The 72,089-nt window shown below is 41.8% G+C and overlaps 1 pseudogene; it reads right to left on the bottom strand.

The window, feature by feature from the left end:
• Positions 1-32,045: 32,045 nt before the first annotated feature.
• LOC147443411 (uncharacterized) lies at positions 32,046-71,339 on the bottom strand (annotated as a pseudogene).
• Positions 71,340-72,089: the final 750 nt, after the last annotated feature.

Raw genomic sequence — 72,089 nt, 5'->3', positions numbered from 1 at the left:
ACATAGTCTGCAGATCCTCTCTGCTCTAATGGCCCGTGCCGCTCTGTCTTTCTTAATCTCAAGCTGGTGTGATGATACTCTGAGCTGGCCAATCGCCACTTTGGCATTGTGGGCATGTATACATCCATATATCTGGGCCTCTGGATAAACCCATCCTCGGAGATGCTCAAAAAGGAGTCTCTGTAGTATAGCATCTTCGTGGGCAGGGGCTGGTAGGGTGTGATCTAGGTCCGTGTCATGTATCGCTGTAATAGGTCCTGTCTCATAACTTTGTTCCTCTCACTATGTGAGAGTTGTATATGTGGGGCATTTGGATCGTACTGAAGAGGTGGTAAATGGTCTATGTCCCACCCACATCGAGTCAATAACCGTATCATCTGTGCATACCATGATCCTGTGTCACCATCCTCCGCTAGCTGTGTAGATGCCTCAAAAGCTCTGCGAGATAGTCTATCAGGGTCCATATCTCGTACTCGGTGAATGAAGCAGACCACTTGGAAGAGAGCCTCTACTAGCATGGGCGGGGCATCAAACTCTGCTCTGATAATGTCATGTGGTACTGAAGGTTTACTGCGAATCACCCGTGAGAACATCAAGATGTGTGGTCTCTCAATCTGTGTCCAAAAGGAAGTAGAGAGCCCAGGTGCCCAAAATGCCATTGCATACATCAATGCTGGTGTGACCAAAGTATCAAAAAGCCACCCCTTTGTGCGGGGTTCTTGAAAGTGTGCCTGATGACACTGTCGCTCAAGCATGGCCAGAGCAGCATATCCTCGTGTCAATCTATCCCTCGCTGCTCTTGTCATAGGGAAGCGTCCTGCTGTGCTAGCAAATGTGACACCCAAGTATACATATGAATCCACATGGTTAGAGGGAGACAGCTCTGCCAACATGGTTAGAGGCAGGACAAACAAAGGAGTAAGAGTAAGAGAAAGGAAAGGGGAAATGCCAGCAAAGGCAAGGGTGATGTGACTTGCTATCAGTGTGGCAGGAAAGGTCACAAGAAACCCGATTGTTGCAGGCTCTACAAAGCCGAGTTAAAACGGAAAAAGAATGGCGGAGACAAAAAGGAAGAGAAGAAGAAAGTCAAGACAGATGCACAGGATAGCTCAAAGGTCAAAGAGAAGGCCAATGTGGCTTCTAGTGTTGTGATTGAGGAGCTGTCAGATGTAGAGGACATCTTGTGTGCCACTTTGTCAGACGATGATGCTTATGAGTCATGACCTTGATGGCTCTCTTAATGTTCATTCACAGGACATGCAGATAACCAAGAGTGATCTTATTGATGCTTTGTTGACTGTCAATGATGCATTATCCCATACTTGGATAGTTGATTCCGGTGCTTCATTTCATGTGACTCCTATCAAGGAGTGTTTCTCTACTTTTGATGCAGGCAAGCATGGCCATGTATACCTTGGAAACAATCATGCATGTTCCATTGAGGGTATTGGCACTGTGCATCTCTCCATAGATGGCACAAATGAGCTTGTCTTGCATGATGTTATATATGTGCCAAGAATCAAGAAGAGTCTGCTTTTTGTTGGTCAGATGGATATGCATGGTTACAGCATCTTGGTTGAGAGAGGATCATGGAAAATGACTAAAGGCTCAAGGCTGATTGTAAAGGGCACAAAGAAAGGGACGCTTTACTGTATGCATGGAAAGGCCGTGTTGGGCAAGTTTATTGCATTGGCTGAAATTAACTCTCACATGGAGTTATGGCACAAGAGGCTTGGCCATATGAGCCAAAAGGGCCTTTCTAAGCTTTGTACTTTGAACAAGCTTGATGCTAAAAGACACAAAGCTTGACTTTTGTAATGAATGTCAATATGGCAAGCAAGTAAAGCGTTCTTATTACTCCGGTGTCTCTCGTAAATCTTGTGTGCTTGATCTTGTACATTCTGATGTATGTAGCATGCCTACTAAGTCTATGGGAGGTGCATGCTATTGTCTCCTTTGTTGATGATCATTCTAGTAAAATTTGGGTTTATTTGCTTAAATCTAAGGATGAAGCCTTTTCTGCGTTTAAGAAATTTCATACATTTGTGACCACCCAAACAGGTAGAAAGCTGAAATTCTTGCGTACGGACAATGGGGGGGAGTTCACAAGTGCTCAACTTAACAAATTTTGTGAAAATTTGGGCATTAAGAGGGAGCTTACTGTGCCATATAGTCCCTCTTCTAATGGCGTGGCTGAAAGATTCAATAGGACACTTTGTGAGAGGGTGAGATGCATGCTGTCCACAACTAATCTCTCTCATGGATTTTGGGGAGAAGCTTTGAAAACTGCAGTGCATATATGCAATCGATCCCCTCATATGTCTTTGAAAGGTGACATCCCTGAAGAGGTTTGGTCTGGCAAGCCTGCCTCATATGATCACTTCCGCATTTTTGGTTGCGAAGCTTTTGTGCATATTAGACCTGAGTTGAAAAGCAAACTAGATGCCAAGTCCATTAAAGGCCTCTTCATGGGATATGGTGAAGAAGGCGAAATGGGTTATAGGATTTCGTTACCTTAGCTCAAAAGGGTTGTACGCAGTCGGGATGTTGTTTTTAATGAGGCAAGACTGCTTCAAAACAATTGTGTCTCAAAGCATGACCATAAAAGGGTCAAATTTCAGCATGACCAGCCACCTGTTAGGCCTATTCTTGACCCTCAGGATGCACCACATATGGCTGAAAATGTAGATGATCTAGTGGTGTTTGAGCCAAAAGATGTTGGGCAGCAAATTGAGGCTCCTGAAGGGCATTTGCAGCCACGAAACAATGCTGAAAATGGTGCTGAAAATGACGTACAGCAACCCATTGTTGATGATTTTATCATGCCACTTGATGCAGACCCATTATCGGATAATGTGGATCATTGGGTGAGGCGGTCTACTCGTCCAAGACGGACTGTGAGTAGATATGATCCCTCTTTGCATTACATTATGTTGACAGATGAGGGAGAGCCTCTTATGTATAAAGAGGCAAAGACATGTGAGCACAGCGACAAGTGGGAGCTTGCTATGCAGGAAGAGTTAAAGCTTTGCATGCTAATCATACTTGAGATTTGGTGGAATTGCCCAAAGGAAGGAAGGCTATTCCTAACAAATGGGTGTATAAAATCAAAACAGTTGATGCAAAACCCAAGTATAAGGCAAGGCTAGTTGCAAAGGGATATGTTCAAACCAAGGGCATAGTCTTTCAGGAAGTGTTCTCTCCCGTTGTGAAGATGACCACTTTGTTTGCCATAGTGGCTACCCTTAATTTGGAAATGGACCAAATGGATGTACATACTGCTATCTTGCATTGTGATGTGGAGAAAGAGCTTAGCATGAAGCAACCCGAGGGTTTTGTTATTCCTGGCAAGGAACAGTTGGTATGTATGCTCAATAGAAGCTTGTATGGGCTGAACCAATCATGTAGACAATGGTACAAGAAGTTTGACCGCTTCATGCTCAAAATTGGTTACAAAAGAAGCCAAACGTGATGAGGATGGCAGTCCTGTGATTCTTGTGCTCTATATGGATGATATGTTGATAGTTGCAAAGAAAAGAAGCACTGTTGATGCTCTTAAAGGGAAGCTGAAATCTGTATTTTCAATGAAAGACCTTGGGGCAGCTGAACATATACTTGGAGTGCGAGTTAGAAGGCAAAGGGACCAACGCATATTGTATTTGTTGCAAGAAAAGTACATTGAAAAGGTGCTGGACAGATTTAACATGGCTGAAGCAAAGCCTCTTGGCGTGCCCTTACAACCATATGTCAAAATCTCCAAGGATGATTGCCCCAAGTCAAAGGAAGAAGCCAATGACATGCAAAGTTTGCCTTATGCTTCAGCTTGTGGTTCACTTATGTATGCTATGGTTGCTACTAGCTTGACATAGCCCATGCAGTGGGAGTTGTGAGCCGGTTTATTGCTAATCCAGCCAGGTTGCATTGGGATGCAGTGAAGTCCATTATGAGGTACTTGAAAGGGACTAAAAACAAATGCCTCTGCTATGGTAAAGGACCATTGGAGTTGAAGGGATTTTGTGATTCTGACATAGCCAGTGATGTGGATACACGGAAATCCACAAGTGGTTATGTGTTCACTCTTGCAAGAGGTGCTGTTTCATGGTGTTCTAGATTGCAAAAGATCGTTGCATTGTCTACTACAGAGGCTGAATATATTTCAGCCACTGAGGCTTCCAAAGAAGCCATTTGGTTAGCACGTCTATGCAGTGATTTTGGTTTTCCTGACAAGGCACCTATGCTTGGTTGTGATAGCCAGAGTGCCATATGTCTGGCAAAAAATGCCAAGTTTCATGCACGCACAAAGCATATTGATTTGCGGTATCACTTCATTCGAGAAGTGCTTGAGGATGGCCTTATTACATTGGTTAAGGTCGATACATCACCAAATCCAGCAGATGCTCTCACTAAGTGCTTACCCAAAGCACAACATTAGCTATGCATACAGATGGTGGGAGTCATAGCTTAAAGGCGCCATTTATGCCTTTAAGTGGGAGGTTGTTGGGTTAAAGGCCCAAATGACCCCTTTAATGTATATTTTTAAAGGTTACTAACCTTTGGCCAAGTTCAATGTGAACTTGGCCACTAACTTAAAAATGGTCCTTTACTTTTAATAAAGGGAATGTGAGCCCAATTCGCTCACTCACTTATTCCCCTCAAGAAATCGTGCGCTCTCTCTCTCTCTTTGCAACTTCGTTCTCTAGCGCCCCACTTCTGCATAACAGTGCCTCCTCTCCAAGGCACAAGTCCTGCACATCTCCTCGTGCTCTATCACCTCGTGCTCTATCACTTGCACACACTGCTGCGCGCTCATCACAATGTTTTCTCAATAATTCAGCCCAACGTTTTTAGCCATCAGCCACCAGCGTTTTCAGTTCAGCCCTTAGCTTCGTAGACCCCCCCCATCCCGTAGCAAATCCTTGCCGCATTGGCCAAGCAAAATCAGCCTAGCATTTTCAGTTTCAGCCAAGATCAGCCACCAGCGTTTTCAGTTCAGCCCTTAGCTTCGCGGATCCTCGCCGCATCGCCCAAGCAGAACCTAGATCAGCCTAGCGTTTTGGAGATCAAGCCAGATCAGCCTAGCGTTTTTGCATTTCAACATTAGTGCGACTCGGCGGTTGTAGATCCAAGCCGCAGCAGTAACAGATCCCCAGCAAGAAGTCTAGCGTTTTCAGTTTTCAGCCTTGACGCCGTCATCATCGACACCATCGTCATCGCAATGACAATCCCTATCTTGACGACGACACCTTCGTCATTGTCATCGCAGATCCCTATCTTGATGACCACACCTTCGTTGTAGATCCCGGACTTGACGACGACATCGTCGTTGTCGACATAGTCGTCATCAAGTACCACAGCATCAGTACCACTTAGCATCAACATCTCAACATTTAGTCATTGTAGTAGCACTGTGCAAGAATAAAGAAAGTACTTGCTCTGGCAACAGAGCAAGGGGTCCTTGTGGGTTGGGACCGGATATCCTTGTGTCGTCTCTTTTCTCTCTCGTCTCTCTCTTTCTTTCAGTTCAATTGAGTTCTTCACGTGAGAAGTAAAGTGTCCCTTATGTTTGTGTGCGGAGTACTAGATCCGAGCAAATCCTTATTCTCTTTTATTCTCTTCCTCTGCACTTGGCACACTAACTCCCCAGCTGCTTTCTCTGTGGCATGTGAGGCCATACCCAAAAGCTTCTGGCTCGTGCCTGCGTGCACCGTCATCAACCCCGCCTGCTTTCTCTTCTCTCGATGTCCATGCCCTCGCTTAGGTCCTCCATGCACATGGGAGCGTTCGTTTGCGTATGGTGAACGGCTGCAAACGAGGCGGACGGCTCTGAGCTCTCATGAACAAGGGCCGACATGAAGCAGATTTCCACAGTAGGCTGCGATGAGACGACAGAGAGGGAGCTACCAGTCAGAGAGAACAGTTCGCTTTCAGAAAGAACGAGTTTGGGACTCATTCAATCGTAACACAAGGGTTCAACTAGTGTGCAGGGGCATGCATATGTAGTAGCCCATTTGAACGGTCAGAGCCGCATGTGTGGTGCACACAAGAGAGTCTCGACTGTTGTCTCCCCTTGCTTGCCTCCATCTCTACACTAGGAGATCTCACAGTTGCCACTGTCCCCGCCTTCGCTGCGAGCTTCTGCCAATGGGTTTGACTTTCCAGATCGATTTCCTGATGCTGCCTTCCTCCTTTCAAGCAGTTCTTGCATTGCGTTGCAGGCCTTGGCATCTCGTGCAAATGCTTTCTTTGATTGTGCTGCTTCAGGATCTTCAATCAACTCCCAAATTCTCAACGTCACCCTCTTGCCCATCATTCAAACTTTCATGTGCATCAGTCTCCTCCTTATCAGTCCCTAACACTTGTGCATCATTGTCCATGCCCATGCTACAAGATTTGGCTGCCAACTCCTTACTACTCTCTGGGACTACAAGTACATCAGGCTCAGAACACAGCTCTCTTTGAGCCAAATTAGAATTACCACCACCAGTTTCAAAGTTATTAGGCACCTCTGACTCTGGATTTGCAAGATTCTTCTTGGACTCTTTTGCACTAGCTTGTTCGTGGGATGTCTGCTCAACTCTCTACATTGCTAGCGATTACAAGCTCTGCATTTTCTTCCTTTGAAATGCTTCTTTTCTTTCTGAAATGTGCTAGTTAGAGCCTTTTTCAGAACATCATCAGCAGAGGCAACTGAAGCTCTTATAGGATTAATAGCTCTAGGCCCCTCCATTGCACCGCTACCATCCACCCCCATAAGCCCTGGGCCTACTCCTTCAATGAACCTCCGCCAGAGGCGCCTAATTGCCTGAAAACTTGCTGCTCTTCCAGCCTGTTGTGCCACTCACCGAGGCCACTCCCCTCTTATTTCCGTAGAAGCAGCACCCGCCCCTGCTGTGCACCTCTGTAACCACTCCCATTTCTCCATTCACCTTTGGTCTGTCTGCCATGCCCTGTGCTGCGCCCAAGATCTGCTGCTGGCTTTGCTGCCCTCGTCGACTTGTCCTCTACGTGGGCTGACACAACACCACCTCCAATAGTTGTCGCTACTTTTGTCGCCTTGCTATCATCCCATGCCACTGAGGGGACACCGCCTTCCTACACCACCCTCAATCCGCCATATGCTGCTATGGTGTCCCTTCTTGTGTTTCCCCATGCGGCCACGTCACAAAGGTGGTTTTATCAGCTAGATAATTAAAATAAAAGCATTTAGATCAGAACTCTAATTTGGCGGCCTTGTAGTCTAGAATTGCACCTTTCATGATTCAATAAATATTTGCTTATCTTTGTAATGAGTATGCACTATCTGATCCAGCCAATAAAAAAATGTGTTTTTATTAAAAATAAGCTTTCCTTTTTCATTAGCAAAAAGGGAAGGCATCACTAAGGCCTCACCCCTTTGGGGCAAGCCAAAAAATACATAATGATAATCCAAGACTGAAGTACGAAGTCCTAACTCTAATAAGTACTGCAAACCGCACATTGCACGATTAAAAAAAAAAAAACATCCGTACGGATCCGTACTGTGCGGATCCTGTCCATACGTTGTACGGATGCAAACTTGCCCTTTCAATACTCCTTTCTTTATTGATAATTAGAGTACAACTGCCAGAGGGAGAGAGAGACTGCTATTTGCAACCATGCAATGATCTACAGTCATCTCCCGCCAGGCACTCTTTCATAGATACAAGGGATCCCTAAACTGGGTGCCCCCAAAAGCATGGAGTTGCTAAAAACATGACCCTCTAATAGCTGGGCGGAAAACACATCTGCAGCTGCCATACAGTGTGCCACATCAGCAGCCTGTGAATAGCGGTGCGAATTACAGAGGTCTTTCCATCAGCAAATGTCATCAGTTCTGGCACCTGCTTGGATTATGTTTATGTCTAGTGTCCTGCCTTTTGAGTGTCCAGCTTACCACGCCATCAAAATTGTGACAAGATGTCACTGTATTCTAGACAGATAGCTATGATGTTTCCAGTTTTTTCAGTGGCTTTGATAGGTGATATTACTATCTTCAATGTAGTTTTACTGTTTGAAACCTTATTTGACTTTTTTTGGATGACCTTTCATTGTTAATTTATGGTTGTGGCGGACTGCCACTTGCAGAAATATTTGCACTTGGGTGGCTAATCTTGACAAGCAGTGTCTTTTCTTTGTAAAATCTATTGTTAGACAACCAAGTCACCTTCTTTACAGGCTATGAGGAGTACGTATTGTTTTGTAATTGAGGACTTTGAAATTCATTGCAAGCTTATCTGTCTGTGCGTAACGGTGAGACATATGGTAAGGGTAATTTTTTTGTAGGCCATAAAATTTTCTAATAGTGTTTAATGAGTGTAAAGCCATTCCAATCATTGCATGGGGAGTATGATTGAAAATCTTAATGAATGAGGTTCACCATAATTTATGGTGCCATTAGTTCCGGTAGCTATTGCTTATAAGGGATAGGGAATGGCCCTGGGAGGAGCATTCTGCAGTTGCTGCTGGGACCTTGCTGCAGAATGGCCACCAAGGGCCATTCCCAGCCATCACAGGTCGATGGAAGGGTGCCACGACAGCAGAGGGACACGTCAGCAGGCGGAATCTACAGCAGAAATTCCACTGGTTGCAGGAGTGGATGACTGGCTGTCGGTGGTGGCTGGTGGTGAAAAGGCCCGACCAGCGACTGTGACAGTTCTTCCGTGTTCAGGCCCTTGTCTGTTTTACAAGTTTGTTGTCAGAATCTGTACAAGGCAGCTTTGAAATAGAGAGCTTGAAGCTCTTTTGAATTGATTCTCCTTTTTTCTTGAAGTGATGTCTTAGTAAAGGGATTTGCCATGCCATACATTCCTTGCATTTAGAATTTCCCCCTTCATATTGATAATTTGTTTGCGAATGATCATTGCTTCTTGCAAGCTTTACCACACTGACTTTGAGTGAGAATGGTAGTTATTATTGTTGGTGCCCACAGAGGTCTGCTAATAAGATCTTGAGCAATACATAGCAACTTGGGGTTGTAAATGTTGCCTCGCCTGCACTTCATGAGTTGGTGAGCTATAGCTCTCCACAAGTCGGTGTGTCATTTATTGCAACGATAAGAAAAACACATAAGCAACCCACTACATGCTTGAATGTGGGTCAGTCTTGTGTTAGTGTTGTGCTTAATTCTCATGATAATTTGAATTTGTGTGGTCTTTGATGAATAAAGTGATAAACTAGCCTAGTGTCTCTGTTTTCATCAAGTGTGGAGATCCTTGACACTTTGCAGCGGTGATTTAAACTCTTGGAATACATGTATGATTATTTCAAGTTCTCTGTCTCCTTATGTGTCTATGGTAATAATGTTTTGTCATGCCATTGTACTGTTTGCAAAGAATGTTTTAAATCAATGTCGAGCTAGTGAACCCATGATCTGGCCTTTAAGTGGGAAGCAATCTAGGAGGATCACTTCATTTAGCAGGCTAAGAATATGCTTAAGCCCTAAGCATGCTTTTACAAAACCTAGAGCGGTGGGTACACAAAGCTATGATAACGTGGACTGAAAAGCTTTGCTACTTTTTGGCCCGTCCCAAAGGGATAAGGCCTTAGTGGTGCCTCCCCCTTTTTGGTAATGAAAATGAAGATATTTTTTAGAAAATGCATATTGTTTGATTGGTTGGAAGAAATGGTTGCTACCCATTACAAAGACGAGCGAGTAAGTAGGTGTGCAACATGCTCAATGTTGGGAAATTGAAGGTGGACTCCAACAATCCTCTGTTTGAAGAGAAAGTGAATAATGTGTTTAAATTTTCTCTCTCTCTCTCTCTCTCTCTCTCTCTCTCTCCAAGTGGTATCGCCCTTTGAGGCCCTTCTGGGAGTCTCATCTCCCCATGACCTTTCGTCCTCTTGTGTGATTGCTCTGCGCTTGCTCTTGGCGGTTGTTTTGAGTTTGCTATATGAAATGGTCTCTTGTCTTTGCATTTGCGTTTGCTCTTGCATATTAGAAGCGGCAATGTCAAACTTAGCATTAAATTTGTAGAACCCATCTCCATCCTCCCTATTGCACCTCTCATTTATACATTGTTGCATTTTAGATGTGTCCATCATGCTATAGTCTAATCTTGTGTGCAAGGGAGATCTACCTCCTCTTTCTGCTCGTGCTTCTTCTTGCACTAAGCTGACTATGCTTGTGGGACCTTGCCCGTGTGTTGCCACTTTCAACAACGCTAAAGCTGCGATGTTTATGGGCACCTGGCCACATGGCACAACTTGGATTGTGACCAACAGGAGGTAGCAGGAGAGACGGAATCCTTGAGAGAGGTAGACCATGGCATGTTAGCACCAACGGCATCCATTGGAACTGGCCAGGGAGTTCACCAATTGCCTTGCAGTCAGTGTGTACACGGAGTTCATCACGCGTGTTGGGGGATTGGCGGGGTAGATGAAGCGGTCTAATGCTCTTGCAGAGAGAGAGAGAGAGAGAGAGAGAGAGAGAGAGAGAGAAGAAGAAGAAGAAGAAGAAGAAGAAGAAGAAGAAGGAGTTTTAACGTCGTAGGAAACTATCCCAAGAGACTTGAAAGATCTAGCCGACGAGGAGTTGAACTCAAGACCTTAAAGATCTAGCCGACGAGGAGTTGAACTCAAGACCTTAAAGATCTAGTTGACGAGGAGAGAGACCTTAAAGATCTAGCCGATGAGGAGTTGAACCCAAGAGACCTTAAAGATCTAGCCGACGAGGAGTTGAGCTCAAGACCTTAAAGATCTAGTTGACGAGGAGTTGAACCCAAGAGACCTTAAAGATCTAGCCGAGGGAGAGAGAGAGAGAGAGAGAGAGAGAGAGAGAGAGAGTCTTCCCTCTGCACAAATAATTGGTTAGTGGCTCGTTTCTCACTCAGAACAATCAAGGTAAGATAATGAAAGGTTACCATCTCTTCCTTCATCAGTAAACCAAGGAGTCCAGACCAACAACTCTGATTACATGGGCAAAGTTATGTTAGATCATCTTAGCCAAATCATTGGAAAGGAAGATTCTCCCTCCCATTATTAGAGAAGCTAGGATGAAGATTATTGCGGCCATCCCAACATCCGTGTAGTCTGACCGAGTGAACTACTTGGAAAGGCCCTTTATCCTAGATGAATGTTGGATGACACTTTAAAAGCTGGGCAAAGAAAAGTCACCAAGATGGGATGGGATCTTGATCGAGTTTTGTATAGAATGAGGTTTTGGGTCTGTCTTGCTTGCATAAGGTTAATAGAGTCTTTACTAAAGGTATGCTTGCATGAGGGGTGAAGAGAGGAATGATTAATCTCATCACCAAACAATTAACTTGCTCTCAACTAAAACATTGGAGACCAATCACAATGATGAGAATGGTGTACAAGGTCTTGGTTAAACTAATTGATGAAAGATCAAACTCCTGTGTTACTTGTTATCTCTCCCCACCAACATGGATTTATTAAAAGTAGATCAATATATGAGAGCATCCAAGTGGCCATGGTAGGTATGGAATGTGTCAAAGTTCATGAAACATGAATGTGTCCTTCTACAACTGGACCTTGGTAAGTTGCATGATAGGATAACTTGATCATTTGTGCAAGAGACACTGTAGACTTTTGGGTTTGGTCAGTGAATTTGTCAAAGTAAGTATTCTTGGGGAAGGGAGCTCCTCAAAACTCCTTTTTAATTCAAGAATAGTTGGTTGCTTTGATGTCAAGGATCCATTCTTGAAGGTTGCCCCTTGGTGTCGCTTTGGTTTTTCGCTTGAACCTTGCCTCTTATTGCAATGTTGGAATAAGCCGCAATAAGAGGAGAGATTCACCTTGAAACCAATCAAGAAGTTTTTGTGGAGAAATAACTAATGGCTGGCAAACCATGGCAATGGGGTAAATGGGCGGCTATTGCTAAACCAAAAGCTCAAGGTGGGCTTGGCATCCTTGATCCTATCACTCATCACCTCGCTTTATTTGCTAAATTTTTCTACACCCTCACCAGTTCAGATGAGAGCTGAGATGTCATGGCAAGGGAAATGAGTATGGAAGCCCGCATGAAATCTTAAGGTGTTTTACGGTCCAACCTCAACATACATAACAAATTTCTCCCCCCTCTGGTGTAAAGGCTCAATTAGGTGGATTTTCTAGGAAGTTTTTTGAAAAATGTTTTAAAATCTATAGATGCTCTCAAGTGGAAGGAAGAGATTAGGTTCTAGAAAGGTACGACTAGGCATTGGTCTATGTGGGGTCCCATAGTGAAAGGCGTGGGTCTTCGTAGCTGTTAATTGACGACGAAGACCCTGTGATGATGTGATTACGGGTCATGCAATGGAGTCATCACTGAGCAAATAGGAGGCTTGGTGACTGCCTAATGCTCCCTATGGCTTGGTGCTGACCTTTGTGTTAAAGTCGTTACAAGTGAACTCCGAATCAGTGGAGTGATTACGGTGTGAATAAGAGGATTGGTGACTTTCCAATGCTCCCCATCGCTTGGTTTTGAGCTTTGCAAATGGACATCAGCTCAATTAACATTCTCGGATACCATATCACATTGTTTTGAGTTAGGGGCCGGGCTTGTCGGTCCTATAGGTGTTTGGTTGATCGCCGACGAGAGTCACACCACATAATTCATTTGACATTATTTTTACTTTGACCGGCCAATATGGACCCTTAGGTGTGAATGGGTCAAACTCATCTAAAAGGGCCATTGTAACCTAAATCCCCTATCTTGAAGGGTGCATGCTAAAGAAGAGTGCTCTTGACTTATCTCCATCTCTTTCTCCATTGTGTGCTCACGAGTGTGTGTGTGTGTGTGTGTGTATGCTTGCAAGAGAGAGAGAGAGAGAGAGAGAGAGAGAGAGAGAGAGAGAGAGAGAGAGAGTATTGCGGTGGCATCGGCGGTTGAGTACAGCGGAGACGGCTCACAGTGGAGGCCATCCCTCTTCTTTGCGACGAGGAATCCTTCACGGCGACATACCCTAGTTGAGTGCTTGCAGCCCTCTGTTGCTCGCACATGGTGCTTGGCAAGTCCCTAACTTCAACACGTGTGGCAAACGCGCACATTTTTGATGTCGTTGTCAGGGAATTGCCTTGCATCAAGTTCGAGAAGCACTTTGTGCTGCCTTATGAAGTCACTTAGTGTATTTAGGGAAGGTAGGGTGATTTGTCGGGCACGGTGAAACGCAACGAGGAAAGGCTCAATTATAGTGCGAGGCCAGGGGGGAAAATTCTCGTCATCACAGGGGCTTGGCCGAGAGGTGACAGAATGCCATATCTCTCTCTCGTTGGCGCCCTCGACGGCCTGCTCGCCCTTGCCAAGGTTTGAAGCTTGTTATTTTCACACTATGCACCCAATGGCCATTGGCCTTAGGGCAATCACAAAATAAAATAAGGGCAGGTGTGCACGGGAAAACACCGCTCTCCCACCCTTGCAGTAGGATAAGTCTTCGATTTGATGGGGATTTCCATTGTCATGCTGCTGCAACGATTGCTTATTGAGAAATCGGGTAAGATGGCCAAGACGATGTCGATGCTTGGTTTGCGGATCATAAGAGAGCTTATCTACAACTCAACTATGACCATGGTCAATACATTATATCCTCGGTTTATCCGACAATTGACAGCTAGCGAGGGGCCTCGGTATGAATTTCGACTGGCCAAAGTAAGGCTAACATCAACACATGATTAGCGACGCACGACTTTGAATACACCGTATTCGAATACAAGAACGGAAACAAGGTAACCTTTTTCAATTTTGTTTTTATCAAGTTGATTACCCTCATGGTTTATGCAAGGCGGCAACGTTGCCTAGCAGTGATGGTCAATAAGGCTATGACTGGTATTGACATGAGCAAGACTCCGTGCAAGGGTGCTAATGAGCACGGCCGGTGTAGTCCAATGTGGGGTTACTGCTTTCGTACTATTTGCAGTTTCCCCTCGATAATACATTTAATTTTAGCATCGACAAGATTGGTCAATAGGGAGGACCTTAATGAGGTACGCAGTCGATTTTGGGTTTATTGCCATCGGCATAACTGGTGACACAATTTTGGTCATATCTCTACATAAGGTAATGTATGAGAATGACGTGATACACTTACCATACATCTTTCAAATCATCGACCACGAAGTGATGTAACAACAACAGGGCTGTCAATTGCTTATGAAGCATTTGACCTAGATGGAATGTGCATCGCCTCTATTGCATATATCTAACATGCATAGGCACGGCCTCTAACATCACATAAGCACTCAATTTTGTTGCATACATTAATGGCAAGGGCTTATTTTTTAGTATCTCAAGGCGACAGGCACGACCTATTTTTGCACTTGTTGAAGGCAACAAGTTGCTCGGCATGGCCGACTCTTTCTTACTGTTTCTTGAAGCTGACAGAGGATGCTTACCACATAGTACTGGTCAATTGCAATTGAAATGGCTCAACACCGTCGATTCTTTTTTGTTATGATATCTGCAGCCACATCTGTTGGCTATCAGCACAAACATATTTATAAGAAGCAAGGCTTCCATTTATGACTCTTACATTAAGATTTTTTCCGTTTGGGGTATGCTATGAGCACACCGCCTTGGGGAATTTCTCCATATGCCTGCAGGATATTTCAGGCCAACTTTCTCACGTGGAACAGTGAGCATTATGCTCTACATTTGATCCAGTTTTTCTTCCGACATCTCCAGGCAACTGATTTTAGCAAGATGACCAGGTTAGACCATATCCAGTTTTATTTATTTTTCCATGTTTACACATTTCAGTTGGAAAATACTATCGGTTGTGTAAAGCAAAGTGCTTTGACAATTTTACATAAAGCAAGGCTTCTCCCTGGTGCCAAGGTACTTGGAGTCACGAGAAAATTAGGGCATGCAAGGCATGCTAACCAGGTGGCATGAATTCCACCGCTTCAGAGATTACGTTTCCGCTATCACACTAGATACTCTGTCACTGACAAACTAAGCTTTGGATTGTTTAAATTTATGGTTGCAGTCAATGCACAATACCACTAAATGGAACCTAACTCTAGGACTTATTTTACAGGCGAAGTGCCATATTAAGTCATTTTTGCCAAGTCACGACCCCATACATGCTGTGGCTTGTGTTTGCTCTTTCCTCTCTTGATGAGAGAGTAATACCGGCAAATTTGCATGCTTATAGGATAAGTTGCCAATCAGGCTTAAGATGTCTAAGAGCACACATTTTGGGCACACACACACACACTAAAAATTTAAGGAAAGTTCCTCAGCCCAACATGCTCTTCTTTTTGATCTCTCTCCATGCTCTTCTTTTTGATCTCTCTCTAAGAAAAAAAAATAATGAAACTCTTCTAAGAAGCTTTTGATACATGTTTTTATCGTGAGTTAGTTTGAGCCAAGACGCTCTACCTCACGGCTATCACGTGGCTAAGATGCTACTCAAATTAATCTTCATCGGTTCGTCGATTGAACACTATTTTGCATAAGGGCTTTGAGCCAAACAGGCTAAGAGCCGTTGTCAAGCCAAGGGTAAGGCCCAACTATTGACATTCTTTGGGTGATTGTTTTCAAGATCTACCCAAGGAAGTACAAATCGATGTTAATGGACAAGCAAGAGTCTATTCATTACGGATGTTTAGGGTGTCATTTTTGCACTACATGTTGTCAGTGCAACACTCAAGTTGAATTTTTGATAATCTTCAACTCACAACAGCTGCTCTCTACAGGAAAGTATAGATGCAGCAATTAGTTGCGACAGCATGGTTGTCCATAAGTGCTCGGCAGTTCACTTTTGTGGATTTCCTGCTGTCTATAGCACTATGGCGTGTCTATGGACATACTGTTTTGGGGTAAGACCCGGCGGGTGATTGTTACATCACCCCATAGGCATTAAGGATCACAGTTGATCTCTCCCAGTTATACTTTCAAGGAAAGAATTCCACAATCTACCACACGTGGTAGCGGACGGACACTCTTCAAGTTGATTCCAATCATTCTGTACACGGTTCAGCTAGTTGAGTAGTTTCTACAAAGAGTTTTACCAAGGGGTTTGCCAACGTAGATTCTAATCCAAGGGCTTGGATTGCAAAGGCAACACCCACGGTTTCCAGTGCAATGCTGCTTGTTTTTCAGGTAGGGGACGTGCTCCTCTCCATTTGAATACAAGTAAGTGTACATTACGTTCAAATCTTCAGGTACGCATCTATTGATTTGGTTTTATTCCATTTTTAGTATGCTTTGCTTGGTTTTTCAAGACGTATAAGTACACTTGATTGTTACAGAGTCATGCCAAGGACATGTCGGCACAAAGTATTTTGGGTTAAGTGTCCTATCTATCTTTCTGCCTTATGCTATTACGAACCTACTTTTAGGGTTCAATTTGGCACATGTTGTCACCTGAGATACAACATGGTCTAAGAACTCAAGGAGTTCGGTTTAGCCAGTGTGGAGCAAGATAATGAGGATCCCTCTCACTCTTGTCGCGGAGTGTTTTGCAGTTCCTCCACACACAAGTACATCTTGTACTTGATGGATGTCGCTTTTTCGGCCATCCTTATTTGAGACATATTCCACATGTGGTCAACATGGTTTGAGAACTCAAGGAGTTCGGTTTAGCCAGTGTGGAGCAAGATAATGAGGATCCCTCTCACTTTTATCGCGGAGTGTTTTGCAGTTCCTCCACACACAAGTACATCTTGTACTTGATGGATGTCGCTTTTTCGGCCATCTTTATTTGAGATATATTCCACATGTGGTGAATATGAGTCTTTGCGACGACTGACACTGGCGCCCAATTCTCAATGATGTGTCGCGACGAAGTCCCTACGTGCTCGTCGCATCTGTTTATTAGACCATTTGGAGCACACAATATCAGGAACAATTTCAGTGGCCAGAAATTGTCGGGTACTCAGTACAGATTTGTTTTGATGACAAGTGTTGTGAAACCACCTTAACGGAGGGTCGTTTCTACATTAAGCCAAGTATGCTAAGTTACTAAGAATGTTTCATGGTTGGTACCTAGGTGTGACTGATCTTTCACATTCTGTTATGGTCCAACTTTTGTTGTAAGGCTTTCACTTATGTACCGGGAAAGTCTTGTCATGGAATTGTGGTTTGGATAAATTTGTGTTAAATGTATGCACACTAGGTGTTATGGGCCCTAGTGCTTAACACTGATTTATTTGGAGCGGCCTGTCAATTCATGGACTTTATTCTCTCTGCACCTTTTTGCACTGCATGTGCAATCTCTCCTGCAGATTTATTGCGAGTTTACACCCTGCCATACAAGGCACTGGCTCAGGATGGGTGTCTATGGTTGGATAGTCTAAACTCTGGGAGCTTACTCTAGTCCACCCGCTTTCAACCTAGTTGGTTGTCTTCACTCCATATAAAATGTATAGTTGGATACTCAATGATTGAGTCCTAGTTTATCGACAATCAGGGAAGACTGTCTGTAAGTGGTTGGGGAACAACACCTCACTTTTACTGCTGCTATTCATCTCGTGTTGGATGGGCAACTTACAAATATTTCTTCTGCTAAAAGATCTGCTAAGAGCATACGTTAGCACAATGCATTTGTGAATAGATGATTTTCTCCCTATCCTAGAATTTGCTTAAGTACGGTTTTCAACTTTGAACACCTGTTGTGGTGGGGTTGGAGATTGTTTCAATAGTTTCATACGTGACATACCAAGTGTGCTGACAAAGTATGTTGGCAAGTAACCTTCATTAGGGATGAACATGTAGTCATATGTGTTCCAATATGTTCAAAAGTCGGACATAAGGACACACCCTACTCTACTTCTTCGTAGCTATGAAGCTTTTTAAGATACTCACGCGAGTTGGAAATCTGGCTCTCAACTTAATGGACAATTGCGCCAAGGTTTTCTTGCATTATTCTAGTTCCTTCAGAAGATATGAAAACTGGTTATGCCTTTGGACAACTCTTAGTTGTGGTTACTCCTTTATAGTACTCAAGTGAGTTATAAATGGAGTTACCATTTAGACCCAAGTGGTTGCAAAAGGACAACAATGTTGAAAATCAAGACGTTGCTCTTGGTTTCATTGAACCTCCTCACTGCACCAATTATCGGTCATACAGACAATCAGCTCACGTAATGGGACATCAATAAAGAAAACATCAGTATTCTTAAGAAGATATTACTACTTGTGTTTTCAAGGACGAAAACTCTTCCTTAAGGGGGGAGTAATGTCAGGACAAGGGTCCTACGGGGCAAGGCCCAACCTAGGGGGTCAGGGACCTAGGCCAAGGCTTGGACTAGACCAGTGCGGACTGGGGATCCGCTTAGGGCAAGAGCTAGGAGCTAAGCCTATATAAGGGGCGGTAGGGAGGAGGATCCTATGTTCAGTTACCCTAGGTCTTATAACGGCCTTCATGAGCACTCACCAACTCTTCTAGGTGTCAAGGTCACATGAACCTACTCTCTAGTCGTCTGTTAGAGCACCAACATATAGAGAGTGTCTCTGTTTATATGGGCACCCATTATTCCTCCACATTAGGCTCTACGCCCTCAATGGGAACCAAAGGCAGTACTACTCAAGACCCCTATCTATCAGCTAGTGACTCTTCCTTTGACGCAGACGTGAGGGAAGGTTATCCTACACAAAACCCTAAGGAAGGACACGTGCCCACCAGGGCTCCACAACCTAGTGTTAACATGTTTAGCCGTTTTAAAGGATATGCTAGGGCTCTTTGTAACCTTTTGTGTTTAATGCAATTCAAGCTCAATTGAGCACTTAAAAAAGAAAAAGATTCAAAGAGAAATCCATACACTTGAACTGGTTTCTTTTACATCAATATCATTCTCCCTTACTTCCATTTTATGAGAGAATCCATTTGTCACCCTTTTTATTCCAAAAAGTTTATTTAGCTACATTTCTTTCTAAATGTAGGGTTTTCTTGCTCTCTCTCTCTTACTTACCTCTTTTATGAAATAAAATCTTTCTATCCTTGTTTAAAGAATCTCTCTATATGTCTAAAAACCCTCTAGATTTGTTCTTTGTGTGTGTGTGTGTGTGTGTGTGCGCGCGCGCGCACTCACGCATGCTTAGCTCCTACTTTTTCTATGTGAGACAGGGTATTGGGATGCTAAGGAAGAGTCCCTTTGTGTATGCACATTGTGCCCCTTGCAAGTATGTGCGTGTGTGTGTGTGTGTGTGTGTGTGTGTGTTTGTGCTTATCTCCTACTTTTTCTATGTGAGACGAGGTATTGGGATGCTAAGGAAGAGTTCCTTTGTGTATGCACATTGTGCCCCTTGAAAGGAGCTTGCAAGTTCAAGAGTTTGAGGATTATACCCTACATGAGTGCTCCACGTTTGATCACTTTTGAGCTTGCATCCTACACACCTTTCTCTCCTAGCCACTGTGGACTCTCAATTGCAACCCTCATATCCACAAGCATGTGCACACCATACACGTAGATCTTCTTGCAAAGCGCAATAGCTAAGAATCTTCTAAGTTACAATTTCTTTGTAAATAGTCTTTGTAAAATAAATTAGAGCTTCTTATCGTCTTTTTATCTCTTTTCTTTCAAATATGTCCTCTTTTCATTCCCTCTCTTTCTTTTGTCCGAAAACTCTTTTAAATGTCTTTTGAGTAGATTTTCTCCCTTCCTTTCCTCTCACCCTACATTCATTCCTTGGTATGCTCTCTTTTAAAAGCATTTTATAACACCCTTCCTATTTCTAGTACTTAATCAACTATTTTATCTTTATTCAACAATGGAATCACCACGGTGTTGCTCGCAAGGCATCATTATATGATCAAAGAAGCTTTGATTGCGTTTCGATTTGGATTTTGGATAGTAAACCATGTAGATTAAAGCATGAGTGTAATACTTTTTAAACATGAATGGCTTTAGGTATTTTCCCTACATATATATCTTACATCTTGTTTTTGGGTTTTGTATTTTCTATCACTTGGATAGTTGTAACTTCTTGTGTTTCCAACTTTTACCTTTAGGAACCTCATGTATGTGTAGAGAATGATCAATGGAAGGAAGAGCAATTTTAGTTTTGTGTTGTTTTTGAAACATTTTTTTGATTCAATCGGTTTTTCTTGACACTTAATATATAGTTTTATGACGCTTGAAAGGGGATGTTTCCTCCCAGCTATGCTTGCTCTCCATTAATGACGATAGCTTGGATGTCTATCAATAGTTTGACTTGTTTTGTTTTGTTTTTTTTTTTGGTTTTCAATATGTATCCTAACTTTTAATGCCTATTAGTGGCCACCCAAAAGGATGAGTTGTGTAATTGTGCTATTGGCCTATTTGGGGATCACAAATACTTTGGGTGATTGTGCTAGTGTCTCTCTTTTATTAGAGATGGATCTTTGAGCCTTGAATCTTATGTCCTCTTGATGATATGGATAAAAGTGAAGTTCTTGAATAAGGTGTTGATGCTGCAAAGAAGCGAAACTAAAGAATGGGTGAAAAGGGAATGTGGTGATATGCACTTTGTAGTCTTTACAATTTGGAGTCTTGCAGGGTGAATAATGTATTCAGCTTTAGAGTTAATACACATTCGTAATTTTATATAGTGTATAGTTTGGTGAACTTTACACTTTATGTAGTAGTGTAGGTGTAGGCAGCTTACAATCCTATGCAATTTTTAGGTTCATGGAGTATGCACATTCAAGCAATGCTCTGAAATTTAAGGTTAAAAGTCCTTTAAATACTCTAAGTGATACTTGTATGATTCTCAAGGAGTAGATGGAGAGCCTTACTTGTGATTTAAGAAGTTCCATGTATTGTTCTTTGCTCCTTTGATAGCCAATCAATGTTGAAGAAGAAAGAAGAAGAAGAAGAACAAGTCTAGAAATTTTGAAAAGAGAGTGTCCTTAAATTTGAAGGCAGCAAGATATTTGTGCCTAGTATTCTCCTAGTATTGCATGCTAACTTTTGGGTTACTTATAACGGTCAATGTGCTTAATAATCAGTGAAGATATTGGTGGAAACTTGATGTCCAACACCCAAGCCATGTTGGCTTAGGGTTGCGGGAAAACACACATAGCTTGGAGAAGAAGAAGGAAGCTGAAGGCACACAACGGAGAGTATATTACTTAGTTTGCAATGGAAAGATAGCCCTAGAGTGATGGACATATATACAATGCATGGAGGAAAAAACCTCCTCGTGAGGAAAAAAATGCCTTGGTGGTTCTAAGTGTGTTCACACACATCACTACTACATGTATATGGTAACAAATCCCTCATGGGAGTGATGCGGTGAACGAGAGCTGGCACATGGAGTACAGGGCAGTGCCATGCATTGAGGACATGATTAGTCCACAAAGGGGAGTAAGCCCAAAGCTTTGCAGAAAGCTTCGAACTTCTCGTCCTGTGTTGGTACATAAGCCAAGCTGATCTCTCCTGCTGTTAAGAGCCCCTCCATGACATAGTGTTAATGCATCCCAATGTGCTTTGTGCGAGCTGAAAAACTGGGTTCCTCGCAATTGCCAATGCACTCTGACTGTCAGTGTAAATAGTGTTGGTAGTGTTCTGCCCAACACCAAATCATCCATAAGGCATCTGAGCCATACACACTCAACCGTAGTTAGCTGTGAAGACTTCCCTGTACTCAACCTCACAACTAGAAATGGCCACAATAGGTTTCTTCTTCCTCAATCATGAGATACATGAACTACCAAGCATGAAACAAAAACCACTTGTGGACACTTGTGTGTCAAAACAACCAATCCAATATGAGTTCGAAAAAGCATGTGAGTCTGGGGGCAATTTTCGTTCTTTGGGATAAAACAAGCCAAGATGTAAAGTGTCACCCAAGTAGCGAAAAATCCTCTTGACAACTTGCCAATGCTTAGACCTTGGGCTATGCATAAATTTGCTAACCCGTGACACTGCAAACTGAATATCTGGCCTTCTGTTGCATACATAAATAAGGCAACAAACATTAGTTTGGTAAAGAGTGACATTGGCAAGATCACCAACATCATGAAGACTCAATTTCAAACCTGTTTCCATGGGAGTGGCAATAGGTTTGCAATCCTCAAGTCCAAACTTACATAGCAATGTCTCTATGTAACTTGTCTGACACAAGGAAATACCACCATCACACTGCTTGAACTGTATGTCCAAGTAATATGCAACATGCCCAAATTTTGGATCTTGAAAGTAGCATTCAAATCATCCTTAAATTCAACAATATGTCTCACATTTGGTTCAATGATCAACAAATCATCCACATAGAGAACGACAATGAGAAGTACATCACCCTCACACTTTACATACAATGTGCTTTCTATTAGAATGTTTTTAGGAAAGCATCGTTTGGCCAAATCAGTATTAGCTTTCTCATACCAAGCACAAGGAGATTTCTTCAACCCATAGAAAGCTTTCTTACATCTGTACACTTTATCCTCTTGTCCTTTCTTGATAAAACCCCGAGGCTGTGCTACATAAACTTCCTCAAATATGTCACCATTCAAGAAAGAAAAAAAAATGTATGAATGATGTACATTGTGCGCGCATGTTGCACGTGTCAATGCAAGGAACTTGCCGATACACTGTGTGCGAGCCACAAATAGCTCCAAGCACACAACAAGCCTAAACTAGTAAGCTCAAAGAAGGCGATGGTGTGTCACTCACCGCTCTATGCTTGCTTCGTGGAGGATTCCTCTCCGCGAAGAAGAAGGAGCCACAGCTTCGTCGCGCTCAACCGCTTCGCCGCCGCCGTGCCTTCGCAATGCTCGATCGCACACACACACACACACACACTCTCTCTCTCTCTCTCTCACACACACACACACACACACACACACACACACATATACACACACACATAAGGAGGTGAAGAAGAAGAAGATGGAGATGGAGATGGAGCAAGAACACTCTTCTATTGCACAAATGAGAGAATGAGTGGATTTTAGGTTTAGTTGACTTTTATATGAGCTTGCCCCATTCACACTTGGGCGCCCATGCTTAGCCAACTAATCCCGTGAATGTTCCAGTTAGAGTGCGCCTCTCATCGGCGATCACTCTTATCCTTTTCCTATTGGACCGACAAGCCCGGTACCTGACTCTACCAAATAAATAATACAATGTCCGTTGTAGGTTACAACGTCCTTCGTAGGTGATAGGGTGTCCGTGAGCCGTGAGGGTTAACATGCCCCCCTTCCTGATGTAGATTCCATCTTCGGAAGCTATTGAGTTGAAGCTCGTTCATCGAGGTGGAAGAGCATTTGAGATGAATGTCCTTAGCCTTCTTCAGTCACTGCAAAATCAAACAACATTGGCACAGTAATTGCATTCTCATAAGCGATTAAAAAGCATATGTAGTTTTAGGCAGACAAATTGATTGGTAACAGAATTTTTAACAATTTGTCAGCAATAAACATTAAATTGCATTGTAATCAAATGCATAAACAGATGTAAAGGTAAAACATTAAACAAGTCTGGGGTCGCTAATTTAACGATCGAAAGGCACTAGAGATCGACTATTAATACCATGGGTAAGCTTCTTAATTTTCTCTGGTCAATTAAGTTGTTTAATCGCGAGAGCGAAGTATTTCATGTTCGAGGGCTGACTAGAGGCTATACCTAGAAGACCTTGTAGTTAAGCTACGATAAAAGGAATTTCTCATGAAATCATCGCCTGACTGATTACCTTTTCTTTGATCCCCCCAAGTCTTTTCACAGTGATTCATCTTTGATGTGTGTGCTTATTTTGTATGCCTTGGGTTTTTTGCTTTTCAAGGAAAAGCGCCCACACTGGGAACCTCTAGGGCTCTAGTACCATAGGCGATACATGTGAGTGAAGTACCCAATCAAGCTGAGATTTCTCTTCCAGCTTAAGATTTTACATTGTGGCACTTTGATTTGTTTTTGTTTGTTCGTTTTCAACATTTTAATTTTGTAACTTTGGGGGGTCATATAACACTAATACACCTCCCCAGGCTCATCACACTAGTAAACTCCCTTTATAATACTTAAGCTAAAGGTCAATAGGGTCAAGCCCACTAGAAAGACCTAGTACATTTCACACAATGCTGCCTAAATGGGATTAAGAACCTAAGTAACCATTGATTATTAGGAAGGCATTCCCTATGGTATTAAGAGAAGATCTCTAACACCTAACTTGGTCAAACTAGCTTAGTCGGACTGCTTGATTTTTAAACCTAGACAAATGATTATGACAAAAGATTACATTGAATTAAATATTTGATACTAAGCAAATGCATTGAATATTATGCTACCAATCACAATTAAAGCAGACAAACATGGATGCAAAAAAGATAAGGGGCAATGCTAATGGACAAGAAACACCTGTTTGTGTTGATGGTCGCGCTTGATTTGAAGTGGATGAGAGAAAGATTCCATGAAGGTCCGAATCCTAACTACAACAACACGTTCCTGTACACACGAGAAAACACAAAGAACACCTCTAGGAGGCACATCAGTGGGAAGAAAGAATTTTGCTAATCACTCAACTCTAAAATAGAAACACTCGTATCGTACTAATCCTACCTACCCTCCATGACTCAAGTGATGAGGATCAAAGGTGTTTTATGACATATGTTTCTGTTTCAGTGTACCAGATGTGAATGTGTAGGTCTGGATCAATGTTTTGACTTTTATTGTGCATACTCGTTTGCTAATTGCTCTTGCTCTTTATTATTTTTGTTTTTTGTGAGTTTAAGGCTGTATATATACATTCCCTAAGATTGGGATATTGAGAGGTCAGGGAGGAAGGTTGAGAGGGGAGTGAGTGAATGATAACATTCAGCAAACATTCCCCCCTTCCTTGGGTAGATCATATCGTTTGAAATGTGCTCGTCACCCTTTGAGACCAATTGTTCCAGTCGATAATAGGTGAGGATTTTTTCCAGTAGTTTTCTATTACCTTAGGTGCCTCATCGAGTTGCAAGGGTGGTAAGGTACTCTCCCAAGATCGAACTTGAAGTGGTTCATCAGGTGATTCTTGAACACTGGGAGGTGTGGATTCCTTTATAGCTTTATGGAGGTCCACTATTGTAGGTCGACGATGTGGAGAAGCTTTTACCTCTATGGATGCATTACATGAGGAGCTAGAAGCTTCATGGGACTCTCCCCTTGTTGAGCTAGGTGGAACAAATCGTTCTTTCTTCTGTACCCAAACTAGCTCTGGAGCGGGTGTGTAGCGTTCTGTGATTTTTTTCTTTCCACGATCGTCAATTTGCTTTGGAGCTACAAGATTGGGCTCACATGGGCCCGGTGACAAGTAAGAGCACAATTTATGTTTTGGCACCCAGATTTGCTCATTTCCTTCATAGTAGCCTTGGGCTTCCAATAGTTTTTTAGGAATCCAACGCAACATTTCTTGGGGCGAATGGGACGTCTCTTACCAGGCTGCTGTCTTTTAGCATTGGCTATGGTTGCTAAAGAAGCTTTAGGGACCCACTTGTAAGTTTTCTTCGTTATATTAGGACGAGTCTTCTCAGAAGCTATATGCATTGTTTGTAGCATATTTAAGGGTACGGGCATTTCATCCCTCTCAGGTGTTACCCAGGTCGTCCCCCTATTTCCCCAAGTGTCTATGGTTGCTGCTAGGTGGATCCAATCCACATTGTCCGACTTAGTCATCCCAGGTAAAACATCCATATAAGGAGAATCTCCCCCAACATCAGTGTCCGCTTTACACGTGTAACAATACTGCAATGGGGCCGAGTGAACTGTGGTGTCAGATTTATGATCGATTATAAACCTGTTTCCTAGAGGATGTGCTCAACCCGTCACAAGATCCACTCGAATGACAGAATCTTGGAACTGCAGGTAGACATGGTTTTTAGACCAGTCATGCACCAATTTTGCTTCCCTCATGAAAGGACGTCCTAAGATCATCTCCGATGCCATAGTGTGTTTGGAGAAATCCATAACAATGAAGGTAACTCTTATTGTATGTCCAAAGACCTTGATCTTGTTAGGAAATAAGACGTAGCTAAATAGATAATTGAGTAGATTACTTAATGGAGAGAGACAGATTTATATACACGAGATTATAGAGAGAGAGAGAGAGAGAGAGAGAGAGAGAGAGAGAGAGAGAGAGAGAGAGAGAGAGACACGATATACGTGGTTCACCCAAGGTGGGCTACGTCCACGGGAAAGCAGCCACTCAATGGCTTTAGTACTTCAAAACAAGAAGTAGTTTACAAAGGGATTATACCCTTAAAGGAGCTCCCGCCTTGCTTCACTCTCACCACCTCACACTCACCTTGTTGCATCAACTTCACACTATGAAATGTGTGTAGAAATGGCCTCCTTTTATAGGCCAAAAGGGCTGCCCTCTCTTATGAGAGACAGCCATGTGTAACCACCCTTGTGCTAATAAGTCCAAATCGGACCCTCCAATCCGCCCATGTGTGGCTGCCCTTGAGAAGACAAGTCCGCTTTTGAATTCGGCCACCAGCCATCGAATTCGGCCACCGGCCACCGGCCATTGAATTCCGACCACTGGCCACCGGCCATTGACTTCCGACCACCGGCCATCGGCCATTGACTACCGACCACCGGCCAACCAACCGGTTGTTTTCCGACCACTTTTCGGTCGCCGTCCGGCCATAATATTCCAGCGAAAAAGAAAATTTCGGCGAAAAAAAAAGTCTCAGGGGCCTCCGCCCTTGAGGCCTTTAAAGTTGCTCCTGATTCTTGTCCGTGAAAATTTTGGTTTCCGGTGAGTGATTTTCCTTCATGCACGATGGCTTCTCCTTATAATGGGGGCCTTACAAATGTGCGCTTTTACCACAGAAAATTACAAGGGTAAATCAGGCTCCATACTTAACAATCTCCCACTTGGAGATTGATCTCCAAACCAAACCTGTGACTGCTTTCCATTCTGGCTTCTTATCCTTGAATGCCGATTGAAGATGAGTAAAAGCTCAACTTCTCCTTGTTGACCACCTTTGTAAACATGTCTGCAGGATTTTCACTTGTATGCACCTTTCCTAGCTTTAGTTGTCCCTCTTCCAAAAGAGTGCGTATGAAGTGATATCTCACCTCAATGTGCTTTGTCCTTGAATGAAAGGCTGAGTTCTTCGCAAGATGGATAGCGCTTTGGCTATCACTGTACAAGACACAATTGTCTTGTTTGAATCCAAGCTCTTCTAAGAATCTGTGAAGCCACAGAATTTCTTTGCTTGCCTCCGTCATTGCTACATACTTTGCTTCCGTGGTAGAAAGTGAAACCACTTTTTGCAGCTTTGAAGCCCAGCTTACTGCTGTGCCTCCAACTGTGAACACATAGCCAGTAGTGCTCCTTCGAGTATCTTTGTCACCTGCCATATCTGCATCAGCATACCCTTCTAGAAAAATATCAGTTCCTCTAAAATACAAAGCATTTGTTGTTGTCCCTTTTAGATACCTAAGTATCCACTTCACAGCTTGCCAATGCTCTTTACCTGGGTTGTCCATGAACCTACTCACAACTCCCACTGCATGTGCAATGTCTGGCCTTGTCCAGACCATAGCATACATTAGAGAACCCTACCACTGCAGCATATGGAACTTTAGACATATAGGCTATCTCCTCTTGTGTCTTTGGACACATATCCTTCGTTAGTTTAAAATGACCAGCCAAAGGTGTAGAAACTGGTTTTGCATTTTGCATTGCAAACCTTTCTAGTACCTTCTTGATGTAATCTTCTTGAGATAGCTTTATTGTCTTCTTCGTCCTGTCCCTTGATATTTTCATAAGTATCCTCTTTGCAACACCTAAATCTTTCATTGAAAAAGATTTGGACAGCTCCTCTTTTAGGTCTTTGATGTCCTGCATGTTAGCACTTGCAATCAACATGTCATCAACATACAACATTAGGAGTGTTTCCTTATTATTTTTTTCAATGTAAGATCTCCTTAGGTTATGCACAACTAAAAGTTGGAGATTGTGCAATTGTCATGGGTGTCATCATAGCTAGTGCTCCATGTTGCTAAATATTCTGTGAGGCATTATTGTGTATATTTGTTATTAAATATCTAGCATTGCATACAAGTAAGAGATTTTCATTTTTTGTTGGATCTCACAGAGCTTCTCATTAGGGACACAGCCCATTATTAAGACAAACACAATCTTGAATTAGATCTCATAGATCTTCTCAGAAGGGATAAAATCCATTCATTAAGACAAACACGATCCTAAAATCCTTGATAAGTTCATGGGATGCACTAGATTAGATAATCAAAACAAAACAACCACTATATGATACATACAAGTTGCTCCTTAGACGAGGCACACAAGAAAGTTTTTTTTTTCAAAAAAATATTTTTATGTGGTCAGTATGCTCTATCCATTTTTATTCTTGCTCGTTTTTTATCCCTTGCTTGCTTTTTGACACTCATTGCACTCGTTAAATGATATTACGCGTCGGGGGGGGGGGGGGGGGTATATAAAGGGGAGGGAGATTTTTATTTTGTCCATCTTCAATATCAACACACACACACACACACACACACACACACACACACACACACACAGAGAGAGAGAGAGAGAGAGAGAGAGAGAGAGAGAGAGAGAGAGAGAGAGAGAGAGAGAGAGAGAGAGAGAGAGAGAGAGAGAGAGAGAGCCATGGCAACACATGCTAGCATATCCTCCTCCCACTCGACAGCATCATCAGAAGAGCCACACACACCCTTTTATGGTTCCTTCTTTTCCTAGAGGACACCAAATATGTTGGACGCAATGATCTTAACGGCTTCTTCACACTCGCACAATGGATTTAGAGAAAGCCATGCAACTCCACTACTTTTCAAGACACCATAGAGTAAATGCATGTGCATATACTCAAGTATGCATTGAATTTTGAGGACAACACCATGCTGTGGTTGCCATGTGACCTACTTCTCTACAACAACAAGAGGGACACTGCATTTTCAAAGAGACTAGCCCGCTTTGAGGCTATTGCAAAAGAGGTGCACCACTTTCGCCAAGTCATAAAGGAAGTTGTAGACTCCTTCAAGAAGCGCAAAAGCGGGAAATATTTCTTGTCCAACATTGCGACTCTCTACTTCCTTGTCAATGAGGAGCCCTCCTTGGAGGAGAGGGAGATCTCGCATCTGGCAGTGGGTGGGGTGTTTTCGTATCGTAAAGATCCCAAGACCGTTCCTATAAATGTCTATAGTGAGCAAAGACTTCAAGCCGCCAAATTTCCCCACGGCTTGGAAGGGGAAATTGCAGTGAGAGAGCAGATTTCCGGCACCTCCGAGGTGCCTGACCTCGACAACCATGACCTTGTAGCAATACACAAGGTGGAGATCAATCACCTCAACAACACAATATTGAAGATGAAGAGTGTTTATTCTTGCATGATCTGGAAAAGGCTTTTGGCATCCGGCTAGATGAGTGCCTAAGCCTCATATGCACCAAGATGGAGTTCTCTTCTGATCCTACACCAGAACCTATAGATGACAAGTTGCTTCTATTGGGGGACTCTTTGCTGACACAATTATGCTAGTGACACTGGAAATTCTCAATGCAGAGCAGAGTCATGTCATGAATGAGGAGTTTATTGCAACAAAGGCTAGGACTGCTGCAAACCAAACTCCTATCCACCATGGCTCACCTAGTTCGCCTAAGCCTCACAAACTTGATGAGAAAAAATCCTCTATCAACTTTGAAGCCATAGGAACTATGGATGATGAGGATAACCAACTAGAGGTAATTCTAAGCATTTTGTACGTTGAAAAATTCTACCTTTCTTCTTTGCATTTAGTTAATTCCATTTTTGTAGGATGTTTTGGACATGGACCTGTGGGCTAGCCGGAAGGGGGGGGGGGGGGGGGGGGGGGGGGGGGAGCGCATGGTGTTTGGGCCTAAAGCAACCCTTGCGCACTGCATCAGCAAACTACCAATGTAGGATGTGTACATCATACACAAGGATTTATTCCCCAATGACCATTTTGTTTTGTGGGTGCTTAAGGCTACTAGCAAACTCCTATGCTTAGCCACCATCCCTCAAACAACCCATGTATTTATCTTGGTTAAAAAATCCCTTGCAATTGTCACTTTTGGCATGGGTTTTCACCACAAGGTCATGGCATGCATAGCACTTAGTCAAGCCTTGGGGGTTGATAGTGCCCAAGACATAGGTGCCTCTATACTTACATCCATCCTACCCAATGCTGAAGAACGTCGTAGTAGAGAGATCGCAAAGCGTCTCCTGTCAAAAGATAGTTGAACCTATTTGTTCAACCTTTTTATATGAAAATCATTTCAACTTCTTCTTGTCCATGATCTATTGCAACTTTGGGTTACTATTTTGATCATGTTCAATAACCATGTTACTGGATGAAATTTGTAAAAACTTCATCTTTACTGATATGTATTAATTGTTTGAATGTTAATTTTGTATATTAGTAAAACGTTGTCCTGCGATTGGCATGAAAATATCCATTTGGTATTCCAAGTGGCTTGCACATGCTAGATCATGGAAAATTAGGCATAAAAAGCCCTGTCCACAAGGGCACCAGAAAATGCCCTGCATGACTTGTGTCTGGAACTTTCTCGCGCCCTTGTGGACAAGGCTTTTTGAGCCTAATTTTCCATGATCTAGCATGTGCAAGCCACGTGGAATACCTATTGGAGAACTAATTAGCATCTTACCTTCAACCATTTAACAAAAAGAAATATAGAGAAACAACCACTTAACTTCATTGAGAGATGTGCCCTCTAGCATGCCAATAAAATGAGCTAAATTAGACAAACAAAAAATTCCTGTTTAAAGATCACATAGAGAGACAATAAGAGAGGTTGATGAGGTTCGGGAAAGCACATCCGGATCCAATCCTCACACTCTTTTTCTTGTAGCCCAAAAGTGCACCTTGACAGGATCTTTAGAAAAAAAACCCTTTCGGGCACACACAAGGATGGGTCTCTCTCTCTCTCTCTCTCTCTCTCAATACACTCACATGCTCATATCATCAACCTTGGCCTTGTTCAATCCTCAACCAAATCACCTCAAAGGCCTCCTTTTAAAAAGATCATCACCAAAAGGAACTTATTCACACATACAATAAGAAATCAGAGTGACCTTCTCATAATATGGCAGGATTGTCTCATGCAGCACTAGAAGAAGCCTTCAATATTGAAAAAAACCTCCAAAGCTAATATGATGCCCTTTATTTACCTACTATAGAGGCTCCTTTGAATACGAACACTCTCTAGCTATACACCAGACATTGCACGAATTGAAAGCAAGGCTCCGTAGAGCATCTGCCACAGTCTCATGTACACCCTCTGTCTTGGAATAAGCCAAGGTTATCAAGGGTCACTATGAAAATCTCCAAGTATTTACCCTGTTGTTTTATCGCGTTTTGTAGAGAGAAGGTGCAAACTCAGATAGAGAAAGAAGAGAGAGGACGGCGGGGGGTTTACTTTTGTGTTTAAAATATTGTTGCAATTGTTTTCGCATTTATTACCGCGTTTATTACTGCATATATTTTTGACTACAATTTTAGCGCCTAAACTTTCAATTCTGGCTTAAACATCCCCCCCCCCCCCGCCCCCCCCTTCAAATTTTGGTGTTTTCCTCCTCTCAATAAAAATTAAAGAATATTGTATAAAATTTTCAAATTTAAAAAAGAAGAGCGAGAGAGAGAGAGAGAGAGAGAGAGAGAGAGAGAGAGAGAGAGAGAGAGAGAGAGAGAGAGAGAGAGAGAGAGAGAGAGAGAGGAGGAGGAGGGGGTGGATAATAAGATTACACTTGGTTACAACTAAAATAATCATTGTCAATTGATTAACATAATTGATCATGTTCCCAAATCTAGAGAGAGGAAGAGGGGAGAGAGAGATGAATGGATTACACGACCAAAAAACTTCATAACTGCAAAATGTTTATGAACCATCTTCCAAAAGATCTTTACATGAGGCATCATCCAATTCTAAGCCCATGGCTCCTAAATCATTAAAGAGAGAAACGGAATTGTCGTTTGTTGATGCATTGGCTTCATCATCTTCGAGTTCGTCATCCTCCATCTCATCATCTTCATCATCATGACAATCATCCTCACTAAGACTTGTTGCCGCCAGACTTGATTCATTGACCTCCCTCTCCTCTGTTTCCACCTCATCCAAAGTCGAAGGTGGAAGAGGGTCGAAGATGGTCTCCACTTCATTAGTGGAAATAATGGTTCTCCCCCAAGGTGTTACAGGAATTACAAACCAAAGTTTTGGTTGGTGGATTGCTGGGATATAGATGATCTATAAAAGAGAAGCTCAAAGTGAGTAACATTGGTATAATTAATGCTACAAGAAAATAAGAATAAAAAAAGTACATGTCACTCACCTGCTCACAATTGTGCGGTAAAACTAAATTGTCATACCTCCCTGTGTGATGCACACTAGAGTCCACTATGTAGAGGCCATTCTCATGTCGTCTAGACACATTGGCAAACCACTTGTACTCGAAGATGAAGGTATGAAAGGTTCTTAAATTAACATTTAGTATACTTTCAATAGTTCCATAGTACCTCGCTTCATCACTGTCTGTGTCAAAGTTGCCCATGATGGCACAATCCATGGTGGTTCTACGCTTGTCAATGTGGCACGTACAAAAGTGACGACCCTTTGACCAAATAGAGTTAAAGGAAAGACACTACAAAATAGAAAAATATCTATTATCAAATACATACTAAAGATAATTTCAAAAAAAAATTTACAACATGGTTTAGGTATATGAGTACTCTACCTTTGGTGCGTAGCCTCGTGCATACTCCCATTCTTTGCTGGTGATGTCTTCTTTGCGCGCTTTTTCCTCGGTCATTCTCTCATTAATCTACTCTGCAATAATGAGATATGGGAAACATGCAAGGTGTCTAGGCACTGGGGGTGCCCTCCTTCCTCCATGTGCTTGTTTCCATGCTTCTCTCTCTTGCAGACGCCTTGCCTTTGACACTGTCCACAAGTCCACCCACTTGGTCATAATCTTTGCATTGAGAATACAAAAGTTATTGACCACTCGGGATAGATCATTCATATCCATGTTAAGTAGTTTCCCCTTTCCACTTGGCAAGTACGAAGTCATCCTTGCATCTTCCTGGTCTGACCACATGCGAGGGGGCATTAAAGGATCAACTTTTGGAAAATACTCTAATATGTAAAAAAATGCCTCTTGAAAGATCCACCCTTCAGCCATACATGCCTTTGGTTGAGACCGTAGCCGCACAAAATCTTTGAGAGTCTTTAAAAGCCTCTCTAAGAAGAACATCCATCGTGCGTGCACTACTCCACATATAGCGATCTCCTCCATCACGTGAACCAAGAGGTGAATTTGACTAAGAAGGACCGATCAAGGAAATGCATCTTCAATGGCACACAGAGTTTCTATTGCAAGTGTTTGAGCAACAGAGATAGCATCTATTTTGATTTCCTTGGAGCTCACAAATCTGCAAGAAAACATACAAGGATACACTAAGTGCTAGTTGAATTATTGTGTACATAAAAAAGGTGTAGTTGAGTGGAGTCCTGTGGTGTACCTTACTAGCTCTTCTAGTTTGAAAATAGCATCCCTGACTTTCTTATCCTGACATATACACATACTCACGGACATAATGAACTACAATGTAAATCCGAGGAAGGGAAAGTGAGTGAAAGTCATACACCCAAACTATAGATATAATAGGGAGTATGAAGATTACTTGAAGCATCTTGTGCCAATCATGGGACTGCAACCCATACAATTGAACGTTTCCACCATCTTCGCTTTTGTGAAAGATCCCTTTAGCGACCTCATGTATCCTGTTGGTGTGCGAATAGAGGCAATGGAACCCTTCACCTTGTCTAGTTCTTATTTTTCTAGCATCCATGGTGCTTTAGGAAGCACAATATTTCCATTTTGGACACGACGTGGAGTAGCAGTGGTGGGGGGATGTTTTAAAAGCCTCAAATCCTCCCTTGCACCCAAAGAGTCCTTCTTGCCAATAATGTGGTCCCATGGGCTACATTTAGAGAGAGAGAGAGAGAGAGAGAGAGAGAGAGAGAGAGAGAGAGAGAGAGAGAGAGAGAGAGAGAGAGAGAGAGAGAAAGAGAAAGAGGAATATATATATATATATATATATATATGGAGAGAGAGAGAGAGAAGAGGGAAAGAGAGGGAGAGAGATAGAGAGAGAGAAAGAGGAAAGGGAGAGAAACTCTTTAGGGTTTAGGGTTATCTCTTTATCTCTACTCAAAACGATGGCTACATTACATATATGTATATATATTTGTGTGTACATATATATTTGTTTGTGCATGCACTAAGTACGGGAGCATAGCACCCGAAGGTTAGACACTTCCTCTTGGGAATAGTCCCTTTTTAATCGTGGCATTGCGGTCATTGATCCACTCCTGCATGGATTACCGCAATGTACCTTTGGTTTTACCACGATTGAGACTGTGATGATATCTAAAGAGGTGCCACTTGACCTTTGGCACTACTAGCCTCTACTTAAGCTACTAGTATGTATATGTATCTACGTGTTTGTGTGCTAATATACTTGTGTACGTATTTATAGATGAGCGAGTAGGAGCAAAAGCTTAATCTTTATATTGCTCTTTGTTATTGTAGATGTCAGACGAGGGACAACCTGGTAAGGAGCAGCCAACTGGCTCTTCTTTTGGTTGATTCACATCCTAGGTGGGCTCCCACCCGGGGTGGACATTGCCTCTAGTGGACTCAAGTCTTAAGTCAGTGAGAACAAGAAAAGAAATAAAGAACGTTTCTGGCTAGTTAACCCTAAACCATGAGTGTCATAGGTTTATTTTTGTTATTTGCAGGCATGGCCGGGCCTACAGCTACCCTTCTCAGGTTCCTCCATCAGTCGTAGATCCAGACCTACAACGGGCTCTCTTTTTATGAGATCGGTACTTCCGAGAGACAGAGAATTTGTTTGGTCTGTACACTCTGCAGCTTGCAAGATATGGTATTTCTCTGCAGACTACACCATGGGGGAGTCAGGGAGGGACTCCTTACCTACAGAGCCTCGCACCGACGGCACCTCAGTCTACAACCCCTTATTATCGTCCTACTCCCCTTCCATCGCAAGTTTCTACTCCCCTTCTATCTCAGGGTCCCACTCCCATCGCATCACAGGGTCCTATGCCACTCCATTCCACTCTTGCTTTTCCAAAACATCGTCAACAAACTTCCTCTAGCAGCGTGCATCGAGGCTCGTCTCAGGACAACGAGCGCCGTGAGAGACGAAGCGGCGGCGGATCTTGTGGTTTTGCATGTTTTGGTAGTGGCAGGGGAATGGAGTCCCCACTTTCAAAGTGTGCAGTCCCTGACATAGACAAGATATTTGATGCACCTTTGCTAGACACGCATGGGTGCTACTACAGGGTTAAATATGGCGGGGAAGCAGACTTAGGCATAGCACAAGGCAGGGCATTTCGATGCCATCTACAAATTCCTATACATTCAACGTATAAGAATTGTTTTATAAAGTTTAGAGACCAACTGCCCGATCATGCACGGTACATTGAGGACACACTGTTAGCTAGATTTCTAAATGCCCCCGATCAGCATTTTTCACAACAATGGTTGGAGGGCTACATAAAGACATTTTTGAAAAACAAGTAGTCCAGTGTGCGACACGCAGCAGCCAACTAGGTCAGAGACCCAGACAAGAGCTACTACAGTGGCAACATGGCAGACGTGGAGTGGCCCGTGGGCAATTCAAGAAAAGAGCGATCAAGCTGCAATGGGCTCATCATACAGACAACAACGCGAAGTTCACGCCAGACAAACTCCCATGCACTATGGCTCACGAGGCAAGGGAGCTTGGAAGGACAAATATGTAAGATAGATTAAATTATAACGTTGATTGGTGATTATTAAGATTGTAGTTGATGATTTGTTATTGTTATTGTTATTGATGGTCAAGTATCAGGAGCGACATACAGAATTTGATACTTGGCGATGGTGTTCGAAAACAACCACATCTCTCATGAGTAGTTCAACGCAGCGGTTGGATCACTACAAGCGGTAAGTTTAAACAAGTAAGTTTGTATAAACTATTTTGAGATTTTGATAATTGTCTAATTTGGTTTGGGTTTATGTAGAGTCAAGGTGATCAAACATACGTGCCTGTGGACGACGCCGAGATAGAGGAGGATTAGATAGAATAATATTTTGTCCAAAATTTTGTAAAGTCCCAATGTGACACAATGTATATACAACTATTTACTTTTTATTGTAACTTTTTTAAATAGTTGATCTTCTGCATATTAAATTGTCAAGGTAACGTAAATTCAATTTCAATTTGGTTTTTTTATACTCTTCCAAAAAAACAATTGATGTTTCATTGTTTATGCAGGTCAAAAATAAAGGTGCTCATTTGGGCCACCCAGTTTTGGGTGGCCCAAATGAGCACCTTTATTTTTGAATGGGCATGTAGTAGTGGCAATAAGCACGGTAATAGAAGCGACAACTATCGTGATAATAGTAGCGGGTATATTGCCGCAACTATTACTGTGCTTATTGCTGAGAAACCACTACCGCATCCATAGCCGCGGTTATTTTTCTCTCTCCTTTTTCCTTTGTTTTTCTGTGGCAATGCTAGCGGTGATAGACAACTCCTCTTATTGTGGGTGAAACACCACCCTCTAGCCAGCCCAAGTGCTATGATATTTGTATGAGCTGCTCTCCTTGAACTCCACCTCGTGCTGCTCTTCCACGGCTTCGACACATCAACGCTCGTTATCCCCTTTTCTTGCCTTAGTACTATTCTCTCTTCTCCTGATCTGCCACCCAAGTCTCCACCTGATCTCCTTCATGCATCGATATTCAAGCTTCTTTGGACACTGCAGTAGGTTGCCCTATAAGTTGCTTCACTCTCAAGAGGATCGAGATCCGCCTTGCCTCCCAGCTATTTTGACCACTCCAAGCTTGCAACACTCACCTCCCTCTCTCTCTCTCTCTCTCTCTCTCTCTCTCTCTCTCTCTCTCTCTCTCTCTCTCTCTCTCTCTCTCTCTGTGCTTCTACTCTGAACACCCTCCATGCAGTCCTTGAGCATAGCTCTTGCTTCATGCCCATAACAAGCTCTCATCTGCAACGTCCCCTTGAGAGCCTCTCTGTGTTGGCTACCCCTTCATGGACTTACCTGCAGCTCTCCCTTCTCTCTCTTTTTTTTGTTGGATGCCTTCTCCTTGAGCTTGTGGATTCAAGGGCCTTCTCAGAATGGCCCATGCTGCCCTCGATCTCCCTCCCTTTCTCTTCTCTGGCGCACCCCTCCCTTCACGTGCCTCCAATATGGCTAGCCTGTAAGTTGGTAACTTGAATAAACACTTTTTTTATATATTAAAAACTTTCTACCCCCTTCCCATAAAGCTTTTGCAACTTGCATATGATCTTCTCCTCTGGTGTGTGAACAATACTGGCTTTGGTTTGAACCTTTGCCTCAGCCATCAATGGTGAGCCAACGCCATTATGATAATTCTCCATGCCACGAGCAGACCCCACTGATGTAAAACTTCTGATATCAAAGAAGGAGGATTCGGCCCACAATAGAGAAGCCCCTAGGATCCTACCCTCAAAAGATTATATGAAGGTGAGACATAAGCATGCTTCGACACTTGCTCAATATCCATGCATGTCTGTTTTACTAGCTGGAGATTTTCCTATAGAACGATCAACTTTGAGCTTTGAAACATATTACAGACTGATCCAATGAACTCAACACTTGAAGCTTCCATCCAGATACATGTCAAGCTTGCTTTAACTCTTGCATTGGCATTATAAAAGTGACAAATCATAGCGTTTTTTGGGCTCTCGGATGCATCAGTGGCTGAGAGAGATCCGAGATTCATTAACGTGATTATATTTATTGTAAAGTGCAAATACATTGAGTTCCAAAGCAAACTTGATTCTAGTACAAGGGTTAGTTACAAAAAGGTTTGGCATCAAAAAATATCACTCATGCCTAAGGAGACATGCTAGTTGCATGTCCTTGACCATGATTGTTACACGCTTAGCATAGACAACACATAGGAATGTGTCCTCAAAGAGAGCAACCAAATAAGCCTTTGTAGCCTCCTAAATTGATTCTAGGGCAACTATAGACATCCAAAGCTTTGTGATGTAGCTTTGGAGCACCCCTCTACACGTCCGTGCAAATGGTGCCTTCCTTATAAGCAGGTCTCTGATCTTCTGGTAGTGTTGGATTACAATGAATGCTTTACAATAGAGTCGTGATCTTTGAGGTAGTTGCTGTGGCGGACTCTGAGCTCCTTGTGGATGTGGTATTTGCAGCTTCTTGTAGAATTTTGACTTGCGGTGGCACTTGAGGTGGCTCGGGGGACATCTTCATAAGGATTATAATCTTCATCATCGCCGCTGTGCTCATCAGTGATGGGTGGATCCAAAGGCATGGCACCCATCCCCTTGGGAAGTGACTTTTCGTCCACCTTTTAGTGGCCTGGTCTGGATGGTCTCGCATCCATCTCTCCTGGTAGCATCTTCCCGCCCACCCTTTGATTCACTAGGATCTCCTCCCCTTTCCATGGAGAATGCTCATCGGACGTGTCTGTCTCTGTGCGTTTAAGGTCGAGTAGGTCTTTTGGTTGCCGATTAGCATGCACCTTTTGCCTCCTGCACACCTCATTGGTCTTTGGACTCTTCTTTGCAGTTTGTTTATCCTTGCCATCTAGAAAGTGTGTTTGGGTACATCCTTAGAGCTTGTGATTTTCAGTGAGGGAGGGAGTGTTTTGTGTTTGTGATGGGGGGTTTTTCCATATTTATATAGGGGAGCCATATAAAGATGGGTTCACACAGTGGAAAAGATCCACTAAAAGGATGAGAAAATAATCTTTTGAAGTACAAAACAACAACAAAGTAGAGAGTACTTAAACACACAGAGCTAGACGTCTACTTGAATAATTTTGTAAACAATCAAACAATGAAAACACTTGATCCAAAAAACAAGAGGCTTGTGACACAAAAATCTATGCTGTAATAATCAAATTATGGGAATTACAAGTGCATCAAGTGTGTTTTTCCAATGGCTTTTCCATTATCATGAGATTCCAAGTACATCTACTGCCTCCTCGCCCATACTTTTCCCACCCTAGTCCTTGATGCTTGCCACACTGCATGCCATGCTGGACCTTGTGAGAATCTCCAGCACTCTAAGGAAAAAGCATGGGCTAGTCGACGGGCTTTTTTTGCCAAGCGTGATGACCGTGCACGTTCAATTGATAGTTTGTGTCCAAAAGTGGTACGGTAAAACCACTTGAACATTTCTTGAAGATAGAATGAGCACATTGAACCCCCTCCATGTCTTGTATTCTTGAAGTAGACACCTATGGCACGATAGTGCGACTTATCCATACCTTTCCTGCTCCAAATATCCAATGAACCATACATGTTCATAATGTATGCACCATGTGCATATAGAGGATATGCTGTTCATAAAGCCACAACACATTGATGATCAAAACTAAAGCATAGAACATACCGAGGTGGAATAACAAGCACTCACCATATAGTATGTAATTTTTGTTTCAACCAATGTTGTGAAGACCTCCTTTGTGAACTCCACCGCCAAAATTTGGAATTGTTGTTGCTTCTCATTGGCTGTGCTTGCAAGACATAGTATCTTCATCATCTTGTCAAATACAACCCAAACTTGCTGTCGGCTAAGCACAACACCTACATTGCTATCATTGCCTTGGGCAAAACCCTCTTCAAAAAGTGCCTTGCCTTAGTCAACTCATGGGCACTGGTTGGGCCACTTCGTGAGCGCTTGCATTGTTCTTCTCTGCAACAAAGGAGGTGTTGGTCCCATAAAAACCTATTTAATTTAAGAGCCCTTCCACTTTTGAGATAGGATCAAGCGACCTCTCCATATGCTTCATTGTAAAGGCATAATCAATATGAAGCTTTAATAAACGATCAAAGATACACATAAAAGCATGAAGTGTGTAAAAATGCACATTTTTGAGAGGGAAGTTAATGATAGGGTTCCATTCACTGTCTTTTGTGGCACAATTGGGCTCCTCCAACATAGAACATCGTAGCACCAAATTCTCCCACTCACATGTAATTTGTGAATTGTCATCTTCCTCTGCTTTGTCAATTGTTGTGTTTTTGCATGCATTCCCCTTATAGCCCTTAATGCAGAATGGACAAGAATACAAATCTCAAGCAAGCACTTCATGCGTCTCCTTGGGAACCTCAATAGAAACAAGCCACCAAATTTCTTTCTCCGACTGGACACTGAAAGATGGTACACAATCCTCATTGATAGCTATATGTTTTGCATGAAATAATGCCTCGTTCATGAGAGTAATACTCATCCTTTCTAGTCTTTTTTTCTTCACAATTTGACACTCGTCTACCTTGAGCACAAACACCAACTTTGATCCTAGCATTGCAAAATGTCCAAAACAACATATGAAAAACCATAATTTGGCAAAAAGAGACTGTGCATTATCGTAGCCTCACCATTAGGTGGTAGACCATAAAAATCTACCATTGCCATTTGAAGCTTTCTCAAATAAAAAGATATATTATTTGACATCAAGTAAGGAAATCCCTTGTCCACTGTGTGTGCACCTATGTTTGCATTTGGTACATTTCCTTACTTCTTTTTATGACTTGGTAAAGATGGATGATGGATTTGTCTCCTCTATGTGAAAATAGCCCCCTATTCAAAAGTACACATCCTTGTTCAAAGACTTCTTAGCAAGATTGACCTTAAGTAGTATAGGAAAAAAATTCTCAATAATTCCTCTTTCCCTTAACACTAGGTTGGTAACCTAACAGGACATAAAAGTGTCCTTTCAGGGTTTTGAAAAAAACCTCCAAAACCATAGTAGATCCACTCATTTTGTAAAATCCTTTCATGAGGTTATAGTTCAAGGCCTACTACACATGGAAAAAATAAGAAACTTGTAAAATTTCTCATCTTTTGGTCACACCAAGCCTCCAAAGTTGATGGACCAGTACATTTTCATCAAAACAGTCATTTCTTACGTTTTGTTGCATAAAAATAAGATAAGGGATTTTTGTAGGACTTGAGATAAATTCCCTAGTTAACTTCAATGGGTTGGTGATCAGAACATATGATTGCTTCTCAATCACTATTTTTTGTTTTGCCAAAATAAATAGGTATAAAAAAGTTGAATGTTTACCATTCTGCAAACCTATCATCAAAGTTTCTATAGCCACGCTCAATACAAATAATATATGTATGTTTTCTTAGTTCCCTATTGTCATTTAGGTTCATAAGGAGCCATGGAGCATGTCAAAAGAATAATACATCTCTTCCCAAGGGGAATCTTGGGGACAAAGATGAAGTGCTAAATACAGCAAACATGAAAAAACTGGGTTCAACATTATGAGTTGTAGAATCCCATAGAAACTATTCTAGCCAAATTTGATCCTTATGACTAGATATGGTTACTACCTACAAAATGCATGTAGTTGTCACAAGAAACTAACAATATTGAAAAAGCTATACTTGATACACTAGAGTGTTTCTTTTCTTCTATAATTGAAAAAATCAACCATCGTTGTCTACTATGCAAAATAGGGTATTAGGTGCCCCAAAACTCAAGGAATATTAGCTTTATGTTACAATATGCGACATAGAAAATCAAAACTGCATTTGGATATTGTGAAAGCCACCAAAAAAATCATAGAAGAGCTAAAATTGGCTAAAAAACAGGATTTGACAATTTTTGTAATTTGGTCATTACTTACAACTTTAAAATTTATTTCTCCCTAGAAGCATCAGGACATTTTGAGGACTACTAAAGATAGTTCTCTAGCATTATAGACCTCACAAACATGAATTCTAGAGTGGTATAGTTGCAAAAAGTTGAAAAAAGCCAAAAACAGGACCCGTTTTTTCACACAGTTTAGGTTGTGAAATGTTGTGCAAGGACAAGGTTAAAGATGAAATTGATATTCCAAAAAAATGTCAAGTTTTTTTCAGCTCATGAGACAAATTTCTAGACAGATAGCACCTCAAAATCCATTTTGAAACTCTTGACATAATTCAAGGAAAATGGTCACTTCACAGGACATAAAAGTGTCCCATTACCAACCTAGTGTTAAAGCATCCTTAAGGAAACCATATACTGCAATGTAGCCCTTATTACTAATTCCCACTTCATCACATGCCTTCCGCACATCAACATCGCTCACAAGATTTGAAAAATTCTGCATCAACTCCTTTGTAACAACATTGTTTATATATTCTGCATTTGGTGCTCATAGAAGGGCTACAACATTTGATTTATTGAGGCACAAACTCAAGAAATGGATGTGATCCTCCTGGCTATGGCCACCACACAGCTCTTGGATAAAATTCCTACAAGAAGGGACAAAATCATTAACACTCACAGAAGCAACTTAAAGCATAGATTGGAGCATAGAGAAATGCACCTTGTAGCTGTAACCCTTCTTTTGTGAGCACCACCATTGGGGGCTAAAGTCTCTATGGATGAGATGCTCTTCTTATGTTTCATTGCACCTAAGGGAGTCTTTTTAAGATGCAAGATCTTATCTTCAAGCTTCACAATCTTAGAATCTTTCTCTTCCACCTTTAGATTAAGAGTTTCCACTTTCTCCTCTATATGAATGATCCTTTTGCGAAATCCACTACTTGTATGGGAAACAAGTTGGCATTGATGCAAAGACCATTGTGAACTATCAGCTCCAACAATTGACAATAGGCTTGAAGTATCCAAGAAGACCTTGCTTCCCTCTACCTACATATGAATGATCTATATGAATGATCCTTTTGCGAAATCCACTACTTGTATGGGAAACAAGTTGGCATTGATGCAAAGACCATTGTGCACTATCAGCTCCAATAATTGACAATAGGCTTGCAGTATTTAAGAAGACCTTGCTTCCCTCTACCTACATATTGTAAGAATGTAGCAAGGCTATTGAATGTTGGATACACATTGATGGCTGTATCACTAGGGTAGAGGCAACCATGCACCCAAAGGTCCACATTGTTGTGACTTGCACTACGGCGTTGTTGTGCAGTTTGCAAGTAATGACACTTTGAGGGTGCGAAGTCCTTTGGTAGCCAAACATGTAGAGCCACTGTTTCCAAACTTGGCGATCTTGCTGTGGATGGGAGGTTTAAAATTGTAAGACTCGATTAAGGCAAAAAAAGATTAATCGCATCCATAAATAGAACATTAAGTTAATATGGTAATCTAATAACTGATGTAAGCAACACAAGTGCAAAATACCAAAAGTAAGTAGATTGATAAGATTCAAGAGGGCAAGTTACAAGTTAGGCATTATGACCTTATATAGGCTTAGAGTGAAAGGTGGCATTCAATGCTAGAAAGCAATTTCCATCACATGTGGGAGAAGGGTCAAATGTCTTGTGGCTATAGTGAATAGCATGTGACTATAAAGAAGCATATGCTTAGGGAAACCTATGAGGTGGGATGCATACATGCACATAATGGTGCATGGTTGGCATGCTTGGATTTAGGGGTTGGTTACGCATCGAGTGTAAGCTAAATGGATTACCCCAACACATGCCCCCATAAGCTGAAGCTTACATGAAGTGCCTGTATTTCAACCAAGGCTAATACGGGTTACTCTGAGCATTAAATGTCACCTTCTTATTGGTGGATAATATAGTGCTTGTCTACATATGAGTGTAATAGATTTGTAAAAAATCCAAAAAAACATCGTGCAAATGCATGGCATGGTGCTTACTAGAGCTTTTATAATCTCAAAATTAAATAACACATACATTTCTTTCATACTTGAAGAAAAGATCACGGCAGTGCTTTGTTCCTTGCCAAACTCCCTGTTGAGCCAGCAGAGGATCACACCCACATTTTTGCTCACACCCATCATTTTGTAACCATTGATTGTAATAAATGTCTTTCCGACACTAATTTTGATTTGAGCCATTCATTAAGTAACGGGACTCAATTGAGTTTCCAGCTTGTAATCCCGAAGTAATTTCACCTGTTGATGTAAATAATTAGAGATGTTCTCACCTCCAAGGCTGAGGTATATAAGCCAAAGTTTTGTAACCTAAGGGAGATTCAATTATTAATCAAAGTGAGTTTTTGAGAGCCGTGACTGTGTCTGAGAGAGAGAGAGAGAGTCTTATCTTCTTGCTACGCGAGCTACGGGGCCGCCATTGGAGAAGCGTCACCGCCATTGTGTTAGCAACGGTGAGAGCTACGCACAGATACCAAGAGTGCGCGCTATCGGCTTCTACGTGTGGTAAGTTCCTACGAGCTTCGGTGTGAGTTTTCTTCCAACTCGTGTGTCGGAATAGAGCGTGCAGCATATCTATAGAACCACAACGAGTAGAGCTACACATTAGTACCATCGGGGTCAAGTTTCGGTCACCTGTATTTTTTGGCCTGCCTTCATACGCGTTTGCCGCACGGAGTGGTTATAGGTTGATTTTGCAGTTCAAGTCTTTAGGGTGTTGTTCTTACCTAGTGTCTAGACTTCCCCTTGAGTTTGAGATCGATTCAATGATTCTAGATCCTGTTTCGTATAGCATTCGTTCGTAGTACGGATTTCAGTCACTTGCGTATTCTAGAACTTAGATTTGATTTCCTTAGTAGTGATTGTCATTAGAAGGTCGAGTAGGTGATTTGACACCCACCTAGTTGTTTCCATGCGCCTGCGGGTCAAGCTCCATCCTCGTCTGACAAATTCTGTTGTTGGTTGAGTTCTCGCTATTTAGCTTCCGCTAGCGGCGTAACCGCCTTAACATTTGGCGCCGCTGCCGGGGACGAGAGCCCTAAGTAGGTGACCTTAGACTAATCCTACGAGGTGAGTCGTACAAACTACTTTGTATACTTTAGTTAGAAAAGATCTAGGAGTGGTGGACTCCGAAGGTCTCGAGAGATACTAGGAAGTGGGGTATTCCTGGGTCTTCCGTGTTGACAGTATTTTTAGTTTAGCTTAGATTAGATTGTTTTTGATGGTGTTTAAGTGGTTGTTGACATAAAAAGCATTTGCTACTCCTTGTGTGGTAGTAAATCTCTTTATATTTTCAATTGCAAAAAATCCATTTTATGATTAGAAGTAGCTTAGGTAGGGCCTGATTTGATCCTGATCTAGAGCTATCAATTGGTGTTCTATTTGCTTGATGTGTTTGATTGCATGTTAGATCACTGAAAAAATATGCAATAAACAAAGTTCAGGAAAATTTTCTGTGTAACTGATTGTTGCTGAGCACTTAAAAGAGCTATTGGAAGAGTTCTGTGCTGAAAAACTGGAAATCTGCAACTTTAGACATCATACGCGTATGATGTCTTAGGACCTAAACAGAGACTAAAATGGAAAATTTACATTGCCAGAGTGTTTAGAAGGGGGGTTTTACCCGAAGATCAACTTAAACAAGAGCATTAACACTCAAAGAAACCCAAAAAGACAAGTCGGAGTCCAAGAAACGCAAAGAATAGGAAATTTTGGATTCAAATCTTGTTTTTACATTCAAACCTGACAAAAACACTTGAAACTCAATTATAAACATTGGAGAAGGCTTAAAACAAAAAATAGTCAAAATCTGGGACAAAAGACATCATACGCGTATAATGTTTTTTGGCACATCCACTGCTTATTTTTGATATCTGACCTGACAAGATTGTTACAGGCACTGTTGGAAGCATAAATATCAAGTTTGGACCCAAATTGATGAAAAAGACATCATACGCGTATGATGTCTTTGACCTAATTTTGGACATATTTTGATACTTTGCTAACACAGATCCATTGTAATAGCTGTCTAGAGGTTATATTTCAAGTTTCATCCCATTTGGATCACAATTGACCCAAAAAACAAGTCAAAAGCGGAAAATTGCCAAGAAAAGCCTAAATTAGCCATAACTTGCTCAAACAGAGTTCAAACTGAATTTTGTGAGTGAACAGAGCATAAAGGGGCCACTGAGAGTGAGCATAACCAAAATAGTCAAAATCTGTGAAAAAAGACATCATACGCGTATAATGTTTTTTTCAGCATAACTGCGACAAAATTCTCACTTGATGAAACAGAAGTTGTCCAACTGACAAGATTAAACAATTGACCAAGTATCAATCAGTTTGGATCAATTCTGACCACAAAAACTTGAGGAAAACAAATTGCCGAGACGGAAAAGTTAAAGTCCTTTAGGGGAATTGATGAATTTGAGATCGGGCAGGAATCTCCGAAATAATCAACCAAAACAAGGGGAACCAGCAAGTGTCATATCAACCAAGGGAAGTGTAAACCAAAGTTGGGTGCAACCATTAAAGCCGATCTTTGAAGGAAGTGTCTTTGATACTTCTTCGGAGAGATCTTACGAGATTTTCACCGAAAACTTGGAACACTTGAACCTGAACAACAGAGAAAATATGGCAGCAGGATCATCAAACCCTTCCGCCACCATGAAGCTATTGTTCATAAAATACCAGTACGACAATGAGCAAGGTGCCAAGATCTACAAAGATGGAATGGACCGCTACTGTGTAAAGATAGAAGAGAGACCTAGTGAGTTCAAGGACTTAGTGCCTGTGAGCTATAGCGGAGATAGATATCTAGATGACGAGGGTACCATGTACTTGGTAGTCCTAAACCCTAACATTGTGGACAAGTGGGGATTGATGGGCACCAAAGCCAAAATAGATGAAGAACTCGAGGAGAAAGCACCAATAATGAACTTCCCTAATGCGAGGTTAAGAAGAGAGAATGAAACTACAAGGATCAACACTGATAACATCTATGTGGGGCTATACAAATATAATAATGGGGAGCAAGATCTCTATTATAGATGTGAAGAACCCTACACCGGAGAGTTGACAGACCAAAAAAGACTCTATGTCTTTACCTACACAAAGGGATCAGAAGTGAAAATTGCTGCTTACGATAAGTATGGCAGGCAATACTCAACAATGGGCAAGAAAGAATTAGAAGGATATACATACTTTGGGGGACCACTACATCAGTATTATGTTACTTCTAGCGCACATAGACCAGCACCAACAACTGGAGTGCAAAACTCAATGACAACAGGAGGACAAAGAACTCACGTTGCTGACTCTTTCAGCCAACCTTGGGACTCGAAGCTCGGACCAATGGGATCATTACATTCCAGAGAGTCAATGGAGACTAATCGAGGTAGTGCAGTTCCAATCCCCACCTATACCACTCCAGGTCCAAGGTTTGAAGCGGAACCATCACATTTACCTCCCAGTAGTAGATTCAGGGCAGAGGAACCGACAAGGGTAACCCATGAAGTCCATGATGCTAGAGAAAGCTTTAGCCGAGACACAGGAGCAATGAGATTGGTAGCAGATCATAGACGTATGAGACCATCTCAAGTAGCCAAGTGTATGCCAAAGAAGTATGGTGGTTCAGGAGATCCGTATGCACATGTGTCACTCTTTAAGCAAGTCTTAAGAGCTGAGCAGATAACAGATTTCCATACACAATACGAGGGATTTGGTCTTACTCTAGAAGGTACTGCATTGACATGGTTTCAACCAATGAACATAGGGGGATTCCATGACATTGACCATTTGCTAAGAGAGTTTTCTAAGGAATTCTCAAAACGAGGGATTAAGCACAATACGGTCTCACAAATATATGCTTTTAAACAGAGAGAACACGAAAAAGTGAAGGAAGCTTCACTTCGCTTCAAACAATACATTGAGAGATGTCCAGTACGTGAACGACCACAAGATGACAGACTATCTGTTCTCTTTATTGAGGGACTGAGGAACGACACTCTCAAGAAGGACTTGCACTTGAAAGCTTGTACAAGTTTCGAGCAAGTAACGAGAGAGGCATTGTACTTAGTGGATAACTGTACGGTTTATGGAGAGGTGTCAGCGGATACAGATTTTGCATCCAGTAGCTCCTCCTCCGTAGCGAGCGAGACTACCACTAAAAAGAATGTTCAAACAACAACCATGCCAAATGTAGATCAAATGATAGAAGATGCTCTAAAAAGGATGGCACCATACCAAAAACCATTGCCAAAAACACTGAAATGGTGTGCTATTGAACAAAAATGGACAAATCATCCAACAGAGAAGTGTTATTACAACAAAGGGTATGTAAGGGAGCGCCAATATGCACCTCCTGCTCAATTAGCACCACCTCAGATACATCCAGTACCTCGATACCCAACAGGAAGTGTACCAGGACCTATGGGGATAGAAAGACCGCAACCGGTATTGGGACAACAACCACCTTTACCAGGAGCAAGACCAGTGGGCATTAGATATGCACCAACCTTAGAGAATCAGGAAGAACAAGCCTTAGTGCCTGTTCAAGCCTATTATGAAGAATCGGGTGCACACATGTCTCCGACAGTGTATTACCCACCAGAAGAACCAAAACAACCAGAACCATGGGGCATGATGGGGAATGTTGGAACACCAACAGTTAGAAGTGCTTCTGATGAAGAGAGATACAATATGGACGCAAGAACATTGATGTTCATAGCTCATGGAGGGTTAACAGGACAAAGACCATCCTATCCACAAAGGACGAATCAAATGGGACCAAGACCAGCACTAGGACCCTGTTACAAGTGTGGGGGTGACCATTTGATGAATGTTTGCCCACATACGGAAATCATTAGAATTAACGCTGATTGCACTGAGTGTGGGGTTACTCACTTCATTGAGGATTGTTCAAAGAATCCAAACAAAGTGCAAAAGACGACATTGAATATGCTAGAAACTATTCCTACCAGCAGTGGGTCTGAAAATGAAACTCTGATACCAACGCAAGTTGTTACTAGAGCTCAAGCTAAGAAAACCACTAGAGAACCTGAGAATGGAAAGTTAGCGACTGAAGTGGTTAGTCAAGGACCGCGGAGTCAGAAAAACACATGGAAATCTAGAAAAACACGCATGAAGTTGAGAAAAGAACGTGAAGACGCTATTCTAGCTGAGGAACTAAAGCAAACTAAAGCTAGATTAGAAAAACTTGAGAGTCAAAACGGGAAACGAGAGATGAGCCCGGAAAGAACGAAACAAAAGAGTATCAAAGAAACAATGAGCTTAAGCTCAGGGGCATCAGTGCTAGTCGACAAAGTACACGAACCATTGGACGCACTGATGAGAGCTTACGAAGGTAGGTTAAAGAACAACCAAACACAAGAACAGAGGTGGATGACATACCCAAACGCGGAATTGGAAAAGCCGAGACCTGAAATGTGCCAGAGAATGATCGAGACTGCACAAGCCTTATTAGAACCACCAAAAGAAACAATGAATTGTGGAAAGGAAAACCCAATTCAACAAGAGACTATCGTTTCACGGGTAGCTAAAAAGACTCCCAGTGCACAAAAGCCTGAAAATACACAAAAGGATGACCGCATAGTATTGAACACAACCGATCAGGAGATAGAGAGTTTTCATCCAGTCATACAGAGGAGTTTCGGAAAAGATGAGGATTACAATGAATTTTGGAAACAAGTGAGAGAGGCAAACTTTGCAAACGAGCTAAGTTGCCAAGCTAATCAGACAAATTGGGAAAAGGACATCAGGAATCCTCCCATAGTGGAATTTGAGGCAGGATCTCAAGTGGACTTGGATCTGCAATCTTACTGGGGAGATGGGGGCTCTGTTAGAACAATGGAGAGCAAACCTCATTCACTGAAAACCTTACCTTCATACTTAGGAGAGTATGAAGCAAAATCCGAGATTAGAGCACTTCCCTCACGAAAAATCTCATCAGAAAAAGTCATGGACTCGCAAGGATTGATAGAGATTTTGTCTAGCTTGTCCGTTTGCTTGTGGATGATACGGGGCTGATTTCCTATGGATTACCATGAATTCATCTAGAAGGATCTCTATCACTTCATTTATGAAATGTGTGCCTCGATCACTCACAATTTCTATTGGCAATCCATATCGTACAAAGACGTATTTATAAAGAAATTGTGTCGTGGTCCTGGCATCTGCTTTTTGAGTTGCCTTTGCTTTGACCCACTTTGTTAGATAGTCTGTAGCCACAATGATGTATTGTGCATGAGTCTTATATGCAGGAGGTGAAATGGGTGCGACATAATCAATCCCCCATTTTGCAAAAGCTCTTGCCCCCATCATTGGTCTAAGCGGCATATCATCTCTTTTAAGTGGTACTTTGGTCCGCTGACAGTCATCACACCGTTTAACGTATTCCTCAGCGTCCATATGTAATGTTGGCCACCATATTCCTGCGGCTAAGACAAGTTTTGCTGTCTTATCACCTGAGAAATGGCCTCCACCTACTCCTCCATGAGCTTACTCCAGGATTATCACATACTCAGACTCTGATGCGCAAATCCTAAGCTGGTTGTCTTTACCTCTCTTATAGAGTTGATCTCCTATTAAAGCGTACTCTCTAGCTTCTGTCTCTACAGATTTCTGACGAGCTTTTGACGTTCCTTCTGGGAAAGTTCTATTTGTGAGATATTCAACAATATACTGACTCCATTCTGGAGTGATCATTATCTGATATAATGTCGAATACTCGGCTGGCGGTTTTGATGAACATACAATACATACAGTGACATATTCATGTACGCTTTCTTTCATTCCTGGCCAATAGACTCCCAATTGTAACAAATTCCTATATGTGTTCCTTCTTGAACAATGAAATGCACATTTTTGAACATGTGCTTCGCGCAGATATATACTATATTCCTCAGGATTGATGCATAGTCGTAAAACATGATCATTTCCCAATTCATACAACCTTCCTGCAACCAATTGAAGATTCTTGGATTGCTGAATAGCAATATGTTTCAGGTTGTATTCTCTTCTATCAAACTCTCCTCCATAGGTTAATAGGTTAATGACATTTTGAGACCACCTCGGTATCATTTCTATGTTGAACAAGTACGCGTCTGGCATGTCGTCATCTACTCCTATAGGGTCTTCTCCATTCGTCAATCGCGAAAGATGATCAGCTCTAAGATGTGTTTTTCCTTTCTTTACTACTACCGTGAAGTCGAATTCCAGTAAGATAATGAACCATCTCACTATTCTCCCGGTATTGCATGGTTTATTCACTAGGTAGAGCAAGGCTTGGTGATCCGTAAAAAACACAAACTTGTTGGCTAGAAGATAATGCCGAAATTTCTTCACAGCATAGATCATTCCTAATCCTTCTCGCTCTGTTGTGGTGTAATTCTTCTCTGCATTGTTGAGCTGTCGACTGGCGTAACAGATAGGAAAATCCATGTTTCCTTCTTCTGGCTGAGCCAGAATACATCCTATTGCATATGCCGAAGCATCTATATGCACATGGAATATCTTCTCTCAATCTGGTGATTTCAAGACTGGAGCAGTAATGAGTGCCTCTTTCAATTTCTTGAACGATTCCTCACACTCCTCTGTCCATTCAAAGTTCACTATTAGCCTGTAAAGTGGTTGGCCTATTATAGCGTACATGTAAATGAATCGTCTATAATATCCGCAATGTCCCATAAAGCTCTGCACTTGTTTCGCATTGGTTGGTCTAGGCATATCCACTATAACCTTTATCTTCTCTAAATCCGTGGATATTCCGTTTTGTGAGACAATATGTCCCAGAATTCTGCCCTGTCGGACCATAAACACACATTTCTCAGGATTGAGACAAATGCGATATGTCCTACATTTCTCAAATACTTTTCTTAGGTGTTCTAGATGCTCATCTCTCAGAAGAGAATGTACACACAAGTCATCCATGTATATTTCTAGAAACAACCTTAAGTATTCTTTCAAAGCATGCGTCATCAGCCTCTGGAAGGTTGCGGAAGCATTGGTTAGACCAAAAGGCATAACCCGATAAGCATAAATTCCCCACTCCGTTGCAAAAGCTGTTTTATGTTGATCTTCTGGCGCTATGGCTAGCTGGTTATATCCTGAAAAACCATCAAGAAAGGAGTATGTTGTTTTCCTTGATACACGCTCTAGAACATGATCAATTATCGGCAGGGGATAATTGTCCCTGATGTTGCAGCATTCACTTTCTTTAAGTTGACACACACTCGGAGTTTTCCGTTCTTCTTAGGTACTACCACAATCGGAGATACCCAATCGGTGTGTTCAATCTCGTATATGAATTCAGCTTCCATTAGCTTATCTATCTCTTCCTTGATTCGCTTAGCAAAAGTATCATTATATGTGTATGGTCTCTGTCTGCTAGGCTTTGCGTCTTGTTTCAGTGGGATTGAGTGTTGGCATATCGATGGGTCAACTCCCTTTAAGTCCTTATAAGACCATGCAAACACATCCCTATACTCTCTGAGAAGACTCAAAAGTCTCTCTTCCTCGCCTGGAGACAAATCTGTGGCTATGTAGACCGGTCTAGGTGTCTCCGGTCCTTCATAAGATTCGTTCTCCTTCCTCTCTCGAATAGGTGGGGTTAATATCACCTTCCTATTCTCTATTGTGAATTTCCTATAGTGAGAGGGAACATCCATGTTTTCCTTGATTTTGACGTTTTCGTCCTCTCCACTCTCAATTTCTGTCGTCCAAACTTCCTTCAGAGTTTTCTTGAGCTCTCTGTACTTGTTTCTACGTTCTAACTTGGACTCCGTGTATTCTCTGTTGCGCTTGTTCTTTTCTGATTTTTCTGTTTGAGTTTTCGTTCCATTCTTTTGAACTTGATTTCTTGAGCCTCTTTTGTCTTTTCGTAAGCTCTTTTGATCACTGCCTCTCATTCTTCCAGAAATCTTATCCTTAACACAATCTTCAGCCTTTACTAGCATTAGGAATTGATTTTTTCCTCTTATTCTAGGCATCGGATTGGTTCTAACCCCTTTTGTTTTTTTCTTTGCTCTATAGTGTTTCTGGCGTTGTTTAGTTTGGTTCGGAAAATCATAAAATCGGACATCCATTACAGTTTCTTCGTTTCCGCTTGAATTGTCCGTTGACTCGTTGTCTGCTTCATTTCCCCACTCTGGATGATTGGGAATGTCGTGAAACACCTCTTCTTCATCTTCCTTTTCCAGTGTATCGTTCTTTTCAGTTTTTTTTTCGAGTATAGTTCGCAACATGAAATACGGAACCACGTCGTACCCGTCCTTGTCGCAAAATTTCATTGTGGGACCATCCGGAATTGCACAAACATCTAGGGTTGCTAGAATGTGTGTCCACTCTAATGGTTCAAACGTATCCTCTGGAAAGGGTTCTCCTACATAAGTTTCGTCTTCGATAGCCCTTTCTAAAACACATTCTTCTCGTTTCAGACTTCCACATTTCGAAGCTCCACACATCCATAACTCCTTGGGTTTACCTAACCAAGCTGGAAATTCGGATCCCGCCAAAGTAGCTGAATCAAACTCCTCTACCGGTGTTCGGTTCACATCTTTGTAGCTATGGTCTTTCAGGTTCACACGTGTAGTGGTTTCCATATTTCTCAAGTATATGTGATCGTAGCCCCAATCTTGGACCATTTTCAACTGTCTCATGAATGGTCTTCCCAGTATGATATCATAGTTATTCTCCTTGCCAAAATCGACAATAGCAAAAGTATGTTCGTATTCAATGCCGCAAGAAGTCACTACAACTTTCTCTAATAACCCCATAGGTTTCTCCATGTGTCCATCTGCTAATTGGAGTTTCAACCTAGTCTTCCTTATTGCTGGTTTCCCCCATTTTTTCCAGATTTCTTTTGTAGCAATGGCTACCCCTGCTCCGCTGTCTAGTATTGCCATCGTCTTCACTCCGTGGAATTCAACTGGTAAGGTTGTATTCCCCTCTTCACCGTCGCAATACTCTCCGACCTTGTTTAAGGGTACAGGCTTAGCGTTCTTTTGTGGCTTGCTCAGCTCCTCTATGCTCTCTTGCAATCTCGATGTTGGATCTTTTATCCTGAATTTCTCCAAGCATTTTCCTACAGTGGTCCACATATGTGGTCTTAGCCTCAAAAGCTCAGCTAGAGTGAACAGAAACCTATGCCATAAAACACCTTTGATCCTCATCACTTGAGTGATGGAGGGTAGGTAAGATTAGTACGTTAGGAGTGTTTCTGTTTTAGAGTTGAGTGATTAGCAAAGTTCTCTTTTCCCACTGATGTGCCTCCTGGAGGTATTCCTTTTGTTTCCTAGTGTGTACAGGAACGTGTTGCTATTGATAAGATTTGGACCTTCATGGAATCTTTCTCTCGTTCACACTTCAAATCAAGCGCGACCATCGACACAAACAGGTGTTTCTTGTCCATTAGCATTGCCCTTATCTTTTTGCATCCATGTTTGTCTGCTTTGATTGTGATTGGTAGCATAATATTCAGCGCATTTGCTTACTATCAAACATTTAATTTAATGTAATGTTTTGTCATAAAAGACGACTTCGGAGACTGAAATGCCTATAAGGGGGCTTTTTAGCTAAACTGATGACTTTTTAAGTTGAAAACTAGTTAGCAGGGCTTAGGACACTAGCACAAAGCATTCTTTGCACAAAAAGACCAACATTTCAAGAGAAGACATCATACGCGTATGATGTCTCACAACATGATTTTCACATCCATTTCAACATTTGAGTGCATAGCCTTATTCAACATGTTAATCACATCCTATGAACCAAGTATCATGAGAATTGGAGTTAGAAAACCCAAGGAAAACCAAAAAGACGCAAAGTCGGCCATAAAATTGATTTTTGGTCCTAATTTTGTCAAAATAACTCCAAACTCATTGAAACTTTGTAGGATTGTTGATTAACACATCTACAAGCTATCTGGAACCAAAAAGCACCATTTTGACACAAAAGACATCATACGCGTATGATGTCTATTTGCACTTTCAGAGCCAAAAATGCTCATTTGTAATCTTACATCCATTATATATATCTAATACATGCTACATATGAAGTTTGGAACCATTTGGTCAAGTGGATCACCCCATTAGCCCAATTAAGAGAAAATCCTTCATACAAAGCCTATTTTTGTCCCAAATCCAACATATTCAAGTCCAAACCAAGATTTGAGTATAAACAGTCCTTCACTAGCACATGGAGAGTCCACAGAACCAATCCCATGAAAAATTGATGAAAAAGACATCATACGCGTATGATGTCTCCAGAGCTATTTTTAGTCCAAATTCTATCCAAACTTGATAAATCCTCTGAATAAGCCTATCTAAAGCCAAAACCAAGCTTATAGAGAAAATTGGTCCAAAAATGCACTAAAAGACATCATACGCGTATGATGTCTCACTATGTGATTTTGGCACCTCAGGGTTTCAACCACCAAACAAAAGTGTTCTACATGCCATTTGAAAGTAATCCACCAAGTTTTACCCAATTTGGATCATAAAATCCAATTCCCTTTGAAAATTTTGCCAAGAGCCTGAACCGGACTAAACTGGCCAAAACTTGACCAAATGGGATCCAAACTCAAATCCAAGCATATGATACTCATGTATACACTATCAGTTACAAGCACAACCAATATGAAGTCATTCTGACACAAAAGACATCATACGCGTATGATGTCTCAAGCATGTTTTTGAGCCCAGTTTGCATATTTTTTCACCTACATTGCATCCTTAGGCCCTGAATAGCTCATGTTTCAATTTTCAAGTCATTTGAATAGTTAAAAGCTTCATTTCGGCTTTCAGTACTAAAAAGACGCTAACTTCTAAAATTGGAGTTACAAGATCCATGGATTCCGCTAAGTCATCGGCAACTAAGAGAAAAAGACCAACCATCAAGGATGCTCTTGCAGAAGCAGAACCTTTTGATATTCCAACAGAAACCCTCAAGCCAACCAAGACTTGGGTGGAGGAAGCAGTACTAGAAAAAGAGGGAATAAAGATCTACCAGGGGACTTTCAGAGATCCTCAAGGGCAATCGGTCGATGTACCTATGATCCCACGAGAATTAGTGGATTATAGCAGATCAGAGAACATCAGCAGATACCTGGAAAAGGCTGACTTGCACAGGTTCTTCACCTCGAGACCATCAGGTGTAGACACAAGAAGAGTGTATGAGTTGGCAACATCCATTCAGAAGGATGGGAAAGCCACGTTGACAGCCATGGATGGAGAAACAGTTGAAGTACAGATCACTCCACAGCTCATTGCAGATGCATTGAAGCTGCACAACAAAGGGAGTTCTGTCAGAGAAAGAAGGGAGTCCATAGAGGTCTATGGATCAAAGAAACAAAATACAACCTACGGAGATATGGCAGATCAACGAGCGGCAACCCTTTGCCGATTATACAACCAGTTTTTCCATATGTGCAGTAAAAGATCGAAGAAGTATACTACACCACCCCATGCCATTGCGACAACCATCACATGGGCACTGAAGAGCAACATGCCAAAAGAGGTGAATTATGCTCAATACATCCACTACAAGTAATCGCCATGCACAACCAGAAGCCAAAGTACATAGGAGGAGGAGAAATCCTAACAAGAATAGCTTATGAAGCTATTGGAGCTAGGGATCAAGGGCCACGGGTTCCCTCCCAGAATGAGTGGCTTAGAGAAGCCGATGAAGAGAAAGAACAGCAAGAAGTATCCAAGAGGGCGTCCACAAGAGCACACCGAAAACTAGAAATAGTTTCAGAACCTGAAGAGGCTGTGGACGAGCCGCTAAAGAAGAAAGCGAAGAAGAAGGCTAAGAGCTCTAAAGGGGGACTTTGAAGAAATGTGGGTGCCAGACCCCACTAAAGTCGGAACTAGCTTTTCCAGGCCACATGTTGATCAATATGATCAATATATTAGAGCTTATGAGGAGTAGGAGGCCATACTGGAGCAGCAACCTCTTGAGCCTTATACTGAAGAGGAAGTATAGCTTTTAAAAGCTGAGCTGAAAAAGGACGACAAGGAGAAGAAGGAAGTAGATGAGTCTACTGAACTTCGAGAGAAAGACGGGCAAGCAAACAAAGGGAAAGCCAAGATGTCTGAGGAAAATCAGCCCTCTTTTACTGATGTACCAAGCCTGAAGAAGATGGAAATTATTGTGGAGGAGACCACAATAGAAATAGAAACAGAAGTTATGGAAAATCCGGAGGCCGGGACCAAGGAAAAGGAGATAGATCCAGTTCAGCAAAAGAAAGATGATTATGAGGATCTGGTAGCGATTGGATACAGTGAAGAAGAGGCCCTGGAGGCAGTTTATGGGATATCCCTACGAAAACAAGATGATCGGAAAGGGACGAAGGAAAAGACAAAGGGTACAATGGAGAGTAAAGAGAAAATGGACGAACAGAACATACTAGAAGAGCCAAAGCCATTGGAGGTGGTGGCAGAAAGAGCTGTCAAGTTGACAGATGAAGATGAAAAAGACATGCACATGGTGCATGAACTGCTCAGCAAGATTAAAGAAAGATCCAGAGCAAAGGAAGTAGCAATTGAGACAGCAAAACAAAAGGAAGCAGAGTTGCAGAAGAAGTTAGAGAATGCTATGACTGAATCTGAAAGTCATAAAGCATCACTCTACGACGCAGAAAACGAGAGAGACGGCTTGATACTCCAACTAGCCGAAGCTTCAAGAGAGGTAACAAGTTCACAGGAAGCAAAGGAGCGAATAGAAGATGAGCTGGAGGCAGCCAAGGATGAGCTCATTGAGCTAAGGGAAAGAGTCGAACTTCAAGAAAGGACAATCACGAGACTCAGGACCACCCCTAGAGCTAGCAGAGCAGGAACAGAACAAGAGGGAGCCCTCGTACCAGCTCTGGAAGATCAGGTCAGAAGTTTGCAAAGAGAGCTAAGGTTAGAGCAAGTGCAAAGATTGCACATGGCGGAGGGATCATTGGCTGCAGAGGAGAGGCTCACATCAGAAAACCAAACACTAAGGACAGAAAATGAGGCCCTCCGCAAACAGCTCCAAGACCTCCAAGAGCAACAAAGAAGAGAAACAGAGCCACCACAAGAAGAAGCAGGGGGAGCAGCCATAGAGCTACCAGAAACTGGAGAGGCAACCACAATTGAAGATCCAGCCCCAGTTCAAGAAGTGGCCTCGACTTCAGGAATCTCTGAAGAAGAAGAACAAAGGCTCCATGACCAAATAGAAAAGTCAACATAGGAAAGTGCCAAGGCGGAAATGGAATGGGAAAGGAGACTCCTCATCTCCATTAGACTTCAAGGTTTAGACACAAAAGTGCTCCATGAAGAGTGGATGCAACCCAGCCTGCCTTTCCCTATGATGAAATTTGAAGTGATAAAGACGAAAAAGAGAATAGAGGAGGAGCAGTATGTCGCTCTTTACGAAGGCGACATCACAAAGGATGAACAATCAAAGAAGATTGTAGATTCTCAACCTAGATGGAGGAAAGGTTGGCTGAACAAATACCCAGCCTACCTCATCTACTTGGTAGAGGCTCCAAAGGAGATTCGGGAGGATGCAACCTTCTGCCCGGTGCCAAGAGTCAGAAACTGGAAAGAGCATGGCAGGATTGCAGAAAAGAAGCCAAATTGGCTTAATTATCCCAGGATGCCAGGACCAAAGGAAGGAGAGAGAATAGGTAAAGCCTACATGGTGAAAACCCTAACGGGCACCATCAAACTCTTTACTGGCTCTCCTGACCTTTCGTGTCAGATGCTAAAGAAAATCTGCAGGACTCTCTTAGCATGCATTGAAGTGTTCGCGCCAGATAAAGCCACTACCTCGAGTCTACTATCGACGGCCGACACAGTGACGGATATGATGTATGATCTTTTATTGCAGCCATCACCAAAGGTGTTACATCTCTTATACCAAAGAATTATGTTTTTGCCTAGCTTCCACATGCAAACATTCGAAGAAGCTTTCTACACCGGCTTTTTCACTCACGAAAGCAAAATATTCGGCCCAACCTTGACCATCGGCAACCTACGCTACGAATCACATTTGCAGATGCTCAAGACGACATGACTCTATTGATCAAGCCTAAAAGTCATGTCAGGGACGACATGAACGCGGAGGGGGGGAGTGTTGAGCCAGCAGAGGATCACACCCACATTTTTGCTCACACCCATCATTTTGTAACCATTGATTGTAATAAATGTCTTTCCGACACTAATTTTGGTTTGAGCCATTCATTAAGTAACAGGACTCAATTGAGTTTCCAGCTTGTAATCCCGAAGTAATTTCACCTGTTGATGTAAATAATTAGAGATGTTCTCACCTCCAAGGCTGAGGTATATAAGCCAAAGTTTTGTAACCTAAGGGAGATTCAATTATTAATCAAAGTGAGTTTTTGAGCGCCGTGACTGTGTCTGAGAGAGAGAGAGAGAGAGTCTTATCTTCTTGCTACGCGAGCTACGGGGCCGCCATTGGAGAAGCGTCACCGCCATTGTGTTAGCAACGGTGAGAGCTACGCACAGATACCAAGAGTGCGCGCTATCGGCTTCTACGTGTGGTAAGTTCCTACGAGCTTCGGTGTGAGTTTTCTTCCAACTCGTGTGTCGGAATAGAGCGTGCATCATATCTATAGAACCACAACGAGTAGAGCAACACATTAGTACCATCGGGGTCAAGTTTCAGTCACCTGTATTTTTCGGCCTGTCTTCATACGCGTTTGCCGCACGGAGTGGTTATAGGTTGATTTTGCAGTTCAAGTCTTTAGGGTGTTGTTCTTACCTAGTGTCTAGACTTCCCCTTGAGTTTGAGATCGATTCAATGATTCTAGATCCTGTTTCGTATAGCATTCGTTCGTAGTACGGATTTCAGTCACTTGCGTATTCTAGAACTTAGATTTGATTTCCTTAGTAGTGATTGTCATTAGAAGGTCGAGTAGGTGATTTGAAACCCACCTAGTTGTTTCCATGCGCCTGCGGGTCAAGCTCCGTCCTCGTCTGACAAATTCTGTTGTTGGTTGAGTTCTCGCTATTTAGCTTCCGCTAGTGGCGTAACCGCCTTAACACTCCCCCTTAGAGTTGAAAGTTGGTGCTAGCTTGAAGATCAAGGTCTTTTGGTCATATTGCAGGAGAGCCTTTGCCAAACTCAAAGCGAAGTAGTATGAATAATTTCCTCTTCAAATTTTGAATGGCTTTCAGCCCGGAGGTATTGAGAGGGAATATGCACATGAAAACCCGTTAAAAAGAGGACTCATTGCAAGTGCCCTTGGGGCAAGCTTCTCCGTGGGAAGCCAGGCCTTTTAAAGAGAAAAAAAATTGGTTTTTATTTTTATTTTTGATTTCACTTGTAGAGAGTCTGGAAGGTAGAGAGCAATGCGGCCAGGGCGATAATTAATGAGCGTGAGTCTACACAGCTTGCAATGGTTTTGAAACACATGGACTGTTTGGTGTAGATGCAGTGCATGTAGACATGTAGTAGTGTTAGTGTGTATACGCGCTTCACCAGGGGCACTTTTCTCCCACTGGGTTTTTCCCCCTGGACATCTGGTGTGAAAGGACACCTTATCTCTTAGGGTTTCATATAAGCTTTGTAGCTCTGAGTTTGTACACAATATTATTATTATTCCAATACAGAGAGACAGACTACAGAGATCTCGTACACAAGCTCTGTGTCTTCTCCTTCTCCATCTTCTTCCTACTCTGAGTTGCTGTCTTCCTTCTGTTTCCTGTTTCATCATCTTCAACAATTGGTATCAGAGCGAGGTGATTTCCAGAGCCTCTACTTGCGTTTTCGCGTCCGCGCGCGCAATCGCAGTTTTCAGGCAGTTTTCGAAAAATTTGTTCGTGGGAGCATCCTCGACGTTCCGGGAGTATTCTGATCAGGCGACCTGGGGTTTTACCCCCCTTTCGAAGCCGTTCGAGCTCTCAGAATTTTGTTCTGAGCAGCATAGCAAAAGTTACTTTTCGGAGGCGTTTAGATCAAGAGGGTGTGCTTTTTGACAGATTTTCTTCAGGTAAACAGTTCTTTTGGGAAGCAGCTTGTCTTAGCTTTGTGCTGAGATTTTGTGTAGAGTTTTGCTTGGATTGGAGAGGAGATTTGTGAATCTCTTGGAGGTTCTTTTGCTCTCTTGTTTGCATCTACAGTATGGCTCAATCTACGGAGAAAGAGATTTTTGGTGCGTTTACATCCGAAGACAAATTGGATGGTACCAACTATTCTCTTTGGTCTTTTATGGCCAAAAATGTTTTGGTTGGTAAAGGATTGTGGGATTATGTATCTGGAGATGAAGTTCGTCCAGGTAGCATTGCACCTGCCACGCCTGGTCGTGGTGCAGCTGTTGGTGCAGGACCCTCACAAGTCACTCCAGAGCAAAAGAGATGGGATACTAAAGATGCACAGGCTATGGCTGTGATTGCCTTAACCATAAAGAGGACAATCACACCACATATCAGATCTTGCAGAACTTCTGAGGATGCTTGGAACACTCTGCAAGCTATGTTTGGAGGAAGAAACGCTGCCAGAATAGAGTTTTTGAAGAAACAACTTGACAAAATACAGATGGACGAAGGTGACAATATTGTCGAGCATCTTACAAAAATCAGGGATCTTAAAGAGCAATTGCTTAGCATTGATGAAGTGATTCCAGAGAAGGACTTGGTTTCCAAAACACTCAATTCACTACCACCATCTTATTTGACTTTTCAGACTTCTTTGACTCTGTCTTTGCGAGCTAATCCTGACCCTCTTCATTTTGAAGAGTTAGTGGCTTTGCTATTGCAGGAGGATCAATCACGTAAGAACAAGTTTTTACAGGTGGATGGTATGGATCATGCTCTTGTTGTACAGAACAAAAACAGGGGTAAAGAGAGTGCTCATCACTCCAAGTCTAGTGCAGGACAATCTTCAGAGAAGTCTAAAGGTGATTCCGACAAGTCCAAGAAGAAAGGTAAATGTCACTACTGCAAGAAACCTGGTCACTACATTAGTGAGTGTAAAAAGAGAATTGCTAAAGAAAAGAAGAAAGAGTCAAGTTTGGTTGTTTCAGCTTCTGGTGATTCTTCTACAGCTAAAGAAGAGTCTGCAAACTTTGTGCAGGATTCTTATGCTTTTGTAGTATGTTCAAATTTTTCTGCTTACAGTGTTGACAAGACACAAATGATTTGGTACTTTGATAGTGGTGCATCCAGGCATATTACTTCAAGGAAGGATTTGTTTTGTTCATTGGATGCAGCTCTAGCAGGAAAGAAGGTGACATGTGCAAATAATGCTTCTTATCCAATCAAAGGCGTTGGTAAGATTTTGATTACCATTTCAGATGGTTCAGATTTATGCTTGCCAGATGTCTTATATGTTCCAGGGATCAAGAAGAATTTGTTGTCTGTATCCTCTCTTGCAAAAAATGGTCTTCGGGTCATTTTTGAGGATGACAGATGTGTTGTACGAGATCGAGAGAATGGTTATTCTCTTATCACTACAGGTACGCTGGACAATGGACTATTTGTGCTAGATCGTTATGAAAAGCAGATTCAGGTATGTATTGCAGAAACAAAGACTCAGGCCATGCAGGATGCTGAGTTGTGGCATGCTAGATTTGGGCATGTTGGTTATGGCAGTTTGATGACTTTACAACGTCATAATATGGTGCATGATTTGTCTTTATTGGAGATGCCACCAAGACATGTATGTGAAGGTTGCGTTCTTGGAAAGATGCACAGATTTGCATTTTCGCAGGATGGTTCAGTTAGAGCGACACGAAAGTTGCAGCTTGTACACAGTGATGTATGTGGTCCTATGAGGACGCCATCTATAGGAAACAACCTTTATTTTGTGACCTTCATTGATGACTTTTCCAGGTTTTGTTGGGTGTATCCACTCAAAGCAAAGTCAGATGTGTTTGCAGTTTTTCAACATTATGTCGCCATGGTTGAAAATGAAACAGGTTGCAAAGTACAGACTCTTCGTACCGATCGAGGAGGTGAATACATGTCAGGTGCATTTAAGGATTTTTTGGGAAAGAAAGGCATTAAACACCAATGCACTATGCCATACACACCACAACAGAATGGTGTTGCAGAAAGGAAGAACAGGTCTTTAATGGAGACAGCTAGATGTATGCTCAAGGCTAAGAGTTTGCCTCATAAGCTATGGATGGAGGCAGTTGCTTGTGCAACACATGTTTTGAACAGGTGTCCTACTCGTGCCTTGAAGACCATTACTGCATATGAAGCTTGGTATGACAAAAAACCTTCAGTCAGTTATCTTCGTGTTTTTGGTTGTCTTGCTTATGCTCACATCCCTCAGCAGTTACGTGGGAAGCTTGATGATAAGGCAATCAAATGTATATTTGTGGGGTACAGTAGTGGAAGTAAAGGTTATAGACTTTACAATCCTGCTACAAACAAGATTTTTGAAAGTCGTGATGTAATTTTTGCAGAAACTATTGCTCAACCTATGGTTGCTTTTGATGTACCTCATATGCAGACACATGATGTATTTGAAGGTTTGCTTCCTTCTTTTGTGGAGAATCAAGAATCACAACAGGTTGATAATCTTGATCAATCTTTTGATCAGCATGTGACACCTCATGATGTAGAGGAAATTGTGCGTGAAGAGCAAGAAGTTCTCAGGGAAGAAAGAACCTTGCCTAAATGGGTTCAGAAAACTTTGCAGGATAGCAAGTTGGATGCACCGTTGCCACGAAAAACACGTGCTGGTACTACTTTTGGCAGAGAGCAAGTAGATTTGGCTTGCTTTAGCACTCTTTGTGATGCAGATGAGCCTGATTCATTTGAACAAGCTTTAGAGTGTGTTCAGTGGAAAGATGCTATGCAGCAAGAAATTGATTCTATTCATAAGAATCATACATGGGATCTAGTGGACTTGCCTACAGGTAAAAAGCCTATTGGTACAAAGTGGGTTTTTAAGGTAAAAAGGAAACAAGATGGTACTGTTGACATGTACAAAGCAAGGCTTGTGGCAAAAGGCTATGCGCAACAGAAAGGCATAGATTATGATGAAACCTTTGCTCCTACTTCTCGTGCGTCCATAGTTAGATCACTAGTTGCAATTGCTGCTCATCATGGTTGGAAAGTGCATCAGTTGGATATCAAAACTGCTTTTTTGAATGGTGATTTGCAGGAAGAAGTTTATGTAAGTCAACCAAGTGGTTTTGTTGTAAAAGGTCAAGAGCAAAAGGTATGTAGATTGCGTAAAGCTTTGTATGGTCTCAAACAGGCTCCAAGAGCATGGTATGAGAAGATACATACTTATTTGATTGGCCAGGGATTTCAAAATAGTCCAACAGAAAGTACTTTGTATGTCAAAAAGAGAGATGGAGTTCTCATTATGCTAACACTTTATGTGGATGATATGCTTCTTACAGGCAATACTGCAGATGAAATTGAAGCGTTTAAAGATGCTTTGAGAAAAACCTTTGAGATGTCTGATCTTGGTTTGCTACATTATTACTTGGGTATTCAGTTTGTGCAATCAGAAGATGGCATATACATGTTGCAGGCAAAATATTTGCATAAAATTTTGGACAAGTTTGGTATGCAAAATTGTAAGCCAATCTCTACACCCGTAGAAACTGGATCAAAGTTGAGCATGCACGATGCTGGAGAACCTTTTGATGTACATACTTATGCAGCAGCCATTGGTTGCTTGATATATTTGGCAGGCAACACTCGTCCAGACATTCAATTTGGGGTTTCACAAGCAAGCAGATTTATGCACAGCCCAGGTATGCATCATTGGCAAGCTGTGAAGCGCATACTTCGTTACCTTTCAGGTACCCCTAATCTTGCCATGTTCTTTCCAAGGGGGGATATGTATGGAAAGCACAGTTCTATGCAGCTTCTTGGTTATAGCGATTCAGATTGGGCTGGTGATTTTGACACACGACATTCCACAAGTGGCAATTGTTTTTTCTTGGGAAATGCATGTATATCTTGGCTAAGCAAGAAGCAACCCACAGTGGCTACATCAACTTGTGAAGCTGAGTACAGGGCAGCTTTCATGGCAACAGTTGATTGTGTATGGATACGCAGGTTATTGGCAGATCTTTGTGAGTGTCAACAGGCACCCACTACCATTTTCACTGACAGTCAGAGTGCTATGGCAGTTGCAAGGAATCCAGTATTTCATGCAAGAACAAAGCACATAGAGGTTCACTACCACTATGTCAGGGAAAGGCTACATGCAGGGGAGATCACACTAACTTACTGTCCTACACAGGATAACATTGCAGATCTATTTACGAAGGCGTTATCACGAGAAAAGTTTGAAGCTTTCCGAAAAGCTTTGGGCTTACTCTCATACACATGATGATCTGCTACCTTGTACGGATTCACACTATCACTACAGGGGGGATTTGTAGACATGTAGTAGTGTTAGTGTGTATACGCGCTTCACCAGGGGCACTTTTCTCCCACTGGGTTTTTCCCCCTGGACATCTGGTGTGAAAGGACACCTTATCTCTTAGGGTTTCATATAAGCTTTGTAGCTCTGAGTTTGTACACAATATTATTATTATTCCAATACAGAGAGACAGACTACAGAGATCTTGTACACAAGCTCTGTGTCTTCTCCTTCTCCATCTTCTTCCTACTCTGAGTTGCTGTCTTCCTTCTGTTTCCTGTTTCATCATCTTCAACAGTGCACAACAAATCTAGAATCCGTGATGGTTGTTAGCTAGAGACTACCAAGCTCGATGACATATGGCTGTTACCATCTCGTAAAGATTGTGTGATGCCTGAGAAGTTCAGAATCTGCACATGTGATGATGGGGTAGTTTGACGGCTAGTGGCAAGAGGCAGTTTTGCCTATAAGCAGAGCTATGCCGGTGTTGTCTGCTTTCTACTGTAGTGGGCCAAGAGTATCACAATCCAATGGTGCTAAGGCGATGTTGCTAAGACTCAAGAGGATTTGCTCGGTAGCAAGTACTGCAAGAGGTTTGATTTGGCAATTTTATGTCAAATCACAACAAGGCAGCGGGAAAGAGCAAAAAGGCAAACTAAGTGTGTGGGGGAAAATAAACACAAATCAATGGCAAGCTGGGAACTTGGCTGATTGAGGATTGGTGATGATGGTGAAGGTGCATGTATCACTTTGCAGAAGCAGGAGCACACAGGGGATGAGCACCACAATGGCCAACTAGTGATGAGACACGCCATAGCAAAAGTAAAAAAAGCTACACACTCATTTGATAAAAGAAAAAAAAACTTTTGTCGTTTATTTCAAAAAAAGGTGACTTGAAGGACACACACACACACACACACACACACACACACACACATTTCAAAGTTCAATCCATGCTATCAACCAAGGTGGGTTGGCTCTCAAAAAACGCAGAGAGCAAGAAGAAAAAGCACATACACTCAAGCAAGCTTTAATAAAGAAAAATGAATGCTAATAATAATTATAATGAGCCTTGGAATAGCGCTCTGATACCAGTTGTAAGACTTGATTAAGGCGGAAAAAGATTAGTTGCATTCATAATTAGAGCATTAAGCATTAGGGAAAATTTGGACTCACAAAGGGGCCTTATAAGGAGTTTAACTTCCTCTCTCATGTCCAAAACGGGCGTGCGGTAAAATTTTTGCAAATCAACTCTAAACTTGGCAGAGATTTGACATTTAGAATCTACTCTTCAAGCTCTTTCTATTGATATATAGCACGCCATGCGATTCCTCATATTTTGAAAGATTCTATTTTTGATTCTCTTGTGATGTGACAACTCCGTCTAGAATCAAGAGAATCAAAAATAAAATCTTTCAAAATATGAGGAATCTCATGGCGTGCTATATATCATTAGAAAGAGCTTGAAGAGGAGATTTTAACTGCCAAATCTCCGCCAAGTTTAGAGTTGATTTGCAAAAATTTTACTGCAAGCTTGTTTTGGACATGAGAGAGGAAGTCAAACTCCTTATAAGGCCCCTTTGTGAGTCCAAATTTTCCCTAATCTTAATATGTTAATCTAATAACTAATGTAAGCAACACAAAGTGCAAAATACCAAAAGTAAGTAGATTGATAAGATTTCAAGAGGGCAAGTTACAAACTAAGCATTATGGCCTTTTATAGGCTCAGAGTGGACGGTGGCATTTAATGCTAGAAAATGATTTCCATCACATGTGGGGGAAGGGTCAAATGTCATGTGGCTATAGTAAATAGCATGTGACTATATAGAAGCATATGCTTAGGGAAATCTATGAGGTGGGATGCACACATTCACATAATGGTGCATGGTTGGCATGCTTGGCTTTAGAGGTTGGCTATGCATCGAGTGTAAGCTAAACGGCTTACCCCAACAATACTGTCATTTAGATCCATGGAGAGGGGAATAAAGCTGGCCTCAAGCAAGAGAAGGAGAGAGGACTTGTAGAGGGGATTAAGCTGGATGTTCAATGAAGTAAAGAGCTATGGGATGGAGGGCTGCAATAGAGGTACGGAGTGGAGAGCTATGGAGAGGAGAGCTATGGAGTGGAGAGCTTTGGGGGGAATATCTACAAAAAAGATACGGGGTGGAGAGCTATGGAGAGGAGAGCTGCAACAAAGAGATCTGCAACAAGGAGAGAAAAGGAGGAAGAGTGTGTGCTAAAAAGTAGGAGATAGAAAAGAGATGGGGAAAGAGGGTGTGCTGAAAAGTAGGAGAGAGAAGAGAGGGAGAGGAGTGAGAGAGAGGGAGTGAATTTGGAGGGAAATAAAAAAAGGAAGGAAGTTTGACATTTTGTAGGTCTACTAGTGAGATCTTGAGGAAAAAAATTGGTTTTTGGATATACATATAGGTTGGGGAGAAGTTTTGAGTAAAAATGAGGTCTAATTGATACTTTATGAAAAAGTGATTTTTTGGGCTAGGGTTATGGATGCCCTTGATGATGTGGCAAAAGAAAGGGGGGAGGGTAATTATTGTCATAAGGAAAATCACTATTTTGGGTAGAGAGAGAATGTACCTATCCTCCCTCCCTAGCCTCTATTTTAGCTTACAAAAAGCCTATAACAACCTAGAAAAAAGCCTATGAGAATACCCTCATTCAATGGCCTTGTCTCCTAGATCACACACATTTTTAACCTTAATCTGTTAAAATTAGGGATCCTTTACAAGGCTCTTTTGGGGTTCATATTTTTGCTAATGGTAAATAATGGCACCTAAGAGGGATACCAAGAAGAGAATACCACCACTCTCACCATTTAAAGATCGTTGAGTAAGCATGAAGTTGAGACTAAGCTGCATTCCTAATAGGACACTTGATCAGGAGGCATAATCATGTATGTGACCCTTGGAAACTCCCTCCAGACAAAAGAGTTGTGTTTTTAAAAGATTTTTTTTCATTGACATTAAAGCTCATGTTGATGAAGACCCCAATAACATGGAGAATGATACAATGATCATGGGTAATCTGAAAATATAGTATATTTATCTTTATTTTAATTTTTATGTCTTTGTAGGTGTTTTGATTGTGCATGCTTGTCTTTTTTTTCTTTTGTAGAGACTAATGTTCATTGATGAAGATCTTCATAATAATAGTATATTTATCTTTATTTTAATTTTTATGTCTTTATAGGTGTTTATCTTTTTATGTCTTTGAAGATAGTATATTTATCTTTATTTTAATTTTTATGTCTTTGTAGGTGTTTTGATTGTGCATGCTTGTCTTTTTTTTCTTTTGTAGAGACTAATGTTCATTGATGAAGATCTTCATAATAATGAAGAAGATAATGATGGTAGTGATCAAGAGGGGATGATGGGGGTGAGGAGAAGAAGCACTCAAGACACCTAGGCAAGAAAATCTCTCTTGTCTTGATGAAGGATGTCTTTAGCTATTTTTATGTCAATAAGAGGACATTTTCTTGTTCCTCTTTGTTGATTGGTGGTACATTAAGCCGTTAGGTGTGCTAGAGATGATATTAAATGGCTTCTTTCCTCGTTCAATTGTGTTGGATATTTGGAAACTATGGGACACTTTCTTGTGTCTTTTAAAGATTCTATTTCAAATTTGTTAGTAATATGCATACTACCGTGCATTTGTTTGTATGATGTTGTTATATATTGTAGAAAAAAAGATAATTTTGCATCTATTAGTCTCACTAAGTTCAAAGATCCACAATACCCTTGTTTTAGTGACTACAAACGTTTTAGCAGTTACATGAAGAAGGAAACTTATTGGGATCACTTGCATGGGGATTCTACACTTTTGATTGAAAGGATGCAAGTAGAAGGTCCACAACTTTCAAATTCCTTTGACCAATTCTACAAGATGAGCATGAACAATCATATATTGCAAGTAGACATTTAAGCATTTTATTTATTACATGATAGACATGTTCAGGTTTAGGCAAGATCAACTTGAACATGTTTTTCACTTGTCACTATGTATGTAGGCTTTTCTTTGTCTCATGGATGCAATGAAGTCTTCTGAGACTAGCGAGAAGATGCCAAAACTTCTACTTTTGGCTAAGCGAGTTTTTTTATAGGTTTGTATCTTTACCTTACACTATTCAATATTACCAAATAAGTTATGTGATTGTATGTGCACGTTTTTTTTGTGGAAAAAGTGGTTATATGATGGTTGACAATATTGAGTATGAATTAAAATTTGGTGTGCCAGAAAATCCTTAAAACCCGTGTGGGAGCCCAAGAAGGGTTGGACAGTTTTTTTAAGAAAGAGATTATGTTTCGGTGACCATATTGAGTGTGGCTTAACTTTCAATGTGTAAGAAAATCTTTAAATCCCATGCGGGAGCCCAAGATAGGGTGGATAGTTTCTTTTGAAAAGGGATCTTGTACAAAGGAGACTTAGACAATTAAAAAAAAAACCAAATGTCCTATTCTGTTTGTTAATCGCTTGTGATTCTATTTAAATCTATTTGTTGAGACTTTGGTTTGCAAGAAAATCCTTAAACCCCCTATGGGAACCCAAGATGGGGTGGCTGGTTTTTGGGAGAAGGAGATTATGTGATGGATGACCATATTGAGTATGGCTTAAATTTTGATGTGAAGAAAATCCCTAAATCCCATGCGGGAGCCCAAGATAGGGTGGATTTTTTTTTAATTTTAAAGAGGTCTTCGGTCAAAAGAGACTTTGGCAAATTTCTTTAAAATTGTATATCCTCTTTTTTTTGTTAATCACTTGTGATTATATTTCATTCTATTTGCATGTGTATATGGACTGCGCAATGGGTAGAGGAGCAACAATTTAATACAACCCCAATATTCACTAGAGAGTGGATTAGTGTGCGTGACAAGAATACCATGTACTCTCCATCTTTTCTTAAGAGAAAAGTGACAACATGGGAGGTAAATGTTTGCCCTTGGTGGTTGGGATATCCAATGGGCATGATTACTAAGAAAGAAATAGAGTTATGCCAAAGAGTAAGTACTTGAAGACTCTTGCCTCTTGTTTTCTTGAGTGTGACCTTTACTTTAGTGATAATTTATATCACATTGTGCTTATGATGATTGTTGAGTAAAGGGTTTAAGAATGAGAGTGATGAGTACATGGAGGAGGCACAATAATATTTTCTCCCTCTCGTTTCTCATGGAGATACTCAATACACTGTTGGGAGTGGCTCTCAAGCTACATCACTAGCAAGAAATACACCCAACAAGGGTAAAGGGCAAATGGAGCCTTACTCCTTCCTCCATGCCAACCATCACACCATCTTCGGCACCCTTCACATCCTCTTTGGCGGCCACTACACCTCTTATGACACCCTCCTCTATGGTGGCCACTAAATCCTTTTTAGTGTATACTACTTCTTTTGTCATTGCAGAGTCTTCACCTGGACGCAAGGCTTAGAAGAGGAGTCCTCTCATGTGATCTATTGGTATGTCTACTGAGTATCGATTTTATTGGGAGTGAGCCAAGTTACATTGACAGAGTGAAGGACTCTCGACTCCCAATCCATAGCTGCTTTCCCTTCAACATCCACTTCTTGAACAATCTGCTCTTTAAGTGCATCTTCTTCAGATTTAGAGAGTTGGACCATTGTCACTTGTTCCTCATTTGTCATTGGTGCCTGGAATTGAAAAATTGCTGTCTGCCCTTCAATTGGTTGTGTTTCAATTTCTACAAAGGAGACTGATGGTATCTCTAGATTTGGCTGTTCAGATGTACCTGCCTCTTCCTGAGTTTCCACAGTCCCTTATCTCAGCAAAACTGATTGGTTTTTTAAATTCTTTTATCTCTTTAAGAAACTGCTCTTCCCTTTACATGCACATTAGGGTGAAGTCCCTTCTTTGTTCTTGTTCCAGCTTCAACTCAAGTTTCAATTCTTTGTTTTTCTTTTCTAAAGTTTTGTAAACTTCATCAATCCCCTTGAGTGAAGCTGCTGCTAGATTTTCTCTTATTTTCTTTAGAAATGATGCTTGGTCATTGATCCTTTGCTCTGAGTATTATAAAGAAGCATTTTCTACGTTCAATTGTACCTGGAGCTTTTGTACTGACTTAGTAGTGCTCATAAGTTCATTTGTCACTTCAGCTAGCTACTGCTCCTTGCTTTTACAAGCATATGCCAACTTTGTGAGGAGTTCCCCTAGCTCTTCCATCTCCTTTTCTTGCTTTTCCTTGACGTTTTGATGTTTTTATGCTTCATTCTTGAGCTCTTTGATTTGTCCGTGAAGATTTTTAATGATACTCATTCTGTCTTCAAGCTCACGTTGGAGTGCATCAATCACCTGTTCAAGTTCTCGAGCTTTAGCACTGGGGCTAAGAGCTGTTGTTCGCATTTTATTAGTCATCAACTACATTTGATTTGCATATTCATTTACTTGAGTGATGAATTCATCCATTGTTTCCCACTCTTCAAATTATGCTTGAGGCTCTTTGGAAGGTCCAACCTCATCTTTGCTTGTGACAGTCTTTTTTGGCTTCCTTCTCTTTCTTTGACCCATCTCCTTTTATTTCCCTGCTTTCATCTGATTGGCTAGTTGATGAAGAGATTGGACTAGGAAGAGGTTGATCCCCTTGTTCGATATTGGGTGAGGATGGTCTTGGAGATATCTCCCCCTGTTCCTGCTGTGTTTCAATTGGTTTCACAACTTCTGCTTGCTATGGTTGTTGAGAAGTTGACTCTTCTCTAGCTTTTCTTTGAGCTTTAACTAATGCCTCTTGTATCTTCAGGGCTTCAGCTTCTGCATACATCCTTTCTAACATGTCTTTTGGATATTCTTGGATCTTCTTCTTAGGGTTTTTTGTTCTAGGACCCTTGACTTCCTTTGGATTCCATAGATCTGAAGTCTGTTCAGAAGCTTGTCGACTTCATTCATAAGCTTCCTTTTCTCTTTCAACCCTCACCTTTTTTTGTGGAGGTTCTTTCTAATGGGCGACCACTGCCTTTCTTTTCATCTCTTCCCTTCTTGCCCTTTTTTATTCATTATTCAAACTTTCTTCATTGCTATTATGGACTTCACGTGAGCTTTTTGTTGATTCTTCATCTGACTTATAAATCCCTTTCTTCTTTGATCTCGTGGCTCCTG

The sequence above is a fragment of the Adiantum capillus-veneris genome, chromosome 14, assembly GCF_014529385.1.
Source record: "Adiantum capillus-veneris isolate H3 chromosome 14, ASM1452938v2, whole genome shotgun sequence".
Classification (NCBI taxonomy): domain Eukaryota; kingdom Viridiplantae; phylum Streptophyta; class Polypodiopsida; order Polypodiales; family Pteridaceae; genus Adiantum; species Adiantum capillus-veneris.
Note: the sequence above shows the minus strand (reverse complement) of the source record. Positions and strands in the feature narration are given on the sequence as shown.